Below are 72089 nucleotides of genomic sequence, written 5' to 3' on the forward strand. Positions count from 1 at the left end.
TTAGTCCTCTGGAATTTGCTCCAGCCTGTTCCACTGAGTCAGCAAGAAGCCCAGGCAGCAGTCCTGTCAGCTACGTGAGTTGGGGCATGATACCCCTTCCCTCCCACTTCCCATTTACCTACTCAACAGATTATGTGGGCTCTTTGTGTGCTCTTCCACAACCCTTAGTGGCTTCTGGGTCTATACCCCTTCTGCCTTATGTCCCCAGGTATGTCCTCCTTGTGCTTGTTTTTAACCAGTCACTGCTTTCTGTGCCCAGGGAATTTTTTTCCTTCTGTCTCACATGTGTCTGTGTCTTGTGCACTCTATATCATGATCTGTGGTCCTATGTGCCCTCTATGTGATCTCTTGAGATCCCAAGACATCTTTCAGGACGTCTTTGACTCCTCATCCCTCCACCTCATCTCCTTTCCCTCTATTTGTAGTGGTAAGCAGAATCTGATAATGGTTCTCATATTTGATTTGCTTATTTTGGCTGAGGCAGTTGGGGTTAAGTGACTTGCCCAGGGTCACACAGCTAGGAAGTGTTAAGTGTCTGAGGCCAGATTTGAACTCAGGTTCTCCTGACTTCAGGGCTGGTGCTCTATCCACTGCGTCACCTAGCGGCCTCTGATTCTCATATTTTAGCTCATTCTCTCTGGCCCAGAGCTGATGACCCACATCATTACCATCAGCCCCATCCCCAACTCTAGAATGATCACTTACCATTTTCAACACCACCATATTACCATCATAAATAACAACTTTTTCAATGACCATCACCATAACCATTATAAATGCCTTCAAGCCATCATTATAATAACTACTATCATAATTACTTTCTCCATTGTTCTCCTCTTCTTCTTCATCATCACTATCACTGCCTCCTACTTTACTGAGAATGACACCATTAGCCATGAATTCCTTCTCCCTTTGATCATACCTCAGAAGCTCCTGACATCTTCATTTATTCTCTCCTCCTTTGCTCCTGTCTTAGAGAGGAAGAACTGGTCTTTCCCTTTGCCAAGGCTAGCCTCTCTATCCCATCTCAATCTTATTCCATCTATTAATTCTAGGAGTTCTCTGTCTCTATCTTGCCTTGTCTCTGTGTCTGTCTGTCTGTCTCTGTCTGCTTGTCTGTCTCTTCCATCTCCTGTCTTCATTCTCACCCAGCTACTGACTCCTTGTCACTATGTACAAACAAGTTCAGGGCTCCCATACCCCTTAAAAAGTCTTCCCCTGATATCTCTCCTCTCCACCTCTTTTAAACTCCTAGAAGGAATGCTCACTGTTTCCATTTCTTCAACACATATTCATTTCTTAACTTCTTAAAATATGGCTTCTGACTCTTTTATTCAACTGAAAGTTTCCTCCCAAACTTTTTTTCTTAATTGATAAATCCAATTCTCCTTTCCTGGTCTCATCTTTTTCTATTTTTTCTACATTATTTGACATTGTCGAGCAGCCCTATCTCCACCCTTCCTGCCTCAACTCTATGAAACTGTCCTCTTTTGGTTCTCCTCTCTGATCTGAAACTTTTTATTGTTCTCCTTTGTTGATTTATAGTCCTGATCCAGCTTCCTGGTTCTGGGTATTCCCCCAGTGCTTTCATCTCCTTTCCCTTTATATTCTCATTCTCTCTGTCTCTATCTGTCTCTCTCTCTGTCTCTGTCTGTCTGTCTTTGTCTGTCTTTCTCTTCCTCTCTCTGTCTCTTCTCTTTTTCTCCATCTGTCTCTTTCCTCTCTTGTCATGGCAGATTGTTTTTGAAAAGGCACAGTGCTAGAAGACAGAACCATGTGGGAGAAATAGTTCTCTTGCTTAAGCCTACAATCTGACTAGCTCATTCTTCCACTCAAAAGCCTTCAGGGATTCCTAGTGTTTCTAGGATACAGGACAAATTGCATAGCCTGGCATTTAAGGCCCTTCCCAATTGGAGTTCTGCTAGTTCCAATCCACTTTTCAGTCTTACTCAGTACTTTCTCAACCAAACGGCATCTGCCATCACTAATACCACTATCAAGACTATCAATCTTTATTAATCTCATTGTCCCCAACATCTTTACTCTTGCTCTTTCACAGCATCAGTCCCAGTATCTCTACCATCATCACCCACTTCACCAATACCATCACCATCAGGGTGCAGTGGAAAGTACATTGGCTCCAGAATCAAAGTGCTAGGGTTCAAATCCCATCTCTGATGTTAACTTGGATATGTGACTTATATTAAATAACTTAACTTCTTGCTCAGAATCAAGAGGTCATTGTATACAACAACAGCAAGATTATACAATGATCAATTCTGATGGATGTGGCTCTTTTCAACAGCAAGGTGATTCAGGCCAGTTCCAAAGGTCTTGTGATAGAGAGAGCCATTTGCATTCAGAGAGAGAAGTGTGGGGACTGAGTATAGATAACAACATAGCATTTTCACTCTTTTTGTTGTTGTGTGCTTGCATTTTGCTTTCTTTATCGTTTTTTCCCCCTTTTGATCTGATTTTTCTTGGGCAGCATGATAATTGTGGAAATATATATAGAAGAATTGGACATATTTGACATGTATTGGATTACTTGCCATCTAGGGAAGAGGATGGGAGGAAGGGGGGGAATTTGGAACACAAGGTTTTTGCAGGGGTGTATGTTGAAAAAATATCCATGCATATGTTTTGAAAATAAAAAAAAAGCTTTAATTAAAAAAAATAATTTCCCCAGGCCTCAGTTTCTCCTTCAATAAAATGATAGCCTCTGGGAATACCTCCATCTCTGAATCTATTAATCATTCTATCATCATTGAAGTATAAGCTTAAAAAGTATCTAATACTAACTTGCTAAATTTTACCCTAGACTAAGAGAAGGACTCCAAATGCAGGATGCAGCAACAACTTATGAATTCAGCATTTTATGAGATTTTGTAAGACACGGTCCACAGGGTGTCCCTCTCCTTTCTCCAGCTCATTCTAGTTCTTGAATAGATACATGGCTTGTCTATCATAACTCTCTGTGCAAACAGCTGTCCTTCTGATGGAAAAATGAAACAAAGTAGAAATATACATACTGCAAGTCAGATGGTCAAGAGAACTAGGAACAAGAGACCTTGTGAATGACAGATATGGGGATTGTTTTGCACAGAAGTAGGCAGGAACAGAGAGAGAAACAATGACACAAGGTCAGGAACATGGACAAAAATACAGAAACAAGAACAAAGACTATTCCAATCATGAGAAATTGGCAGGGGTTTGGGCTGGGGGTGGGGTGGGACGCAGCTAGTGACATAAGAATGGGCAGGTTCCATTTTAGAAGAGGTAAGGTGTCTGTAGCCTTTAGCCTTTGTTTTTCCTCATGGAGGTAAGTAAATCCAAGAGTAGCCAGATAAAAAGTACCCCTGGACTGTTTCAGTATCTCTGATAGAATTTAATCTTTTTGTCAAGGGGGGATAAAAGTGTTGTCAGCAGAGATTCAAGATTCCTATTCAAGATGCCCTAAATTGAATGTTGTTGGGCAAATGGGGCAGAGAGTGAGTTATCTGAGATGGGGGATCCATATCTTCAGGTGACACTTAGAAGTTGATTTTTTGATCTCTAGTTTTATAGGAACCTACTTATTAGAACAGAGGAGTTCTCAAAGAAATTTCAGCCTACCCTATTTCACGGAGGAAGATTGATGTCCTCTACACCCAGGATAGCCTTTATTCTGGAAATGAGGATCATTATTTGGGGATCCTATGAAAAGTTTCTTCACTTCCTCTGCTCCTCTTATTGTCATCACCATGAAAGAGCCCTGAATGTCCAAGAACCAGGCTCATTTAATTTCTGCCTCTGTGATCTTGGATAGGTTGCTTTAAGTTTGAGTACCAAGGGATTAGAACACGGACATTGTAATCATTGTAAATTGTAAATGATCACAGGGAGAGTGGTGAGCTATAATGGGTAGTTATAATCTCCATTCTAGGATTATAGGTCCAGAAGTGGAAGAGACCTTGGAAATCATCTGGTTCAGTGTCTACTTTTTACAGATAAGGAAATAGAAGCTTAGTTCTCAAACTTCTCAGCACTTTTATACTATTAAAATTATTAAGGATCTGTTCAAAGAGTTTTTGTTTATGTGGATTATATTTATAGATGTTAACCAGGGGTTCTCAAACTACGGCCCTCGGGCTAGATGCGGCTGCTGAGGATGTTTTATGCGGCCCACCCAGTTATGGCAAATGGGCTTTTGTTTTTACTATAGTCCGGCCCTCCCACAGTCTGAGGGACAGTGAACTGGCCCCCTATTTAAAAAGTTTGAGGAACACTGAATTGTTTACCATCTTAGAAATAAAAACTAATTTTGAAATTATAGATACTCTGAAAGGATTTCAGAGACCCTCCAGGATTCTCTGGACTACACTTTGAGAGCCACTGTTCTAGGCAAAATCTTTTCAATAACCTGGAGGGAGGCAGAATTGGCAGGTTTATGAGGTTTGCAGATGACATTTGGCAGGACTTAGAGAATAGAAATGGGATCCCCAAAGATTATGATAAGCTAGGATAACAGGCCAAATCTAATAAGATGAACCTGAAAAGGGAAACAGATGAAGCCCTACACTTGGACTCAAAATTCAAAGCTTGCAAGGTACCAGATGGGGAAAGATGAAGACAGACAGTAGCTTGTGATAAAAAACCTGGGGTTTTTAGAGGATGTCAAGTTTAATGTGAGTCAACAGGATAATGGCCACTAGGAAATGTAATGCAATATTAAGTTAAGAGAGTCATGATAATAATGGCATAATAATACAATTTTACAGCACTTTAACATTTGCAAAATTTTTTTCTCATATTATCTTATTTTAATTTCATACCAGCCCCATGAAAGTAGAAAATAAGCATTTATTTATTAAGCCCCTACTATGTGCCAAATACTGTGCTAAGAGCTTCAAATTACTGTCTTATTTTATCCTCAAAAGAACACTGGGAGGTAGATGATATTAATATCACTATTTTACAGATGAAATAATGAAGGCAAATAGAGGTTAATTGACTAGCCCAGACTAGCACAAGTGAATGTCTGACTCTGGATTTGAACTCTGGTCTTCTTGTATGCTAGATGCTCTATCCACTGTGCAATCTAGCTGCTTTTCAAGTTTTACAAATATTATCTTCAGTTATAACTGGATAAGTGGTGTCAAAATCAGATAGGGACCATTCAGTTATATATTGAGTGGGAAAACATTAACATTACCATTTTCTATTTATTTTTAAAATTAATTTTATTACATATTTCCCAACTATAATTTAATCTGGTTTGGACCATACATAGTAGTGTTGTCATTGGACGTGATCTAGCCCCTGGTGATCTCCATCTATGTGATGGAGAAGTGACCTTGAAGTGAAGGTGACCAGAGATCAAATCCTATCTTTGATACATATTGGCTGTGTGATTCTGGACCAGTCACTTTAGCCCCACGTTTCAGAGAAGTCTCTAAGAATTAGAGACCTGGTAGACTCCAAATCCAGAGCCACCTTTCATGGAGTCTTCTGTTCTAATCAGGCTATAACTGGAATGCCATGAGCAATTCTTGGGGCCACATTAAAGACAGTGGAAATGTGTCCTCAGAAGAATGACCCAGGGGCAGGTAGGTGGTGCAGTGGTTAGAGTACTAGTCCTGAAGTCAGGAGGACCTGAGTTCAAATTTGACCTCAGACACTTAACACTTCCTAGCTGAGTGACCCTGGCAAGTCAGTTATCCCCAATTGCCTCAGGGAAAAAAAAATTCCCAGAAGAAAGGCCCAGACAAGCAGTGGGTCTGCAGACCATGGTATAAGAGGATTAAGTGAATGACCAGGGCATATTTATCTTGAAGAAGAGAAGATTCAGGGGCATGAAAGGGGTGCTGGCTGCCACCATATATTTGAAGGGCTCCCACAGGGAAAAAGGATTAGACTTGTTTTGTTTAGCTCTAGACTGTAATGAGGACCAATAGGTGGAAGCTGCTGAGAGGCAGATTTCAGCTGATTATATTAAAATACTCGATAACAATGAAAGCTGTCCCAAAGTGAAGTGTTGTCTGAGGAGCTGAGGAGTTCCCAATCAGTGGAAGTCTTCCAAGATGAGACTGGATGCTTTTGTCAAGGTGTTCATAGAGAAGATTCTTCTCAGGTTAGGTTGGATTGCTTCTGAATTCTCTTTCATCTCTCTCCTTTTTGGGAACCTGGATTGTTCACTATCCTCTTTCAGCTCTGGATCTCCAGAATTGGGTCAGGCTGCGGGCTATGACAGTCCAGAGAGCTCACGAGGGCTATGGAAGCTGATGGAAGGGTTGGGAAGCAAGAGATGGGGCTGAGGGAACTAGAGCTGAGGAGGGGACCACATAAGGGTTAGAAAAGGAAAGAAGTTGGGTGGAAGGTCAGGAAAGGATCCTGGTTTAAAAAAGCAAGAAAGAGGACTAAGAAAGGTCCAATGGTTAGGACTGGGTAGGGACAGAGTCCTGGATCCCAGGGGTTACCTGGGGCCACCCCAGGAACCCTCCCTTGTCCCGTCCCTCTAAAGCTCATTAGTTGAGTCTGTCTCTGTGAGTCAGTGTGCTGGTGCCCAGGCTTCTCAGCCTCTGCCAAGTCTGTCCAGAGAGGGAGGGTTGGGGCCTGAGGCCTGAGCTGGGAAGCAGCCAGGCGGGTGCATTAAAGGTGCTGAGACCCAGGGCTAGTGGTGTGGAACAATTTAATAAGAGACTAAATAGGGCCCCAAGATTTCAGGACCCTAAGCAGTACCTACAGCTTATCTCTGTTGCCTAGATAGTCCCCTAGGCAGGAGAGAAAGAAAGGGAAATAGGGACATTCAAGGGTGTCTAAGTCCCCAAAGATAACAAAGTGGAAGGCATGAGAACTGGGAGTGACCTGAGGAGCCAGGAATTGGGATTCTTTCATTGATAAGATGATAAGATCTTGGGATGAATAGAGAGAATGTAAAGATGAAAGGAAGACCCCATCATGGGAGAGATCAAAGGGGAAAAATTGAAGTCCTGAGTGGGTGGGCTATCCGACCAATGAGGTTTTGTCTGTAGATTCTCGAGTATCAGTTGTATCCCAGGAGAAGTTTGAACTCATAACAGCATTTATTGAATAAGAAGTCTTTACAATTCAATTCAGTTCAGTTAGATTCTACAAGCATTTATTAATCTGCTGATAGCAAAAAAAAAAAAAAAAAAGCCCTAAGGCTAAGCTTTATGAAGATCATAAAAAAAAACAGTCCCTGCCTTCAATGAGCTTACAGAAAATGGATAAATAAATACAAAATACCATGGGGTTGAGGGAGGAAGTGCAAAAAACTGAGGATGATCAGGCCTCATTTAAGAAGGGGCCCTTGAGATGAGGCCAGAAGAAATCTAAAAGTTTTAAGAAAAAGAAGTAAAGTAAAAAGGGAAAGGATTTTAGGTATGGGGTAAAGTATGTGCAAAGGTTCATAGATGAAAGATGGAATACTGTATATGGAAAATTGAAAATAGAATTTTTTTTCCCTTTTGGGATTGAGAGTCGTTGAGGGAAAATAATAGGCTTAGAAAGATAGGCTAGAAGCTGATAATGAAGGACTTTAAAGTTCAAACAGAGGAGTTTATAGTTTATTCTAGAGGAAACAGGGAGCCACAGATTGTCCTTGGGTAGAGAAGAGACAAAATCAGTCACGTGCATTAGAGATAAAAATTTGGTATCTGTGTTGAAGATGAATTGGAGAGGGGAGAGGTTGGAAAGAAGGGACTAATTAGGAGAATATTGAATAATCTAGTTGAGAAATTAGGGGCTGGAACTAGGGTAGAAACTTATCTGAGTAGAGAGAAGGGATATCTTATGAGAAGTGTTATGGAGATAGTATCAATAAGTCTTGGAAGTGGGTATGGGGATTGGGATGGGGAGTAAGAGAGAGTGAAGAGTTAAGGATGACTGCAAGGTTGTGAACCTGGGTTAGTGGAAGTTTAGTGATAGTTTTGATAGAAATATAGAAATTAGAGAGAGAAGTAAATTTAGAAGGAAGATCTCCATTTAGATGGAGATGTCCTATAGACAACTGGGGATTCATCACTGACGCTCAGGAGAGATCCAAAGGCTGGGTCTGTAGATTTGGGAATTATCTACATAGATATTATAAGTGAGCCCATAGGAGTGGATGAGATTATGAAAGGGGGGAGAGACAGACAGAGAGAGACAAAAAAAGGTAGAGAAGAAGCAGAGGCAGAGGAGGCAGGAGAAGCAGAAGCAGAAGAAGAAGCAGAAGCAGAAGAAGAAGCAGAAGCAGAAGAAGAAGCAGAAGCAGAAGAAGAAGCAGAAGCAGAAGAAGAAGAAGAAGAAGAAGAAGAAGAAGAAGCAGAAGAAGAAGAAGAAGCAGAAGAAGCAGAAGAAGCAGAAGAAGAAGAAGAAGCAGAAGAAGAAGAAGAAGCAGAAGAAGAAGCAGAAGCAGAAGAAGAAGCAGAAGCAGAAGCAGAAGCAGAAGCAGAAGCAGAAGCAGAAGCAGAAGAAGAAGAAGAAGCAGAAGAAGAAGAAGAAGCAGAAGAAGAAGAAGAAGCAGAAGAAGAAGAAGCAGCAGCAGCAGCAGCAGAAGAAGAAGAAGAAGAAGAAGCAGCAGCAGCAGCAGCAGAAGAAGAAGAAGAAGAAGAAGCAGCAGCAGCAGCAGCAGCAGCAGCAGAAGAAGAAGAAGAAGAAGAAGAAGAAGAAGAAGAAGAAGAAGAAGAAGAAGAAGCAGCAGCAGCAGCAGAAGAAGAAGAAGAAGAAGAAGAAGAAGCAGCAGCAGCAGCAGCAGAAGAAGAAGAAGAAGAAGAAGAAGCAGCAGCAGCAGCAGCAGCAGAAGAAGAAGAAGAAGAAGAAGAAGAAGAAGAAGAAGAAGAAGAAGCAGCAGCAGCAGCAGCAGAAGAAGAAGAAGAAGAAGAAGAAGAAGAAGAAGAAGAAGAAGAAGAAGAAGAAGAAGAAGAAGAAGAAGAAGCAGCAGAAGAAGAAGAAGAAGAAGAAGCAGCAGCAGCAGCAGCAGAAGAAGAAGAAGAAGCAGAAGAAGAAGAAGAAGAAGAAGAAGAAGAAGAAGAAGCAGCAGCAGCAGCAGAAGAAGCAGCAGCAGCAGCAGAAGAAGCAGCAGCAGCAGAAGAAGAAGCAGCAGCAGCAGAAGAAGAAGAAGCAGCAGAAGAAGAAGAAGAAGAAGAAGAAGAAGAAGCAGCAGCAGAAGAAGAAGAAGAAGAAGAAGAAGCAGCAGCAGAAGAAGAAGAAGAAGCAGCAGCAGAAGAAGAAGAAGCAGCAGCAGAAGAAGAAGAAGAAGAAGAAGAAGCAGCAGAAGCAGAAGAAGAAGAAGAAGAAGAAGAAGAAGAAGAAGAAGAAGAAGAAGAAGAAGAAGAAGAAGAAGAAGAAGAAGAAGAAGCAGCAGCAGCAGCAGAAGAAGAAGCAGCAGCAGCAGCAGAAGAAGCAGCAGCAGCAGAAGAAGAAGCAGCAGCAGCAGCAGAAGAAGCAGCAGCAGCAGCAGAAGAAGCAGCAGCAGCAGAAGAAGAAGCAGCAGCAGCAGAAGAAGAAGAAGCAGAAGAAGAAGAAGAAGCAGCAGCAGAAGAAGAAGAAGAAGAAGAAGAAGAAGAAGAAGAAGAAGAAGAAGAAGAAGAAGAAGCAGAAGCAGCAGCAGCAGCAGAAGAAGAAGAAGAAGAAGAAGCAGAAGCAGCAGCAGCAGCAGAAGAAGAAGAAGAAGAAGAAGCAGAAGCAGCAGCAGCAGCAGAAGAAGAAGAAGAAGAAGAAGCAGAAGCAGCAGCAGCAGCAGAAGAAGAAGAAGAAGAAGAAGCAGAAGCAGCAGCAGCAGCAGAAGAAGAAGAAGAAGAAGAAGCAGAAGCAGCAGCAGCAGCAGCAGAAGAAGAAGAAGAAGAAGAAGAAGGAGAAGGAAAGAAGAAGAAGGAGAAGGAAAGAAGAAGAAGGAGAAGGGAAGAAGAAGGAGAAGGAAAAGGAGAAAAGAGAAGGGAGGAAAAGAGGGAGATAAAAAGAGAAAGAGAGAGGGAGGGAGAAGGGGAAGAGAGAGAGAGAGAGAGAGAGAAAACACGAACACCTAGGACAGAGCACTGGGATATAGTTACATCTAGGAACCATGTTCCAGCAAAAAATATTCCAGCAAAGGACCCTGAGAAATGTTGATCAGACAGGGGAGAACCAAGAGAAAAAATAGTCACTAAAATCCATGGAAGAGAGAGCAATCAGAGGTGACAGTTAGCACTGTCAAACATTGCAGAAAAGTCCAGAGGGATGGAGATTGAAAAATGTCCTTTGAATCTGGAATGAGGAGATAATTGGGAATCTCTGAGAGAGCAGTTTCTGTTGAGGGAGATTATAATGGAATGAGATATGTGGGGAACAAAGATGCAGATGTGGAAATTTGCCTAAGAAAAGAGAAGAGATAGAGGAAGATATCTTGAAGGGATAGCAGGGCAAGTAAATTATTTTAGGGATGGGGAGATATGGGTACATTTGATGATTATAGGGAAAGGGCTAGTAGATAGAGATTAAAGATGAAGTGTGGGGATGATTAATAAGTCAAGCTCCTGGAGGCATAGGTTTTGGTGAGAAGGACAACCTCTTTCTACAGAACAGGAGTAATGGAACAGAGAATGAGGGTTGGTTGGGATTTATAAAAGACAGTCGAGATATAAAATTGAGGAGAAGAGGGAGCTGGTAGATAGCCCCTATATTCCCATAAAATATAAAGCTCTGTTCTCTGCTGAAAGGGAAAGAGAAAAGATTGGTATATGGAGCAGGAACATCCATCTCTCATCCAGAGCAACTCAACACTTAAAGAATTCTGCAGAAGTCTTATGGACTCTTTCATGCCCTTCTTTCCCAAGATTGAGTATGAGAATGACCTGTTGGTTTTTTCAGGTGCCATTTTTAATCTAGAAATACCTCTTGACTTCTAGAAGTAGGAACTGGAGGTCAAACATGGATGCTGAATTTTAGATCTGCCAGTTTGACACCTTTGGTTACATCTGAATCACTGCGATTGGCCAGTGGGAGAATGGGTTTGGATTTTCTATGGACGGTACTTTCATAAACTCTTATCTTGAGAGGGACCTCACTCGTTAAATCCTTACTCATTATTCCTAAAGGAGAATATGACTTGATAACATCCTTGACAAATGATCATCCAGACTTTCCTTGAACTTTAAGAACAACCTGAGATGGCTCATTCCATTTGGAGGCAGCGTTGGTTGTTAGAAAGGTTTTCCTTATATGGAACCAAAATCTATTTCTGCCATTCCTTCTGTCTTCCCTCCTCACCACTCCCTATGCCTTCTTGCTCTGATTTTGCCTTATGAAGCCAAGATGAACAGATTTAATAAGCATTTTCCATTTGACAGCCCTTCAAGTACTTGATTTTATTTGCCAAGAATCTTCTCTTTTTTAATTATGACTCAAAATTCACCCTGTTCCTTTCAGTTTTTTTCTCATTTCAGTCCTGCCCAAGGACTGAGTCAAAGAGCCATTTGTGCATCAGTGTTCTTCTGGGGGACTTTCTGAAGGAACTCAGGAACTGAAGTCCCTAGACCAACATTGTAGATCTGCTTCCTGGGGGTTCCTAGTTCCCAAGGTCTTAGCCTGCTTTCTGGGCTAGATTTTTATTAGAGAAATGAAAAGGGAGGATGGGGTTCAGCAGTGGTGTTCAGTAGTGATTTAGGGTCTGATGATGGGGGATGGGGAGGAAACTCTGGAAGAAGGCACATTTCTACTTACAAGTTCCCCCAAAGTCCTCAAGAACACGCCAGAACCAGTCCTAGCCTGGTTGGGTTGCCTTGGGCTCTGTGACTCTGCACTTTCTAAGGCCACCTGTGTTGGGAAGCCTTCTAGGCTGGGTTGGGCTGAGCTGGGCCAAGTTACAACATGCGAGAGCTCGGTTACCTGGTCCCACCCCACGGGATGTAGTCCCCTCCCATTCTCCCAGAGCATTCGGGTGCTTAGGGCCATTACAGCAGAGAAACAGGTTTGACTCTGCCAAGTTCTCCCAGCCCATCTATTTCAGAATCCATGTGTGTGTGTGTGTGTGTGTGTGTGTGTGTGTGTGTGTGTGCATGCACATGAGAGCGAGCTTATATTTATGTTCTTCCCAACAGACCCCTTCTCTTTCATTTGCACCTCTCTGAGGAGAGATCACTGAGTCCAATATCTTCATCTAATGGATGAAACTTTAGCCACTTGCTGAGAGTCACACATGCTCAGAGGTGAGATCTGAACCCAAGATCTCAAGATTCCAGTTTCAGCCTCTGGCAGAAGGACACTGCTTCTCCAATTGCCAATTCTAAGCATAAAATTCATTTTGGGATCTTAATTCCCTATTTATCTGGGAGATCCCCCAGGACTCAAAGTAGCTTGATTCTAAACTTCAAACCTCTCCCATATCTTATAACCAGGTCTGTGTGTGCATCAAGTATGTTCTGGATAAATGTTTGTGGAATCAAAGAGCCGATGAATGAGTCTGGGTAGAACTGGGTGGTCTGTGGATCCCTATATAAAAGGTGGTTGCACATAAGTGGGTCTATTTTGGGGAGTGGGTAGGAATCAGACCTGTGATTTCATGGGTGTGAGGAATGCCCTGTGAGAGACTCCTCCTCTAGATCTCTGCCCTTGGGAAATTGTCCAGGACTAAACAATCAGTTTGTATCTGAGTCAAGACCCGAATGCAGGCTCTCCATCTATTACCTTCCTTCTCCTTTTGTGGGTCTGTATGTGTAAGTGTATTTTTGGTGCTTCTGGATAGATTGAAGGTATAGAATGCATGTGTATGCAACACAGCACCCAGTCCAGAGTAACCAAGAAGAGGGAAGCTGGGGGTTTTTGGGTCCTCAAATGCCCCCATTCTATTCCTGGGAAAGGGGTAGAGCTAGCTCAGTTCAGTCAGAGGGACTCTCCTCCCCCTCCTCTTGGCCTGCAGGGATCATCAGCAGTGGGTCACATGCTGGGGGGCTGTGCATCAAAGATGTTCAGTGACCTGGAAAGGAGGATTGGGGAAAAGGAGGGGGCCCAAAGCTGCTTATCATTTCCCCCCAGAATATTAGGCCTCTTAATCACTTCTTAAAGGGCCAGTGAGCCCTATTAGCTCTGTCTGAGAACAGTCTTGGGGCCAGAGGATGAGCTGAATTGTAGACTGACTGAGTCTCTCTCCTGCTTTCCTTATACCACTCTCATCCCAATGGGGACCTGTTCAACTAAAGGTGTATGTGTATTTGGGGGCAATTGGAGAGCATTCTTCAGGGAGAAGCCAGTCTGCCCCCTTTGCCATAGATTGATAACTGGATAGCTCTTGCCCTATTTAGGGGTCTTTAGGAATCAATTAAAAAGTGCTCTGACTCTGAGACTTCCAAGATTTAGGATATGAAGCAGTGTTGGTGGAATGGAACTTTGTATTTGGGAGCCAGAAAATCTTGGGTTTGAGTCCTCCCTCTGGCCCATAATGACCCTGTGACGCTGGTGTAGATCATTTAACTTCTCCAAGTCCTAGGCAACTCTAAGGCTATTCCATTGCAAAGAAGATGCTGACCTGAATTGCTGGAGGAGTTTCTTCACCTGGGAGTTCTTACAAGTCCAATCCTTTTCTCTGTGTTGATAGGAATAGGGTAGCAGTAGTTGGGATCTGGTCTTGTCCAGATATATATTTGGATATAAAAACATCATTCTTCATCTGATTTAAATACCCATGCCTTGTTCTCTGTTCCTGCATCCTGCCCCAATTCCAGTTTCCAATTTCTTATTCATCTGCCCAGGCTCTGTTACTTCCCTTCAAATTCCTCATCAAGCTATCCCTTTTGCTATTGGGGTGTGTGAGGGAGGGAGGGTATCTGGGGTACCAGGTATTGTAGGGAATCTGGCTTCCTCCATCAACCCTGTCTTTGGAGTGTCTTGGAATATATAATGCCATCCAGTCTAACAGCTAATAGAGGAAAAAAAATGCTTTACAGAGCCACACAATGAAACATCTGGGCTAGGGCCCAGGTGTCCTGAATCCCAGATCAGCTTTCTTTCACTGCATCTTAGGGACATCCAGGTCCCTGCTCCCTGAGGTCTCCCTCCTAGAGACCTGTCACCTCTAGGCTCTTTGAAGGGGAGTGAAATCCAATGATCAGATGGCATGTGTAAAGCCTGGGGGCAGGGGGAAGAGAGTACCCCCAAGAAGAAGCTCATCACCTGAAGCCTGGACAGGGAACCCAGTGACTGACCACTTAGACTAGGCCAGGGGAGCAGCATCCCCAGAAACAGATATATGGCGACCAGGTCTCCACACCTCAACCAATGATATCCGGAGCTGATCTTAGGTAAGAAAAACAGCAAGGATGGCTAAAGGCAAAGGAACAGGTGGCTGAGGGCTAAAGGCAATGCAGAGCCCATCCCCCACCTGTTTGGGGGCCTCCCTAGAGGCAGCTCCTTCTTCCTCCTCCTCTAGCCCAGTGGAGCTGGGCTGGGCTGGGCTGGGCTGGGTTGGGTTGGGAAGTGGAAAGCAATTCCCTCAAAAGAATCTTCAATTCCGGCTCACCCTGGGTTTGGCTCAGTAGGGCCAGGAAATCCGCCTTCTTCTCCTTGAAGCCGAGCCTGGGTGGGCTGGGGATGGAGGGCACAGTGGGAGAGGGGGGCAGCTGGCACCAGCTCCTGGGTCAGGGTGGGGGCTTGCACTGGGCCTGCAACGTGACCACACTGGATGGGGGAATGGGGGCCGGGGCTTTGCTAGGCCAGGGACAATGCAGCCTCTGTCCCAGGCCTGCTGATTAGCAATCATGTCAGCTGAGAGGGGATGCTGGCCAAATGCTCCAACAGACTCTGCTGATGGGGCCAGACTAGTAGGCAGGGAGGGAGAAAGAGATGGACCTCTCCGGGTTCCCTAACAACACAGGAATCCTGGGCCATCTCCTCCTCCACTCCCATCACAAACTCTATCCCCAGTCACAAACTTGAGGGTTTATTGGTGTTGGAGGCAACACAGGAGAGCTGGCTCTGAGATCCAGCTCCACATTAATTAGCTGGGTGATCTTAGGCAAGCCGCTCCACCCTTGGTGGAACACAGCTTCCTCACCTGCAAAATCAAGGGCTAGACAAGATAACCTCGGGTCATTTCTAGCATTCTGAAGTGGTTAATGAACAGATTAGCCTCTAAATGCCTGTATCCTATGTGAAACATATTTTCCTTATTACCAGTAAGTGAGGCTGGGGTCTGTAGATAAAAGGGAAGATGGTCCTAAGGGAGAATCTGTATGGATGAAGGTGGGATGACAGGGGCTTTGCTTCTGGGTGCTAACAGCATTTGGGGAGGGGGCTTTAGTTAACAGAGAAACAGAGGAACTTAACATCTAGCTAGTGAGAATGTTTGCTTCCACTTGGCAGACTGGGGTGACTGCCTTCTCTCCCTAGCTCTTGCTTTCCCCAACCCCTGAATCATTGCTTCCTAAGCAGGGTCTTTGTCTCCCCCATTCCCCATCAATGCCTCCAAGTGAGGACATGTTTTATAACCTTCCCAAATTTGCAGCCTGGATACATTCTATGAACCTCACTTTTCCTCATCCCACTTAATCCATTGTTGTTTTCACCTCCTCTTAGAACTAGCTGCCAGAGGGATTTTCCTGAAGAGCAGGTCTGACCATATCATCTCCTTATTTAATAAACTCTAGTAGCTACCTAGTAACCCACTTCTTCCTTGATGGAAATGGACCATTCTGCTGACCTCCCCCTACTTTTCTGGGGCCTCTGTGGTTCTAGCCCCATCTTGGCTCTGCTTGCAGAGGTGCTGGTAATCTTTCAGTGTACCACTACACAGATTTGCATCATGGGAGTTTGTATAATTTGCATGACACTTCTAGGATAATTATCTTATCATAATCATAATATTATAATTATAATAATTATCATTCACTCTTCTGTTTGGCACCTAAGCCCTTTCTGACCTAGCTACAACCTCCCTTTCCAGATTGAGTGTGCATTACTCCCTTTTGCATATTCTATATTCCAGCCAAACTGACTTTTATGCTGTTCCTTATGCATGACACTTCATCTCCTATTGCCAAGCTTTTGCATCAGCCGAGGTGGATGCCAGGAATGCACACCCTCCTTCTTCATCTTCGCTTTAAGACATAGCTCAAGCTCCACTTTCTACATGAAGTCTTTTCTGATCTCTCCAGCTCCTAGGACTCTCCTTCCCTTCCAGAATTATTTTGTATTTAGTTTGTTAGAGGCAGTATTATGTAGTAGATCGGGAACTGGTCTTGGAGCTGAGCTGGGAAGACAACATGTAAGTCCTGCCTCAGTCACAGACTGATAGTGTGACTCTGACCACTTAGCTTCTTGGTACTTTAGGCAGTCCTTAGTCTATATATTATAGAGAAAGTGACCACCTGCATGGATAGAAGGAGTTTCCTTCTCTGGGAATCCCCTGTATAAACAAAGCTACTTCTTATTCCTATTCTCCACTTATTTTGTATGTCTTTTATATAGATTCATAGGTTTATAAATTTAGAACTGGGAGGAACTTTGTTATTGTTAATCCTTTAAGTCATGTCCAACTCTTTGTGGCCCCATTTGCAGTTTTCTGGGCAAAGACACTGGAGTTGTTTGCCATTTCCTTCTCCATCTCATTTTACAGATGGGAGAAACTGAGGTAAACAGGGTGAGGTGACTTGCTCAAGGTCATAAATCTAAAAAGTGGTTGAAGTCAGATTTGAACTTTAGTCTTCCTTACTTCAGGTCATGCATTCTCTCTGCTGGATCAGCTGATGGTCATTGTCTCCAACCCCCTCAATTTATAGATGAAGAAACTGAAGAGGACCAAGTCTTCATTAAGCATCTATTAAGTGCCTGAAAGCTTGACAAACATCTCTTTTGCTCTTCACAACAATCCTGGGAATTAAGTGCTGTTATTATCCCCATTTCGAGAGTTGAGAAACTGAGGCAGGAAGAGATGACTTTCCCTGGCAATAATATCACTTTCTTAGGGACCCACATGAACAAAAATATTTGTGGCAGCTTTTTGTAGTGACAAGAAACTGGAAACTGAATGGACGCCCATCAGCTGGGAAATGGCTGAATAAGTTATGATATATGAATGCTATGGAATATTATTGTTCTATAAGAAACAATCAGCAGGATGATTTCAGAGAGGCTTAGAGAGACTTCTATGAATTGATGCTGAGTGAAGTGAGTAGGAGCAGGAGATCATTGTACACGGCAACAAGAAGATTATATGGTGATCAATTCTGATGGACGAAGCTCTCTTCAGCAATGAGATGATTCAGAGCAATTCCAATGATCTTGCAGAAGAGAGCCATCTGTACCCAGAGAGAGAGTACTATAGGAACTGAGTGTGGTTCACAGCATAGCATTTTCATTCTTTTTGTTATTGTTTGCTTTCATTTTATTTTCTTTCTCATTTTTTTCTTGTTTGATTCAATTTTTCTTGTGCAACAAGATAATTGTATAAATGTGTATGCATATATTGGATTCAATAAATATTTCTACCAAGTTTAACATATACTAGACTACTTGCCATCTAGGGGAGGGGATGTAGGAAGGGAGAGAAATTGGAAAAAGAAGGTTTTGCAAGAGTTAATGTTGAAAAATTATCCATGTATATGTTTTGAAAATAAAAAGCTTTAATAAAAATAATTAAAAAAACCACTTTCCTGATTACCTTTTTATGGCTCTTCAGAGTCCTATATTTAAAATCAAATTTTCCATTCAGTACTGGTCTTTTCATCACAAATGTGTGAAAATACTCTATTTCATTGAATGACCACCTTTTCCTCTGAAGAATTAAACTCAGTTTTGCTGGGTAGCCCCTATCTCAATGAGGGGCTTAGTCACTGAAACATCTTCTTTTTTGCCATATCACACTCAAAGACATAGCACCCTTCTAGACAGCTTACAATCCACCTTTCCAGGAATCTAGCTCTTCAACATTTTTCAAATATATCCCCTCCTTTCTATCACCTTTGCTACCATTCTTGTGCAGACCCCTATCATCACTTAGCTGCACCAACTATTCTTTTTTTTTTTTTTTTTTTTTGAGGCTGGGGTTAAGTGACTTGCCCAGGGTCACACAGCTAGGAATGTTAAGTGTGAGAGCAGATTTAAACTTGGGTCCTCCTGAATTCAGGGCTGGTGCTCTATCCACTGTGCCACCTAGCTGCCCCCTGCACCAACTATTCTTACCAGCAGCTTCCTCCTAGAAGATCTTCCACCTTTCTTGCTCCAATTAATCTTTTATACCCAACTACCACACTCAATGTCCTCTTATACAAGTCTGGTTGTGTCCCTCTGCTTTAAACTTTGCATAGAAATTTGCCTATTGAATAAAATGAAAATTCTTCTGGCTAGAATTCAAAGTTTTCCTATCAATTCAGTAAGCATTTGTTAAGAGTCTGTGTCATGACAGATACAGAACCTGCCCCATGTGAGGAAGTCCCATCCCATCTTTCTAGATTTACTGTACACTCTTATCTTCCCTACACTCAGAGTTCTGGGTAGCTCTAACCTGTGCATCATACTCCCACTTGTGGGTTTTTGTTCACACTGGTCCCCTGTGCCTTGAAATGCCCCACCTACTTCTGTTTATTAAATTCCTACTCATCCTTTGAAGCCAAACTTCAGTGCTACTTCCTCCAGTTTGTTAGAGGCAGCATTATGTAGTAGATAGGGAACTGGTCTTGGAGCTGAGCTGGGAAGACAACATGTAAGTCCTGCCTCAGTCACAGACTGATAGTGTGACTCTGACCACTTAGCTTCTTGGTACTTTAGGCCATCCTTAGCTCTTTCCTACCTTAGCTCTTGCATAGCATTAAATTTGTACCTTTCACATAATTTAGGATCATAAATTTTAGACCCTTAGAGATTACTGACTCCAAGTCTCTCATTCTAAGGCTCACGGTTATACAACTACCAAGTATCTGATGAAGAAGGAATTGAAGCTGGTTCTCCTTATTCCTAATCAGGTGCCCAATCCATTATTCTCGGCTGCCTCTCATTAATCTCACACACTAATGTGTATGAGTATCATGCTCACGTACATATGTGATTTCTAGCATCATACTTATGTACATATATGATTTTACTATCACACTATGTATATATGTGATTTTAGTATCACACTCATGTACACATGTGATTTTTAGTAGCACACTCATGTACAGATATGATTTTAGTAGCACAGTCATGTACAGATATGATTTTAGTAGCACAGTCATGTACATATATGATTTTAGAATCTCACTATGTACATATGTGATTTTAGTAGCATACTCATGTACAGTGCGATTTTCATATCACACTCGTGCACATGTGATTTTTAAGTAGCACACTCATGTACACATGTGATTTTAAGTATCGCACTCATGTACACATGTGATTTTAAACATCACACCCATGTACATATGTGATTTTAAGTATCACACTCATGTACATATGTGATTTTAAGTATCACACTCATGTACACATGTGATTTTAAGTATCACACTCGTGTACATATGTGATTTTTAAAAGTATCACACTCATGTACACATGTGATTTTTAAGTATTACACTCATGTACATATGTGATTTTTAGTATCACACTCATACATATGTGATTTTTAGTATCACATTTATGTACATATATTATTTTTTTAGTATCATACTCATGCACATATGTGATGTTTCCCTATTTATTTATAAGGTCTAAAGTGCGCAGGCTCAGCATCCTTTCTAAGTTTTGTTTTTCCCCATGGTCTTGGAACAATGGTCTGATTGTAGGTACATAACCTGTGTTCCTTAGTTGGAATTGCTGAACCTGCCTTAGCATTTAGCATAGAGTCTAATAAATATTTATTGAATTGGATTAAAAAATATCTGTGTATGTCTATTTCTGCGTTCTCTTTCTGGGTACTCGGGTGCTTGTGGGAGCACTGGTGGGAGGCCCGTGCCTGTGTGGACACCTCCTGCCCCCACCCACCTCTTCCTGCAGGGATCTGCTGATGCCTGAGTCCATAGCATGTGGGGGTTGGGGAAGGCAGAGGGAATGTGTCTCCGACAGCCACTGCCAGGCAGTGGAAAAGTACTAAGCTCCCTCCCTGTAAGCCCAGGGGAGAGAGGCCGACACAGCAAGTAAGTCCTGGCAAGTCCTCAGTCCCCAGCCCTACCATCCTCAGATTGCTCTCTCCTCCCTCCTCCCTTCTGTCTGGCTCTTTTCCCCCGAACTCTAGGCAGTAAAGCACCCAGGGACCCTGGCCCAGTTCAGGCCCTCTGGAGAGAGTGACTGTGCTTGGATACCGCTAGGGCAAGGTCCAGCTGGCTTCTCCTAAATTCAAACAGAACCAGCTGAGGTCTGGGGAACTTTTCTCCCCTGCTGCTCTTCTAGGAATACTAATTCCCTGGTCACCGACTGGGGCTGGTCACCTTCAAATCCGTATCCACATAAATCCAGGGGCAGATTCCCTGCAGAGCCAGAGACTAAGCTGTGTGTACTTCAGAGGCTCTGGTCTGAGAGAGAGAGAGAGAGAGAGAGAGAGAGAGAGAGGGAGGGAGGGAGGGAGGGAGGGAGAGAGAGAGAGAGAGGGAGGGAGGGAGGGAGGGAGGGAGGGGGAGGGAGGGAGAGAGAGAGAGAGGGAGGGAGGGAGGGAGGAAGGGAGGGAGGGAAGGAGGGAGGGACGGGGAGAGAGAGAGAGAGAGAGAGAGAGAGAGAGAGAGAGAGAGAGAGAGAGAGAGAGAGAGAGAGAGACAGACAGACAGACAGACAGACAGACACGGAACCCATAAAGGCAGGGCTGTGTCATCAAGCTGGCTGGTACCCAGAGGTGTAGCATCCTAGATCTAGGACAAGAAGCCATTTAGTCCAAAAGCTTCAATTTACAGATGAGGAAACTGAGGATCAGAGAAGTGAAGGGATTTTATAAGAGCAGAGCTGGAAGGAACCATAAGGGCCATCTCATTTTACAGATGGTGAAATCAAGGTTCAGAGAGGGAAAGTGATTTTCCCCGCATCATTCAGCAAGAGCATGAGAGTTTGAAAAAGAAACCAGTTATCTTCTTAGCCCAGAACTCTTGATGAATGGATATTTGCTAAGTGCCCAACATGTGCCTCTACTAAAGTCATATAGCCTGAAGCTTCATCATAAATATTTCGTTGATACATTATTTCATTAGTGTGGGCCCCACCCTCTTTCCTTTCCTCCCTCCACCCATACAGGCTACAGCCTGTTCTTCCTTCATGTCTTAGTAGCCCATCTCCATGAATTGCTGGTTTTGGGAGAAAAATCCCCAACTCTCATCACCTGGTAGTCAGTTGTCCTTTGATCCCCTTTTCTGAACCTCACTGGGCTGGATCTCAGATAACCACAGTCTGTCTCTCTGGGCTTGCACTCAAAGCTTTTCCAACTCATTAACTTGCTTGAGCTTGTGCTCTATTGGCATAAACTTTGAGAATACAAGGACCTCTGTGCCAGGAGGAGCAGTCAGGGCAGAATTTGAGCTTATGCAGCACCCCAGGGTTCTCTAGAATCTCCCATTGTCAACTTCTTCCAGATCGGTGGTACCCAAGGGGGGATAGACTATCTCAATCCATTGTTCATGAGCCCCCATTTCCATTTGATTTACCTAGTCAAGTCAGAATAAGACAAATGATATTTTAGTAAAGCAGAAGACATTTGCTCAAGATAGAATGCAAGGTAAATAACAGGCAGTGGAATTGAGCAGTGACAAATTCTCATATTTCATGCTGTTATCTCTTCCAACACTTTCAAAGACTGATAGTTGGGAGTCTCCTCTGACCCTACACAAATCACTCAAGATCTCTCAGCCTTGGATTTAATGTCATCCGATGTTCCTTCCAGTTCTAAAGTATGATCCTATGAGATTGGGGAGGAACTGAGAACTAAGATCTTGAGAGTGGGTTACATAAAAGCATTCCCATTTTCATGTCCAAATGATGGGCACATCGAGTGATATGGTGCAATAAAGATCCTGCACAGTTTACTAGAAATATAGTTTCCAAAAGAACACTGTGTCTGAACATGCCTTCACACATACATGCACACATTCTACCTATATGTAGGTGTTGCATGTATGTATATAGTTGTCTGAATCTGTAAAGAGAATTTTTGAAAAGGAATCCTGGAAACATTTTGAACATCTGAAGTGTTTAATAAATTAGCCAACACAGAACTAAGCTCAACTTTTTCTATCTTTTTTTTTAACTAATACTAATAATGTCCTATTGTATTGAATGACTCATCTCAGTTTTGAGGTGACCTTGTTCTCAAAGAATATGCCAGCAGAGAACAAGTTCTTGCAGCTTTTACCAAGTGGTAAAGCTTTAATATACAGGCCAGACTCCCCCTCCCCCAGCCCATCCCAGTCTGACTGACCCCATCCCACTCTGGCTAATAGCCCAAAGGCTCTTCTCCAGAAGGTTGGCCACCTGGTGACATTTTCTAGTTACAGCAATTGATGAATTCATTTATTAAAGATTGGAGTAGGGGTTCCTACGCCACAGAGGGATCCATGGGGAGGAGTGAAGGCCTTAGAATCAGAGAACTTGAATTTTAATCCTGATTCTGCCATTGGCTATCTCTGTGATCTTGAGTAAGTGATGACCTCTTTAGGTCTCAGTTTCTCAAGCATAAAATGAGAGGCTTGGACTAGACCTTCCTTCTATCCCTAAATTTATGATCCTGGGATCTATTGGCAAGGTCATGGTTCTTTGAGAATGTTCGAATAGTTTGTGCTAAGTCTTGAGGAAGACATTAACAAGATTCTATTCTTGTTCTCTAGGACCTCACAGTCTAGTGGAGGGGGTGTAAGTGGGTGTAGGTGGAGTGATAAAGTAAAACCCTGCTCTAATTAAAGACAGAAAAGGATAAGATCTAATCCTTGAGGAAAGGCACAGATGGGGGCTTGGGGAAGAAGGTTGGCTTCTTAATCAGAGATTTAGGTGCTGAGGATCATAGGATCATAGATTTAGAGAAGAAAGATTTAGAAGCCATTTAGCCCAACCTCTTCATTTTACAGAAGAGGAAATGGAAGTCCATAGAGGTCAAATGACTTTGTTCAAGGTCACAGAGAGAGCAGGTGGCTGAGTTGAGACTCAGATCCAAGTCCTACATCTGGCTGAGCACAAAGGATGGATCTTAAGGGAGAGGGTCCTCTTTTCAGCCTTGAGATTCTAATTAAGAGAAGAATGAAGGGATAGAGGTGGGGAGAGGCATAAGGTGGGAAGAGGAGTTATGCTTTGAGTTGTTCTATATAAGCACTGAGATTCCCAAGCCTGCCTTGTCTCTGGATGAGAGATGGTCCCAGAGGCCTATGGAGAGCTAGTGCCCCCTCGTGGTATGGCTTCTGTCCCGAGGTCATGCCCAGGAGAGAGCAGCCAGGCTGGGGGAAAGAGCTTTCTGAGCCTCCCTAGGATGAGGCTGAGACAGGGAAGTGAAAGTCTAGCCCCCAACCCATCCACACCTCATAGCCACCCTCTCACATTTGTGGGAGTCACCTTCTCCCTTCCCATACCAAAGTTATCAGTCACAGGTCTTTCCTTCCCAGCTACAATCAAGCCTGTGGAATGGCATGTAAGGCAGGTGATTTGGGAAAGCTCCAAGGGAGGAGTGCATGGGGCAGGTGACCTGGGAAAGCTCCAGCCGACCAGAATGCCAATTAGAACCTGGAGGCAAAATCATTTTGCAAACTTCTCCTTGTTCTGGGGCTAGCAGGCCCTCCAATTTAGCTCCTGACCTCCTGCCCTTCTAATCTCTGTTATCTCAAACTGATAGCTGCCCAGGTTAATGTTTCTTTCCCGTGTTCATACTTAATCTTGTCTCCATCGAGCTATTCCTATGCAGCTCATCCCATCCCAATCCTTATCTTCTGTTGTCATATCCACCTTCTATCTCTTCTGGAATGCTTCCTTTTACTGGAAAGCTAACTTTTCTCATCTTTCTCTTTCTCTAAAAACTGAAGGTATTGGACTATGTAGCTTATAAATCTTCCATATTTAAACCCATGAATCTCAGTGCTTAGACTCCTGATTTATAAGAAAGGATCCCTCTTCCTTAAGTTCCTTCTGCACTGTGATATTAATGATAATCTGAGTTCCCTCTGAGGCATCACAACAACAAATTACAAGACTCAAAGAACCAGGAGTCAGCATGTGCCTTAGTTTGCCATTGCTATTTCCAGAGATATATAATAAAGTTGCCCAAGGTCACAAAATTAAATGTCTGAGGACTCAGGTCACAAAATTAAATGTCTGAGACTCAGGTCTTTGTGACTTCAATCTAGGACTTTATCCACTGGACCACCTAGCTGCAATATTAGTAAAGGGAAGCTACAGTTTCCCAAGAAAAGCCTGAGGGATGGCAGAGTGGATGAACCCTATGCATGGATGATAGGACAGTGTCAGAGGTATCAATTCAGGAAATTGGAGAAAGAGATGGGGAGTGGGCATATGGAAAGATTGTTTTGGTGTCCCCAAAGATCTGGAAGCAGGAAAAGACAATGTGACAAAAGTAAGAAAAATTGGAATGTGAAAACTTTGGAGGGAAGCAGGAACACGGACTTTGAGTTGTAATCAGAAAAGGGAGATAGGGGAGAGAATGTGTGGAGTGATATTGTTGTGGTGTTTCTGACCTCTGGGATCCTGTTGGAATCTTAATGATCATGAAGCCAAATAGAGGGTTTTAACAGATTCCACTGTGCCCTGAGAGGTTAGCAGAGCACAATGCTGGTCACTAAGGACGTTGTGAGAAAAGAACACAATTATGGTTCTCATCTTATCAGCCCATGCTTGGGGAGATTTTCCTCCTCTCCCATGTAAGATTTTCCTGTGGAGATTTCTCACTCACTTGCCACCTTGAAAGGTTTACAAAGGCAGAGAATGATTCAATTACTTCATTCTTACTTACTATATATGTTGTTTTATGTCTTAATTAAATCTTCTTTCCCATTCCAGTAAGGGAGAGTCTTTTGCTAAACAGAGATTTAGGCCATGATGAATATAATTTATTGCCTATAAATCACACTAAAACTGGGAAAGTTACAAAGGCTTTAAAAACAAGGTTCCCAGGGGCCCAACTGTTGCACAGTCTAGTGGCTACAAGACAGTATTTTAACCATCTCTTATTGACTTCCTCTTATACTCTCCATCTGGATATCACAAACTTTCCTTTTCAGTTTTGGTTTCACCATCCCCTAACTCCCCAGTATCTGCCTTCACCTCCTGATTTAATAAGATCATAAGAGTCATCAATTCTTTGATTCTACCTTAAAATCTCAGCTGTAAAATGAAAAGATCATAGATAGAAAACTTGAAAGGGATACCATGGACCGCTGAGTTCATTTTTACAAATGAGACAATCAAAGCTCAAGGAGATGAAGGGATTTGTACTCATATTTGTAATAAGTATCAAAGATAGAATTTGAACTCAGGTTTTCTGATTCCAGAATCACTTCTTTTCTTCCTACACTGCTCCCTTCTCCCTTTCTATAGCGTCAGAGATCCTCCTTCTTCTACTTATGCTCTCTCTCTCTCTCTCTCTCTCTCTCTCTCTCTCTCTCTCTCTCTCTCTCTCTCTCTCTCTTTCTCTCTCTCTCTCTTTCTCTCTTTCTCTGTCTCTCTCTGTCTCTGTCTCTCTCTCTCTCTTTCTCTCTCTCTCTTCTCCTTCTCTTCCTCCCTCCTTTTCTCTGTCTCCATCTCCTTTTTCCCTCCTTTCCTTCTCCCTTTTCTATATCTCTGTCTCTCTAGTTCTGTCATACCTTCCTTTTTCCTCCTTCCCTTCTCTCACTGATGACTGTCTATGTAGAAAGTAAAAAGAGAGAAGAATAATGAAGTAAATTGTTCAAAGATAGGAATCCAATCCAATCTAGCTCTACAGACTATTAGGTGCCTACTATATCCAAAATTAGTGTTCCAGGAACTGGGACTTCAAAGGCAGCAATGAGATAGTCCCACATATCAAGGAACAAAGCCTATCATAGGGGATAAGAGATCGACATCCATGATTGGATACAAAGAATAATGAGGTTTGAAAAAAGGGGAAGTTCTAGCAATGTTCCAGGAGAGATTTGAGGCAAGAGATCACACTTAGTTGGGGGGGGGGGGCGTTAGGAGAGATTTCGTGAAAAGCAGGAAGAAATTAACAGAAATGGGCACAATTAATTCTAGGCATGGGGGACAATATGAGCAGATCAGTGGAGATGATTGAGGGCAGTATGAGAAGGAGTGAAAAAGTAGAGTCCAGTTTGGCTGCCACGTATACTATATGAGCAGAGTAGTATTAGAAAAGATTGAAATGCTAAATTGGAGGTAGATTGTGGCAGCCCTTGAATGTTAAGTTTGGGAATTTATGCTTTGTCCAAAACATAATGAAAAACCAATTATGAAATTTGACTTGGGCTATGACAAATTTGGACTGCTAGGTGGTACCATAAGGTGTCAAGCCTCCTAGAGTCAGGACAATTCATCTTCCTGAGTTCAAATCTAGCCTCAGACTCTTACTAGTTGTATGATCTTGGACAAGTCCCTTAACCCTGTTTGCCTCAGTTTCCCCATCTTGGAGAAGGAAAGTGCAAACCATTCCAGTACCTCTGCCAAGAAATCCCCAAATCGGGTCATGGAGTGTCAGACATGACTGAAATGACTGAAAAGCAGCTGTGATATTTTTGGGAAAAGAATACTTAATACTTTTCATTCATTAGAAAGGATATTTGGACAGTGTAATGGAGGATGGATTGGAGGAGAAGAAACTAGAAGCCGGAAAGCAGCTTTTACATTAAGTATATGGACATATAGCACATAGGCTATGATACATACTTGAGAAGAGATAGGTCTTGAATGAGAGTGGCAGTAAAGTGGGGTTGTGTGATTGGAGATGCTGCTTCCTGCTTACCTGGTATATATCTTGCTGTTTTCATATTGTCTCTCATGAGAGAGAGAGAGAGAGAGAGAGAGAGAGAGAGAGAGAGAGAGAGAGAGAGAGAGAGAGAGAGAGAGAGAGAGCATGCTCCTTGATAGCAAGCCTCTTGTTTTTGCCTTCTTTATATCTCTAGTATTTTGCACAGTCTCAAACACAGAAAAGCTTAATAAACCCTTGTTGGCTCTGGGTTAAGTGTTTTTGTTGGGTGGAAGCAGGTTCTGGTATATGGGGCATATTGACAGAACTCAGAAGAAAATACACTAGAACAGGGAGATAATTTGAGGTCCAAACTTTCCTCCTCGGTGAGGAGGCATATTGGGCATGCTCTCTTGGGGGGAAACCTTGGGAGACAAAGAAAAATCAACTTCTTTCCTTCAAGGATTTTTTTAGTAAAATCTGGAAAGTGAGCTGGGAAGGGGAGGGAAAAGACAAGCATTTATTAAGCAACTACTATGTACCAGGCATTTTGTAAAGCACTTTGCGAATATCATATCATTTAAATGGCATGAAAATCACAGAAAGTTCTTCTATGAAATACAAGACCATGATAGGGGTACTCCTGAATCAGGATCACCTGACCTGTCCAGCTACACAGAAAGGCACATTTCTCAAATCCTTCCCATTTCCTCTCTGAGCCCTGCTAAGAATCTCCCTATTCCCGGCGGCAGTGGCACCTGGTGGCTAGTGTGAGCAACTGTCTTGCCCATCTTCTCTGGTCTACCTTTCAGGGTGTGGCTCACTCTATCTTTCAACATTTGGTTGGTTCTTTCTTTCTGTCTGTGTGTCTGTGTGTCTGTGTGTGTGTGTGTGTGTGTGTGTGTGTGTGTGTCTCTCTGTCTCTCTCTCTCTCTCTCTCTGTCTCTCTCTGTCTCTCTCTGTCTCTCTCTGTCTCTCCCTCTCTCCCTCTCTCTGTCTCTCTCTCTGCCTCTCTCTGTCTCTCTGTCTCTCTCTGTCTCTCTCTCTGTCTCTCTCGGTGTCTCTGGGTCTCCCTCGGCGTCTCTGAGTCTCTCTCTCTCTGTCGTGTCTCTGTCTCTCTGTCACTGTCTCTGTCTCCTTTTCCCACACACAGGAATAGAGCTGAAGTAAACGTCTTCTTTTATGTACACCTCTTATGCTATCTTTCTGATTCCTCTTTTCTGATTTGACCATGTGTCTCAATAAATAGTAACATCAATAACTAATATTTATATGGTGTTTGCTATGTGCCAGACTCTATGCTAAGTACTTTGCATTTATTATCTCCTTTGATCCTCACAATCCTGGGAGGGTAGGTGCTATTTTATAGTTGAGATCCCCATTTTATAGATGAGAAAACTGAGGCAAGGAGCAGTTAAGTGATTTGCCCAGGTTCTACTTCCACTTTGGGTTATGCTTGTGTGACCCTGAGCAAGTCATTTAACTTCTCTTTACCCCAGTTCCCTTACCTGTGAAATAGGGGCACCTGTCTCAAAGTTATAGAGAGTATCTGATGCAAACCTCTACATAATTGTGAGCAGTTATGATGTTTGTAAACCTTAATCCTGGTAGTTATTCATGAGTTTAGCCAGGCTGGAGGCTATGGAAAGTCAGGAGCTCTAAAGGGAAGTGAATCATAAATAAAAAGAGCTAATCCCTTTGTGTCTTAGTAAGTCAATCAATCAACAATTATTTATTAAGTGCCTATTATGTACCAATAATATGTATCACTCTGTACGTGCTGGGTTTTGGACATAAAGTACATAGGATGAAACATTCCCGACTTGCAATGATCTGAAATTCTGATGGGAGAGGCAAGGACTGCATAGAAAAATTCATATTAATAGAAATATAAATCTAATATACACACCTAGATGAAGTCATTAGCAATATAACTTGAGACAGAAAATACTAGCAGTTGGAGGGAATCAAGAAAGATGATATCTGAGCAGTATCTTTTTTAAAATGTGTCATCTTTTACCACGTCCTTTTAAAAAAAACCTATATATTTACCATCACCATATTAGTCATGTTGTGAAAGAAGACATAGACTCAAAGAGGGAAAAATAAAATGAAAAAAATGCTTCAATCTGCATTCAGACTCCATCAGTTTTTTTCTAGAATTGATAGCATTTTCATCACAAGTTCTTTGGAATTGCCTTGGATTATTGGATTGTTGGATAGCATTTTAAAGGAAGAAGAAGGGAGGTAAGGGGAGAAGGATTGAGGGGCATGCATCCTGGGAGTGGGTGAAAACCATTGCAAAAACAGAAATACAGGAGATGGAGTGCTGAGAGTTTCTTTTTTTGTGAAATGAAAGATTTGGATGGTCCTTTCAAGCTCTGATCCTTAGAAGGAAAAAAATCTGGGTTTTATGAGACAAGGTTTAGAGAAGGTTAGATAATAGCAAGAAGCCGCCAGGAGGAGCAAGAGAGCTAAGGCTTTCTGAGGGAGGCACATATATAGGGTAAATGAGCAGTATAAGCCCTGAGATAGTGTGAAATAGCTCTTTCACCTTTGACAAACTTTTATTAAGCGCCCACTGTGTGTAAAATGCTGTGCCAGTATTTGGTGGGATGGTGGTGGTGAAGGTACAAAGTTTATACAAACCACAATCCCCTCCCTTCCCTTCTTGTCCCCTCCTGGGAGAAGTTATAAGAGAGAAAACCATCCAGTCACTTCCGCACTTTTCCTTTAGAGTGCCTTTCCTTTGTCTTTATTGATCTGCTTATCTAGATATTGTAATTGATAGTTTTGGGCCTAAAGCCAGGAAGGATCAAATCCAGCCTTAGATACTTCCTAGCTGTGTGACTCTGAGCATCACATAGTGACTGTCTTCCTCAGTTTCCTCACCTGTGAAGTGGAGATGATAAGAGCACCTACCTCCCAAGGTGATCATGAGGATCAAATGAGTTAATATTTGTAAAGGGCTTAGGACAGTGTCTGACACATAGTAGGTGCTTTAAAGAAATACTTGCTCCTTCTCTACCTCCTCCTATCTAGGGACCACTACTATGAACTCTTTCCAGCTCTTGCCTAACCCTTGGATTTGGTGTCCTCTAAGAATTTTGGGGTGGCATTGAATTTAATCTCTCAGAGACATTTTCTCCCCACACTCTTACCTTCATCTGCTTTTCCTCCTTTGCCCAAACCCTGTATTCTGCAGATACCTTCCCACAGGAAAATATGTCTCTTGTTAACAAATGTACCTGTCTCTTAAAACTCTTTCTTTTCTATTCCTTAACTTTTCTGAGTTTAGCCAAAATCTTTCTTTTCTCAGAAGTTATCAGAATTATTCTAGGTAACTCCTATGGTGTTGGAGAGAAAGTGGTACTTGGAGTTAGGAAATCCTGGGTTCAAATCCAGACATTTACTAGTGATATGTTCCTTGGCAAATTGCTTAGCCTCTCTGTGCCTCAGTTTTCTCATCTGTGAAATGGCGGTAATAATAGCACCTATATACTTAGGGTTTTGTGAGGATTAAATACAATAATATTTGTTAAGTGCTTTGCAAACCTTAAAGTGCTCTATCAGTGCTAGTTATTAGTACTCTATAGTCAACTTCTCCAATGTCATACTATGGTTACTAACCTTCTACCTTCCAACACCTTCTGCCCCTGGAGTCCTCCAATTTAGCCATCACACAGATACCAAATTAATCTTCCCCTTGCTCTATCAACTATGCCATCTAGCTGCCCCTTTTCTTTTCTTTTTATCTGGTTCTTCTTCACCAGTGTTTTGCTACTGGCACAACCTTCCTCAATTTTCCCTCCCTTCTATCTACACCTCCCCTTTTTTTTTCTTTCCCCTTTCTCCTCCTTCTTCCCTAAAGGGTAAGATAAATTTTTATACCTAACTGTTTGTGTATGTTATTCTTTTTTTAAGCCAAATTTGATGAGATTAAAATTCAAACAATACATTCATATATGACAATTTATTCAGCCATTCTCCAATTGTTGGGCAACCATTCAGTTTCCAGTTTCTTATCACTACAAAAAGGGCTGCCACAAATATTTTTGCACATTTCATGATCATTTTTATCTATTATCTTGTCAATAAATCTCTCCCTATTCACATTTGTGAAGGCCTACCAACCTTTTAAAGAACAAGTAATTCCTATGTAGGTAATACAGTGATCTGTTTAAGACAAAGAGCACCAATTTCATCAGCTCTAGCTAGTACTTTTCAGCATTGCTCCGGAGATGATTTTCTTGGACTCAATCTAATGGCTAGGAGCAGATTTAGGACTGGAAAGAATTGCCTTTATATTGCCCTAGTCATTCCCTTTCAGTCTTGTAACCGAGCCCTAGATTATCAACTAGAGATGTGTGAGTAGTTAATACTAAATTTTCTGACCATAAATCAAAAAGAAGTTTAGACCTAATGTATTCAAGTAGCAACATCAATCAGTTGAGAAATATTTAAAACATTTCAAATATTTAAAAAATTTATTTAAAACTTACTATGTGCCAGATAGTATACTAAGACAAATTTAAATAGTGCCTGCCCTATTTATTTATTTACTAATGAAAGAGTGAACATTTATATCTATCTATCTTTTTATCTATACATATACATACACATAATACACACATCTGATCCAAATGAAGCAAACACAAGGAGTGGAGAGATGGTCCAGCTGAGATGCCAGTCCAGTAGTATGAGTTGTCTTAGCCACACATACATGTATATATGTATATATACACAATAAATATATACATATGTGTATGATTATATATGTGCATACACACATACATATGTGTGTGTATAAAATGTATTTCCTCTTTTATTGGTGGTAGTGACCTTTGTGTATATTTTTTTGTCACTTTTTGGTTGCTTTATTTGCTATGAATGAATATATCATCTGATTGATAATAATAATAGAAATACATTGATGGGGGCTCGCAAGTTTTGATTTTGAGTGAATGCTGATCTATAATGAACTTATAATTTGGTTAACTTTCAGAGGACTCACATATAAGTGACGGGAGTGGGTGCTATACTAGTAATATTTAGACTTTCTAAATATAGAGAAGGAATATTGACAACCTAATTCCTTTTATGAGGTAAATATGACTTTGATCTGGCAAAAGATAAGTTTGAGAAAGATTGTAAAGCCACTATTATAAATATATCATGCCTGTATAGGAAATCTACCCCTTAATTTTGGAACCCCTTGATATCTCAGGTGAACCATTAAGAGAAATCATAAATGTGCAAATGTTCCTTGAGACACCATGCATTGAATTCTCAGAGAACAGGTAAGGCAATAATTCTAAAACAAGAAACAATAATTACCTTATAATACAACTTAAAGGTCTGATACTGCTAAATCTCCTTCTTTCACCTTTTTTTATAAAAATTAAGTTCTTTTTTTGTGGCTATTCTTGACCTTTTGTTCTTTCAAGTGAATTGTTATTATTTTTCCTAGCTCAAAATATTTTTTGGAAATTTAATTAGGATAGCATTAAATATGTAAATTAGTTTAGATAAAATTGTCATTTTTACTATATTGACCCTACCAACTAATAAAAAATTAATATTTCTCCCATTATTTAAATATGATTTTTGTTAGAGTCCAACTCCAGTGAATACCAAGAGTATGAATCAATGTGAATATTCCATGAGCTAGGTGAAAAGATTTGCATTGCAAATTTCCTTTATTAATCTGAGAGCCAGAGTTTATATACTCTTTGAACTAGTGTTGCATTAACACCTGTTACCTCCAGGTGACACTATGTACATACCAGGATTAATATATAGACCATACTTTGATATTTCAGTTCCACCTTAACTAGAAATAACAAGGTATCTATCATAACAGGGTCATAAATAACAGTAACTATTAATAACAAGATATTTGTCAAAACAGCCGTAAATAGCAGTAACTATCAATAACAAGGTATTTGTCAAAACAAAGTTGTAAATAGTATAGTTGTTCTGCCTTGATCCTGTCACATGCATTCTCCATCAAGATTATCCTAAATTTATCTCAAGTATGTCTTTCATTTATTGTTAAGGGAGGTGGTGAGCCAATGCTTTGAATTGTTCACCCTTACATAGACCAGGTCTCAAGTAATACCTGAACTGGACTCTCCCTGTACATGGACTTATTCAATACTGGCCCTCTAAAGATTTTATTTGTTTAAATTTTTTTTTAATACTTCATTTCATATGGTTTCTGAGATTATTTTGGCAGGAATATTCTTAGCTATTTTATACCATATAAAGCTATTGAAAATGGGATGCCACTTACTATCTCTTCTAGCAGGTTTTGTTTGTGATATATAGGAATGTTGATGATTTATGTGTATTTACTTCATGTCTTTCTACTTTGTTTAAATTATTATTTCAACTAACTTTTTAGTTGAGTCTTTGGAATTTTCTAGATATTATTATTAAATAATTATCAAAGCTATCTGGTGTTGGCTACGAAATAGAAAGATAGATCATTGAAACAGAGTAGACATGAAATTTATAGTAGCAAATGACTACAGTAACCTTGTGTTTGACAAGTATAAAGACATAAGTTTTGGGAATAGGAATTCATTATTTAGTGAAAAAAATTTCTGGGGGAAAAACTGGAAAGTAGTCTGGAAAAAATTGGGTACAAATCAATGTTTTATACTATTTATCAAGACAAGGTCTAAATACTACATTATGTAGATATAAAGAGAGATATTACAAGAAAATTTGAAGAATATGGAACATATTACCTATCAGTCTTCGGATAAGCAATCAATTTATGAATAAACAAGAGATAGGGAGTAGTATGAGAAATAAAACAGGTAATTTTGATTATGTTAAATTAAAAAAAAGGTTTGTACAAATAAAACAAATTAGTCAAGATCAGAAGCAAAGCTGAAAATTGAGGAAAATGTTATAAACAGTTTCTCAGATAAAGATCTTATATCATAAATATATAAAGAATTTTGTCAAATCTATAAGAATACAAGTCGTTCCCAATTGATAAATGGTCAAAGGATATGAACAGTTTTTTGATAAGTCAAAACATTTTATAATCATTAAAAATGCTTTTAAATTGTTATTCAGTAGAGAAATGCAAATTAAAACAATCTTAGATATCATTTTTACACCTATCAGATTGGCTAAAATGATTGGGGCTAAAATGAAGGGGAAAATGACAAATTTTGGAGGGGATATGAAAAAAAATGGGACACTGGTTCACAGTTGGTGGAACTGTGAACTGATCTAACCATTTTGGAGAGCCTTCTGGAATTATGGCCAAAGAGTTATTAAATCGCCTATACCTTTTGACCTTTGATCTACTTCCAAAGCTAATTAGGGAAAAAGGAAAAAGAACTTAAATATCCTAAAATATTGTTATCATCATTCTCTGTGGTGGCAAAAGGCTGGAAATCATGGGAATACACATCAGTTGGGGAATGGTTGAACAAGTCATGGTATATGATCCTGATGGAATACTACTATGCTATAAGAAAGAATGAGCTCAATGATCTTAGAAAAACATGGATACATTTACACAAAATAATGAAGAGTGAAATAAACAGAATAAAGAGAATGCTGTATACAGTAAAGCAACATTCTTTTATAAACAACTTTCAAAAATTGTTATTTTGACTATTATAAATAAAACAGAAAGGACTGCTGAAGGAAGATGCTCTGCATCCAGAAAAAGAACTGATAAATAGTATTTATAAAATGATTTTATACACACACACACACACACACACACACACATGCACATGCACACACATTTGTCTAATGGTAGTCATTTGTAAGGCGGGGTGAGGTGGTGTTAAGAAAGAAGAAATAAAAAGTTAAAAATGTTACAAATGTTACATAACTTTATATATATGTACTATATTACATATTATGTATGTGTGCTATATATACATATGCATATATACATAAGCAAATATATTTGAAAGGAATAACAAACTATAAATAATAGATCATTTTTTCTATTCTACTGTTATTGAATTACTTATTTTATTTCTTAAGTTCACTATAAAATAAATTTTTAAAAGATTCTTTTTCAGTTAAAAAAAGCAATGCACTAAATTGAGATAGAATAACAAGATGAATAATAAAGTATGTGGGGGCGAAATAAACCATGGAAACATTTTCAGTCCTCATAAGCAAAACAGAGACAGACTCCTCTGCCTATAGTGGAGAAAACATTACTTTAGTAACTCACACTTTAGGGTAAGACAAAAATGACACTAATGCTATGGTTATATCTCCCAGAAAACAAATATTACTTCTTATTCTTGACCCTGCCTCTCATAGTTTTTTCACTTTTGGAGTTACATCTGTAGCTATCATCTTCTGAAGCTGCAGCCTTTTCTCTCTAAGTATAGTGCTATGGGGATAGTGATCATTGGTGAGGGAGAGAATATGGATACCTTAATTCTATCAGCCAGCCAATCAGTCAATACCCATTTATTAAGTGCAGTCTCTGAACTAGGTAGTGAACAAAACATTGAGGAAACAAAGAAACTCAAAGACAGTTCCTGGTCTCCAGGAAACCACAGATTAATTTGTTTTCTGCTTCTGTTTTCTCTGCTAATGAAATAATCTTGGAATGCATCAGTATGGATGGGACTAGAGTCTTAACTTGTGATTTCATCAACACAGGAACTTCATTGTTGACACAGTTTCTACAACTTGCAGAATGATTTGTCTAGGTCCAAAGATACAAAAACAGAATAAAAATGACTAATTGAAATTCTTTCTTTTTCTGATTTAAAATTTTCACTGTGAACTTAATATAAACAAATATGAACATTTCAGTACATAAAAAGAACAAAAATGAGAATTATTTATAAAACAGTAAATAGTACATGGTTTGTTTTTTTCAAAAGTATTTATTAAATTTAGCACAATAGTAACAAAATCACCTTGTTTATATCCCCTTTTGAACTTCCTTTTGTTTTCTTCTGTTTATTTTAAAAACAAATTTTGTTTTTATCTTTTGTTCTTTTATATTCCCTAAAATTCCCCCAGGATTCATCCCCTTTTCTTCCTAGAGTGTCATTCTACCTAACAAATAAATGTTTTTAAAGACAAAAAGGAAAAAAGAGGAAAAAAATTAGCAAAACTAATCTATACATTGGAAAAGTATGAAAGTATACACAATTGACTTCCCACCTCTGCAAAGGGATGGGCTAAGGGTGTCTTCTCATATTCCTTCTTTGCAGCTATATTTGTTCTTTGTAATTTTGAAACATTCACTTTTGATTTTTTTCTTTGAAGTTATACTTGCCACTTACATTGTTGTAGTTTTAATTCCACTTATTTCACTTTCCATCTGTTCATGGGGGTATTTCCATGTTTCTTTGCTTCCATCATATTCATTATATATTTTTTTAATAAACAGCCATATTTCATTACATTTATGTATCACAATTTGTTTAGCCCCAAAGTGATGGATTTTTGTTTTGTTTAAAGTTCTTTGCTATAAAAAATTTCTGTTATAGTATTTTGGTGTAAATGAGGACTCCCTCCTCCTCCTTCTCTTATCAATGGCCTCCTTGGGAAATAGGACTAATAGTAGAATCAAATAGGACAACCCCAAAGGGGTTGGGGGATTTAGTCACTTTATTTGCATAATTCCAAATAGTTTATCAAAATGGTTGTATTGATTCACAGCTCAATCAACAATGCACTAATATGTCTACCTCTTCCAACACAGATTATTCTTATATTTTGTCATCTTTGCCAATTTGTAGTAAATAAGGTAAAGTTTCAGAGTTGTTCTGGTTTGCATTTTTCTTATTATTAATGACTTGGAACATTCTTTCATGTGGTTAGTAATTTGCAGTTCTTTTGAAAACTGTGTTCATATTTTTGAACATTTATTTGTTGGGGAATGGGCATTAGGGGGAATGGTTGTGTATCTTAGCAGATCCTTTTTTTTTTTTTTAAGAAATTGTGTACAAAAATCACACCATTCTCTTTTGTTTCCTTTTTTCCTAGGGAAATTAATTTTAAAAATTGTATCTTCCCCAATTATACATAAAAACAATATGTACATTTATTTTTAAAATTATATTTCCTTTTGTGACCAAAGAACTAGAGATCATTATTGATCACAAAATAGAAAATTTTGATTATATCAAATTAAAAAGCTTTTGTACAAACAAAACTAATGCAAACAAGATTAGAAGGGAAACTGCTGTTAACTCTTGTCCAAAGAAGTGACTTCCCTTCCTGCAGAGAGCCCCGTCAAGCCTGATGCAATGCAGAGTCTTTCTCTTGAATCCTGGCTCTGAATCTCCTCCAGCTCTTATCCTTCTCCAGGCCGATCTGCCCTCTGCGCCCATTGCTGTCTCTTTTTATCCTCCCAGAGAATGGGCGTGGGATAATGCAAGGGCTTCTGGGAAGAACCACCCCAGCCAATGAGCTTGCCCCCTCTATCAAGTCAACCTGAGTTCTCACCTTGTAACTATCCAGACAACCTCAGTTCTCACTTAGTAATCCTAACAGGAAACAATAAACTGGGAAAACATTTTTACAGTCAAAGGTTCTCATAAAGGCCTCATTTCCAAAATATATAGAGAATTGACTCTAATCTATAAGAATTAAAGCCATTCTCCAATTGATAAATGGTGAAAAGATGATGAAATTGAAACTGTTTTTACTCATATGAAAGGGTGTTCCAAATCACTATTGATAAGAGAAATGTAAATAAAGACAACTCTGAGATACCACTACACACCTGTCAGATTAGCTAAGGTGACAGGAAAAGATAGTGATGAATATTGGAGGGGATGTGGGACATGATTGCATTGTTGGTAGAGTTGTGAACGGATCCAGCCATTCTGAAGAGCAATTTGGAACTATTCTCAAAAAGTTATCAAACTGTGCATACCCTTTGACCCAATAGTGTTACTACTGGGTTTATATCCCAAATAGAATTTAAAGAAGGGAAAGGGACCTGTATGTGCAAGAATATTTGTGGCAGCCCTCTCTGTGGTGGCCAGAAACTGGAAGCTGAGTGGATGCCTTTCAATTGGAGAATGGTTGAATAAATTGTGGTATATGAATGTTATGGAATATTATTGTTCTGTAAGAAATGACCAGCAGGATGATTTCAGAAAGGCCTGGAGAGACTCACATGAATGCTGAAATGAGCAGGACCAGGAGATCATTATACACTTCAAAAACATTATTATATGATGATCAATTCTGATGGACGTGGCCCTCTTCAACAATGAGATGAACCAAATCAATTCCAATAGAGCAGTAATGAATTGAACCAGCTATACCCAGCAGCTACACTCTGGGAGATGACGATGAATCATTACATAGAATTCCCAATCTCTCTATTTGTGTCCGCCTGCATTTTGGATTTTCTTCACAGGCTAATTCACTAGTACACTATTTCAAAGTCCAATTCTTTTTGTACAGCAAAATAACTGCATGGACATGTATACATATATTATATTTAATTTATACTTTAACATATTTAACATGTATTGGTCTACCTGCCATCTGGGGAAGGGGGTGGGGAAAAAGAGGGGAAAAATTGGAATAAAAGGTTTGGCAATTGTCATGCTGTAAAATTACCCCTGCATATATCTGGTAAATAAAAAGCTATAATAATAATAAAAAAAGAATCTGTGGTTGAAAGAAACATGAGTTTAAAGAACACAGCATCTGTCCTTACATTAATTGTGAATTATTGGCACACATAGTTCACTCCTGGAATTTTGACAAAGCTCTCTAAGGCATATACTTCTTCCAACCCTTCCACTGTTTCAGCTCGATATATCTTTAGGGGGCATCCATTTCTACAGCTTCAGCCACAGCTCCAGTCCTCAGTGATTAAATAAGTATTTGTTAAATGGTTCTCATGTATGAGGGCAATGCTAAGTGCAAAGTGTATATGCCAAAAGAATTCCTGCACTCAAAGAGTTCTTATCAAATAGAGGAGATAGTGAATAATTTATGTACATTGTTAAGACAAATAACTATTTAAGAAGAACATAAAGTTGTTGGGTTGCACTTAAAAAAAGCCAGAAAAGCCATGAGATAGAGATGAGAAAAGAGAGAATTCCAAGCCGGGGTGGGAGTGGGGGGATGGAACAGTCAAAGAAAATGCCTATAATCTTATTCAAGGAATAAAAAAGAGAACAAGTCATTGGACCACAGAATACATGAAGGAGAATAAGGTATCAGAAAATACTGGAGAGAAGTTACAAAACAGAATCAATAGGCTTTGGCCACAGATTGGATATTGAGAGCACAGGAGTGTGTGGAGTTGAAGAAAATATCAAGATTTTGAGCCTGGATGATTGGGAGGATGCTGTTGCCTGTCACAGTAATAGGGAAATTAGGAAGAAAAGAAAGATGAAGAGCTTGGTTTGGGGCATAGAGTGTCGAAGCTGAATATAGAACATCCAGTTTGAGATGACTAATAGGCAGTTGGAGATGTGAAATCAAAGATCAGAAGAGAGATTAGCTGGATAGATACATTGACAAATCATCAGCATGCAGATGATAATGAATCTAAGGGAACTGATGAGATCACCAAGTGAAGTAGTATATAGGGAAATGAGAAAAGAATCATTGTGGGACTCCCATTTTAATGGGCATAAATTGAATGAAGATCCAGAAAAGGAGACTGAAAATGAGTGCTTCAATAAATAGAAAAACTAAGACAAAGAAGTTCTTTGAAAATCTAGAAAGAAGAGAGTATTAAAGAGAAGAGGGCAATCAAGAGTGTCAAAGGCTGTATAGATGCTAAGAAAGATAAAAACTGAAGAAAAGCCATTAGATTTGGTGAATAATAATCTTGGAGATCACTAGTAATTTTGAAGAGAAGAGTTTTGGTTATATGATTTGGTCAGAAATTAGACTATAAAGATTTAAGAAGAAAGTGAAAAGAAAAGGAAATAGAGGTACTTATTGCAGATGTACTTCTCTTTTTTTTAATTGAAGTTTTTTATTTTCAAACATATGCCAGAATAATTTTTCAACATTGATCCTTGCAAAACCTTGTGTTCCAATTCCCCCCTTTTCCTGCTCCCTCCCCTAAATGGCAAGTAATTCAACATATATTATACATGGTAAAAATATGTGTTAAAGACAATATAAGCATACATACTTATAAAATTATCTTTCTGCACAGGAAAAATCAGATCAAAAAGGAAAAAAATGAGAAAGAAAAAATTCAAGCAAACCAGAACAAAATGAGTGAAAATGATATGTTGTGATCCACCTCAGTTCTCACAGTCCTCTCTCTGGGTGTAGATGGCTCTCTTCATCACAAGAGCATTGGAACTGGACTGAATTGGTAGATGAATCTCTCAAGGAGTTTTAGGCAAAAAAGATAGAAGAGATAAGCACAACAGTTAAAGAGAGGGTGAAAGGCTCAAATGAAGGTTTTTTGAGGCCAGGGGAGAGATGGACATGTTTGTAGACAAGAAAATAGTTTTGGAAAAACCACTGGACTGAGTGGGATAGTAAGTTAATTAGGAAGTATGAAGGTCCCTTTGAGGTGATAACATAAATTTGTAGTGAATGCAGTCAAAATGATTCTGATTTTTTTCCCAGCTTCATTCAATAGCATGATGCCCAGGGATGAAGGCAATGTTTACTGGCAGTGATCCAAGGCTGACATGGTAGGGTCAAATCCAAGATATAAGAGAGTTAAGGATTCAAAAGAAGGAGAAAATGTAGAATTAACTGTGTTCATCAAGGGATCAAGATGGAGAAGAGAGGTTCATCAGAGATAGTTTGGGAGAGACTAAGGGTCACTGTGTGATCAAAGAATAAAGTTTTAGGTTGGAGCATAGGAGATTAATGATCAAATAATGAAATTTCAGAGTGAATTGAGTTCATGAGTATGAAAGGGTTGCAATTATTTATATCAGTAGCAAAAGCATGACCATCTTTGTGGCTAAGGTGGGTTGGAATATAAATCATGTGAAATGAGTAAGTTAAGGAACTATGAAGTTAAGGTATTCAGGAAGATCAATATGAAGCCCAATATTTTAAAGGCAGGAATTGTGGAAGAGAAAAAGATGATGAGCTGGATTCATTGAGTGTAATGTTCTTGAATTGTGAGTTCTCACTTGGTAATCAAATTGGGAAAACGTTTCTACAGTTAAAGGTTCTGATAAAGGCCTCATCTCCAAAATATACAGAGAATTGACTTTAATTTATAAGAAATCAAGCCATTCTCCAATTGATAAATGGTCAAAGGATATGAACAGACAATTTTCAAATGATGAAATTAAAACTATTTCCACTCATATGAAAGAGTGTTCCAAATCACTATTGATCAGAGAAATGCAAATTAAGACAACTCTGAGATATCATTACACACCTGTCAGATTGGCTAAGATGACAGGAACTAATAATGATGAATGTTGGAGGGGCTGTGGGAAAACTGGGACACTGATGCATTGTTGGTGGAGTTGTGAAAGAATCTAACCATTCTGGAGAGCAATCTGGAATTATGCCCAAAAGTTATAAAAATGTGCATACCCTTTGACCCAGCATTGCTGTTATTGGGATTACATCCCAAGGAAATACTAAAGAAGGGAAAGGGACCTGTATGTGCCAAAATGTTTGTGGCAGCCCTTTTTGTAGTGGCTAGAAACTGGAAAATGAATGGATGTCCATCAACTGGAGAATGGTTGGGTAAATTATGGTATATGAATGCTATGGAATATTATTGTTCTGTAAGAAATGACCAACTGGAGGAATACAGAGAGGCTTGGAGAGACTTATATCAACTGATGCTGAGTGAAACGAGTAGAACTAGGGGATCATTATACACTTCAACAATGATACTGTATGAGGATGTATTCTGCTGGAAATGGATATCTTCAACATAGAGAAGAGCTGATCCAATTCCAATTGATCAATGATGGACAGAATCAGCTACATCCAAAAAAGGAACACTGGGAAATGAGTGTAAACTGTGAGCATTTTTTTGGTTTTTCTTCCCAGATTATTTTTACCTTCCAAATACAATTCTTCCTTTGCAACAACAACAACAACAATAAAATTCGTTTCTGCACATATATATTGTACCTAAGATATACTATAAGATATTTAATATGTATGGGAATGCCTGCCATCTAGGGGAGGGGGTGGAGGGAAGGAGGGGAAAAATTTGGAACAGAAGGGAGTACAAGGGATAATGTTGTAAAAAAAATTACCTATGCATATGTACTGTCAAAGAAAATGTTATGATTATAAAAATTAATAAAAAAAAGAAGTTTTGCCCCATAGGCCTGCTGGAACATCCAAATTTTAAACAATTGCTTTCAGAACCACTGGGAGAGATCTCACTGATTTACTACTCCTTTCACTTAATTTTATCCCTGAATTATGCCAGAAAGTCAAACTTTGCTCTATCATGTCCTCAAATCCATTGCATAGAGAACAGCAGCAAGAGGTCAAGCCCCTGAAGAAACAAGAAGGATTTTTTTTAGGGGGGAGTATGGGTCAGGCTAGATTGCCTCTAATGTCCTTTTTGGTTATTTTGATTTTTGTGATTAGACTCTAATGCTTAATTTCTTAATACCCAGAATTGCCTCTCATAATGATCAATTGCTTATAAACTTATGGATAAATTGCCTTAGGCTACACTATATCACTTATTTCCTACCTCTCATTTCTACCTCCTTCTATCCCCTGACTACTCAAGGGTCACTTTGTAATGAGCAGACCTTTTGGAATTTTCCTTTGATCTCCTGAAAGAAAGTTAATCCCTTATTCAAACCTACATCAACATCATAGTCATCATCACAGTCAGCCACATCATAGTCAGTAGCAGCATCAATGTTCTGCCTGTATGTTCTGGGCTGCCTTGATCCCAGATTTGATTGTTGTGTCTATCCAGTTATTGGGCTGGCATGTGTGCTCACCAGCAAAGTGAATGTTACCTTCAGGTTGAAAGAGTGTTTCTGAATAGTCAACAAATTGGTAAGGGTTGAACTCTGAGAATGCACCCAGGGTGAATGGATCTAAGGACCAACGTTTCACCACAAATGTTTTACATAGTCTCTGTAGCTCCTTCTTAGACCTCTGGTGGATATTTGCCAAATCACCCAGCACCAGGCCCACCAACTTCTTTTGTTTCATGCCCAGAAAAAAGGTAGAGTCATCACCCACAGTATAGGAGGCTAAAAGGACTCCTATTTTGCCAGAGAAATTATGGCTGGGATAGTAGACGAATCTAGTGGGCAGGTCTGTGATGTTGTCCCAGCTTTGATGCCATCTCATTCCCAGAAGCACTCTTTACAGGATCACCTTGGTGGCACTGGTGAAATGAACGGAGCGGAGGGCATCTTGCTTGGCCAAGGAGAGTGATGGCTCAAACTGGATGAGGTGTGTGGCCTTGGCTGATGAAGAGATTATGGCAAAGTCACCTGTGATGATGGACTAGTCTGAGGAAGGTTTTCCCCTCTGGTAGGTAATCTTGACCTGAGGCCCAACCATTTCTATCTTCTCCACTGTTGTCCTCAGTGAGACAGTGCCAGGTTTCAAGGCGTGGTAGAGGGCATTGGGGAGCTGATCAAAGCCCCCAGTGATTTCATCAAAGCTGTCCCCAGAAAAGAAAAGGAGTAGGTAAAGGGATACTGAGAATCTCAGCCCTCTAAGGGGTAGTCCTAGAGGTCCTTTGATGTTCCCAACTATTACCCCATTTGCCTGTCATGAGGACTGAAATCCTATCATCACCTATCCTAACACCAAGTAAGATTCTTGGTGTGAAAAATTCAGGCTTGAATTTTTAAAAGCAAATACCTCCAGAGAAAGGAAAATCTGTTTAACTAGTTAAAGTAGGTGTTCTAAACATAGGGTACATGTGTCTCATATAAAAATATTTTGATAGCTGTATTTCAGTATAGATTTCCTTTGCTTTTTGTGCATTTAAAACTAAAGGGGTCCATAGGACTCATTTGATTGTATGTCTAGTAGAAAAGGTTATAGATCCTTGAATCAGAGACTTATCTCTGACAAGAGAGGAGGTAGTCAGCTTGGGGCATTGGCAAGAGAAACAGATGTGGGGGACCTGAAAGGATACTTCTGTCCATTTCTTAGTCCTAATTCTGGGATATTGAAGCAATGGAAAGAGTATTGACTCTGGAGTTAAAGACTTGTGTTCAAATTCCAACTCTGCTGACTGCTATTAATGTGACCTTGGGAAGATTATTTAACCTTTGGACCCATTTTCTTCATGTATAAGATTAGGAGATTTGATTCTTGGCCTCTGAAGTCTCTTCCAGCTCTAACTCTTATGAACTTTTAAATTCTGATCTCAGAAGTCCCAAGGAGAAGCCAGTTTGGAAAAGCTCTGTGACAATTCTCATATATATATATATATATATATATATATATATATATATATATATATATATATATTCCTCTTCTTTTCTTTTCCCATATTTAAAATGGGCCTGTGTCACCATTGGCCCAACCTACCTCAAGAGCTTCTTAAATTTGTTCCATCCACTAGCTAAATGTCTTTCTAGCTAAATGTCACAGTGGAGAGAGTGCTGAACCTAGAATCAGAGAGACTTATCTTCATGAGTTCAAATTAGGCCTCAGACATTTCTAGGTTGTGTGACCCCAGGCAAGTCACTTAACCCTGTTTACCTCAGTTTCCTTATCTATAAAATAAGCTGGAGAAGGAAACAATAAGCCACTCCAGAATCTTTGTCAAGAAGATGGATCTCTGAAAAGTTAGACACAACTGAACAACAGCAATTACTACTACTTCTCTTTTCTCTCCTAGTCACTGTATCACTGACAAAAGTTTTGTGGGGTTTTTTGGTGACTAGACCTGGACATGTCATACTTCAGGCTTCAGCTGTTAGTCCTTCTCCTGATATTCAAGGCTGGCCACAACCTGGCACCATTTTAATTGCCATGCCCCCTAGCAACATGCCCGTCATCTTCTCATGATTATTGCTTATGAAGAAAGGAGAATGATTACCCATCATGCATGAGGCCATCAGGACACCTTTGTTGCTGAAAATGCTCCTGGTATTTCCCAGACTTAACCAGATTAAATCTACTTTACAGCTTATCTTTTCTCACTCTTCCTTTGCATACATACTTCCTGCTCTAAACAGGACAACTCTCTGCTTCTAAATATACCCCCTGCTTTTCTACTACTTCATTTTTCCTCCTACTATCTCCATCCCTGGAGTATTCTTTCTCCCATTCCTTCTCATACTTAACCTTTGAATTAAAATAACATCCCCTCCATGTAGCTTTCCTCATATTCTCCCTTCTATAATGATTTTTTTCTCCTGGACCTCCTATTATGCTTTGCTTAAATTTCTCTGGTGCCCCTATGCACAATTTTCTATCATTACTATTGCTCCCTCAAAATCCCTTGGCTACTTGGAAAGAACTGTACTGAATGTGGGGAGAGAGAATATGCCTCTTTTTCTACCTCCTCCCCAAGGTTGTTGTGAGAACCAAATGTGATAATGTTTGTAAAGCACTTAGGACAGTGTCGGGAACATAATAGGCATTTCAAGACTGGGGAGCTTCTGACATAGTAGCAATGGTGACCTACTCCTCACCTCCCAACACAAACTTCATGTTCATGTTCTACTCACCTATCTGAATGAGAGAAAATAATTTCACTCCTCAGGGATTGCAAGAAAGATTTGTAGTAGTCTGCATCTTGATTCCTGATATCCCCAATCATCTGGACAGCTCCCTTGCTCAGCTGCCCCTCCTTTAGCAGGTAGACCTGGATGATGAGCAGAGGAGATGCAGGGGATGGGAGAAAGGATGAACAACAAGGGAAGGGATGTAGATATAGGGTTGAACCAGGTGGAGAATTCCTTATCCCCTCCCCCATTTCCCACAATTCATACCTTGGTGGAAAAGGAGTCATATGTAGATCACAGATAACTACAGTTGGTAAGCCTCAGTTTTTCCACTACCTAAAAGAAAGGGGTGACATGAGTTAGTAAAGGAGTAGCCAAAACATCTGTGCTTTATTGTTGCCATTGGCCCAAATTCCTTCCCTTTATACTCTTCTTCCCAAAATGGAAAGGACATGGCAGAGTTGGATCAGAAAGAAGAGGTAGAAGATGGAGAAACTGAGGCCTGAATTAAGAATTGGAGCTTAGGGAGAGTAGAAGGGATGGAACAGGATTGGCCCGATTTTTAACTGTACACCAGGACAGAAATTCAAGGGCATAGTAATTCCAGGGCCTATCTATTTGCCATATGACCTGAAATTTTAGCAAGGATCTATTTCCTTGAAGGCCTTCTGGAAACACATGTCTCTTGACTTGAGTCACTTATTTTCTGAGAGTGGATGATCACAGAAAAAGTCCAGGAGGTCTGGAGTGGGATACTGATGAGACAAATGACATAAAAGCCTTCAAGAACCCAGATGTCCCTTGACCCTATCCTGGTATAAAGCCTGATGGGAAAAATAAGAATGAGCAGAGGCTTCAGAGACACAAGTTTGGTGTGATTGGTTAGACTGGCTGGCTTCCCCAGAGGATTAGAATCTGATTGACAAGATGTGGGGGTTAGGAGGTGACTGAATGAGTGGTCTCTTGATCACCTTAGCTATTGCTTCTTTGTAGAGTGTAATGGGCATCTTGCCTGACTCCTCAGGTTTCACAGAGTTGCCCAAGATGTCGGGGTTGGCCAACACATCTGAAGTCCTATGCCGGTGGCCACTGACATAATACCAGGTATTATTACTGAACTGGACAAAGGTGTTCAGACCAAGCTTCTCCACATAGAATTGGACCTGCCTGGAATACAGAAAGAAGAGAACCCCAACAAGAACACCAGGCTTGGCTCAACCATGGTAGTGATTTCCCCAGAAAGGAATTCTAAAATTACCACTCCTTTCCCTTTCCAAAGAGCTCTGATCAATATGTTTTTCTTGAAGTCTAGCCTCTGCATAGTTGTTGACCTTTCTTGAATGATTGAAGCATCTGGTGGTACAAGTGACAGAGTTCTGAGCTTGGCTTTGGGAAGACCTGGGTTCAAATCATCTCCTTAGATACTTACTAATGTGACTCTGGGCAGGTCACTTCCTCTGACTGTTATAGATTTCTCATTTGTATGAAATGGAGAGAATAACAGCATTACCTCCCAAAGTTGTTGTGAGGATCAAATGAGATAATACTGATAAAATGCTTAGCAAAAGTGCCTGGGACAAAGTCAAGTGCTATAAAAACATGTAATTGATTGTTGGAAATTCTGAGACCATTTAGAGAACTGAGATATCTTGGCTGGAGAGAAAATCCATTGTGGTTCACAATAGTTCCTTTTTTTTCTAGATGTCTACTTTAAGGAATTCCACCACACACTCATAGCTTCTTGGAGGCAGAAAGGACTTTAGATATAACCTAATCTACCCCTTTTTTGCAGAGAGTGGGAAACTGAGGGCCCAGCAAAGGGAAAGGGGTGGTGGTTCAAGGACACACAACAAGTGGCAGAATGGGGAATCTGAATCCATGTCTCCTGACTGTCCAGAAATCTTTTCCTGTTTCTGGGCTATATCATTGACTGGAATAGATTTACTGGGAAGGGAGAAGAGGGAAGATGATAGGAGATGAAGGGAAATAGAGTAGGAAGCTGTGATTTCTATTGAATAATAGTTTAAGCAAAAACAGAAAATAGAATACTTGGAGTAAATTATATTAGAGAATGGGGTCAGAAATCACAAGACAATAACAACAATAACTAGCCATATGGTGCTTTAAGGGTTGCATAGGATTGCAAATATTTCTTTGGATCATAATTGAGAACAGAAAGGGATAGAAATTAGAGAGAATTAAGTGCAACCCCTTCATGTTACAAATGAAGACAATTAAGAACCAGATTTCCAACTCAGCTCATCTAATTATAAACAGAACAGCCCTCTCTGTTAAACTCTGCAATTCAGAACTCTCCTTGGTCCTGAAAACTTATGGACTGGAGTTGTGCCCAGTATCTTAAACTAATTAATTCCTTCAGTAAACTTTAGCAAGTCACTTACCTTCTTGGAATTTCAATATCCTCACCCATAAAATCAGGGAAAAGAGAATTGTGCTGCATTATCTCTAAGGTCTTCCCTTCCATCTCTGATGTCCAAGAATTTCAAGCATAACTCATATTTATATATCATTTGATTGTTAACCAAGAATTTTTCTCACAACACTTCCGTGAGCTAGGTGGGATATTTAAATAATTGAAAAAAAGAAGGAAACAAACCTTTACTAAGTACCTACTATGTGACACACATTGTATTAAATGTTTTATAAATGTTATCTCATTTAATTTTTGCAACTACCTTGGGAGGTAGCTACTGCTATTATTCCCATTTTATAGTTTAGTAACCTGAGACAGAATGACTTGTCAAGGGCAACACCAGTAGTAAGTGTCTGAGGCAGAGTTGAATGGACTCTGTTCAAGATTGTGCTACTAGTGCGACACCTAGATGCCTAATGATCAGAACACCATAACTCAGAGAGGCCAAGTAACTAGTTCAAAGTCACACAGTTAGTAAAGTGGCAAAATGGGGACTAAGACCCAAATCTTCTGATTTTTAGCCCCAACTACACCAAGCTATTGGGGAAGGTAAATTTTCCCTCCCTATTCTGGGATTACAATCCCAACTATCCCTTTGCTGGTTTCTTCTCCAGCTTTCTATATCACCACCATCCCTATGGCTATACTCTCTTCATTTGTCTTTGACCCTTCTTCTTATCCCTAATTCTTGTCTCTTCTTTCTATTTTATTCATCTTCCTTCCTCTAGAACTTTCAGGGTTTTCTCTGTCATTTACATTCCTTGCTCTGCTAAACTTACTTTCAAAATCAAATTTGGACCACCTGGTATAGTTTGCTTTCTGAGCAGACCCTGGTGGCAACACTATGTAGGCAGGGAGAGCTTTGCAAAGTCTGGGATAAAGAACATCACAGTATCTTGTGATGTGTCTGCTGTTATATTAGCTCTGAAATGTTGTATCTTGAGATCTCTGAACTCCATCAATATAGATCATAATCTCTGTTTTACCATTTCCCAAGGGCTATTTAATAGGACTCTGGAAGGTTCATTACTGGGGACAACTGCTCAAGTTATCTTTGTTATATTCAATCCCTGACTGAATTTTTTATCCCAGGTCTTACCTGTGGTTGGCTGGTAACCTCATAGGACCTTCAATGTACCAGTCATTCTCTGGGCTTCGGAATGTTGCAATTCTTTCCCCAGTTTTGTTCTTGGTTTCCAAGACCTAAATTCAGGAAGGGCACCTCATTAAGACAAGATTTTACCCACAGCGTATCTTCTCATCCTTTCATTCTCCCTAGTTTGAGATGAAGGTATGTCATTTATGAATGAATACGAATGGTATAGAGGGAGGACCTACTCTGTGTCCTGTAGTCCTATTTGAAAGTACTCAAGAGTGGAGGGAGAAAGCCCAGAGAAGTACCTTAAACAATATCAGGGAGGATCCAATATATATGTAACAATAAATTTCCATTTTAAGAAGGTATATCATAATAGAAAACATTATATTCATAGCCTATCTTTGCTTCCTTGTAAGTAATTATTTTGTTCTTTGCTGTGCACTTTTTACTTTAATCTTTTTTCTCCTCTCCCCTCTTTCCCCAAGCAGGACATAATTAAGTACAGATTTTATGTATATATATGTATATATGTGTATACACATATATACTCCTTAACTAGACTTGTTCCACAAAGAGGCTCTGAGTTTGTTTCTTGTTCTGTTTTCCTCAGACTATTTTCTGTGAGAGCAGGGCCTAAGTCTCTATGATTTTGTCTCTTCTCAAATAGGTGAGGTCATTGAATTTCAGAAGAGTTAAATATTTTTCCTAAATTCACAACAGTTTTTTTAAACACCTGAAACCTATGAGCCTGTCTTATTAGTATTTTTTCTCTTCAGAATCTTACCTCCAACCTACACTGTGTGTGGGGGAATGGGGAGGGGCAGAGAACTAGATGTAGAGACAGAAAAACAGAAAGAAAAAAGAAAACACTCCAAAGCAAAAAGAAACAGAGCAAATCCAGACCCTGGTCTGGAGAGAAAATGGAAGAATATATCTAGGTTATGCCTTTACAAAGTGAGAGGAAGATCTCAGGCTTACATTTGGAGGGGGGGACGAGAGAAGGAAGCGTTTTTGTCTCAGCTCCACAGTTAGGATTCAATTCTTTCTTTGGCTGCCATGTTACATTGTTAGAGCCTTCGTTTTGAAGAAGCCAGGATCCTGCCCTGGGGAAACTCCAAGTCTGGCTGAGAGTAAGTGATTGATTAATATTTGTGGATGGATTGATTGCCTCCTCACCTTGTGTCCAGCATCCTGAAGGGTTCCTACCACCAGAATATGCTTCTTAAAGGCAGAGGTTCCAAGTCCCTGCTGGGCAATTTTCAGAATAGTTTCATATTCAGGGTCAAGAAAGTACTTGGCAAGAAGGTCAGAATAGTCATGGCAACTAGAAATGACCAGGACGAAGGCCAAGGTCATGATACCTGTGGACAAAATATTCATTTCTTGAAGATGGGAAGATGCAGAATGGTCAGGGCCAGGACATTCCCATCCTCCAACTTAGCTTGCCCTGGGCTTGGCTTCTCATTCTTTTCAATGAAGTCAAACAGAACTGGAAATATTTCTTGACTTTGAGCCAAGATTTAATTTGAATAATGTCTCTAAACCTCAATTTCTCCATTTAGAGATATGGATGATCCAATCAACTCTCATCTGTGGCTCCAGAAAGCTGTAATATTCACAGTGACCACACCCTGGTAAACCATTTCATCACTTGAGCTAAGCCTGGTTGAGGGTAATTGAGGGGTTTGAAACCCATCAATAAATTAGGGAGGTGTCTACCCCAAGAATGTAAAGTATTTCCCTGGTGAAATGGGCACATGAGAACAACTTGTTCCGATGGCTAGGAAGGCAGCTGAAGCAGGCACTGTGGAGTGTTTAGAACTTGGTTAGACATCAAAGTTGCAATGGTAATCCACTGCTTCTTGAGTCATCATCATCAGTCATCTTAACTCTGTCTAGTCACTGGACTGTGATAACTCTGGAAGAGAGAGTAAGGGCAATGACTTCCTACAGTTCTGCTTCATTTAAATGCAATTTATGTACAAATCAAAAGACATCACTGATTCTATTTTCTAATTTTTACCTATCTCAAAGTCCTTTGGAGGGAAACAGTGACAAAGGAGCAGGTGTGAAAACACTTAGAGTTGTAGTCACAACCTGTACACAGGGGGCCCTGGCCATAGCATCATATTCTCACCTGAAGCAGCAGTGAGATTTGGCAACCCCCTTGGTGTCTGAGCAGCCTTTTAAGATCTACACTTCATCATGTAAGGAAAGGGCTAGAAAAAGTGCAAACCCTGGCCTAATCGGATCCATCTTGCAGTCAAAACACCCATCAAAATGTACAGACCTCTTTCAAAGATGATTCTACTTATTATTGGCATATGAAATGTGCATATATTTATAGAGAAAACAAAATCCCATAGATCTGAAAGAAAACAGGTCTTGTTGCAAGAAAACTCAGAGGGTATCCTAGTTGGCTAGGGCCATCAATCTCCTTTCAGCCCAGAGGGAACCTGCTGACAATATCTGGTTTGGCTCCCCATCATCCCTAAAGGCTCTCAGTCTTCCTGAGAAATCGGAGTGGTGACAACCTGTGTTGTGCTTGAAGCAGAGTGACACAGGGTGACAAACTACATACAATAGCAAGTTGTTTATGTGGTCCCACGTACGCAGTATATACTTAGCACAAGCGCAGTGTTGCTTGGTTATATAAAGGTATGAGGGTGTATATAAGAGTGAAAGAAATTGGAATAAACGAACTGCATATTTCCACCATCCTCAGGAGTCTCATCTCATTACTTCTCCACTAAGACAATATGTTTTTTCACTCCAACTTGGGGGCTCTAGAAAGCAGGACACAACAACTGATAAAAATAATCTTTGGGAGATAGGCTGAAACTTCCATAGTATTCTCAACAGACCATCATCAATCAATGCTGAAGCTGTTGACCATTTACCTCAGGTTAAAGTCAGTCCCTCCTCAGCTACAGTTCCAAATGAAAAAGAGGTTTTGAATGCCATTAGTCTCTCCCCCATGTGGCAAAACACCTGTTGCATTCTATTCCAGCTGATATTTTCAAGATAGAGCACCCATTTCTCATACAAAAGCTGACTGAAATTTTCTGGTTATATGACAAGAGGGGGTTATCCCTGAGAAATTCATGGATGCCTTTATAGTCCATCTCTGTAAAGGTGAAATAAATAGATTATCCTGTGACAATCATAGTGAGGGTCTCTCTTTTAGCCCTTGATGGCTTGATTCTTGCCAGAGTCCTCCTTAATGGTCTCCTTAATCACCTGAAAGACAATTATCTATCTGAGAGTCAGTGTGACCTCATAAATGGCTGATGATAAGTTTTGCCCAAAAATTCCAGGTTCAGAGTGAGGGTCTGTATAAAATGTTTGTAGATCTGACCAAGGCCTTTGATGCTGTCAGTTATGAGGGCTTATGGGAAATCATGTCAAAATTTGATTGCCTAGAGAAGTTCATCATATGTCATTTTCATGATGGCCCGCTTGCCCAGGTTCTGGATTATGGACAATGTTCTCACACTTTCCCAGTCATTAGTGAAGTGAAACAAGGCTATGTGCTTGCTCCCATGATTTTTAGTATGATAATTTCAGCCATGTTGTTAAATACCTTCAATGAAACATCAAGGTCATCTCCTGCCCTTAAGTCTATTTATGGTAAATTCTTCAACTTGAAAAGGTGACATACCAAGACTAAAGTGGAGGAAGTGTTGGTGCATCATTTTTTTTTCCGCAGATGATTGTGCAGTCAGTGCAGTCTCTGAAGCTGAGATGCAATAAAATATGGTTCAATTCTCTGCTGCTTGCACTAATTTTGCTCTAATAATTAATATGAGAAAACACAGGTAACTTGATCAGCCACAAAATCCATATGTATCATGTGATCACAAATGGAGAAATCTTGAATATTGGAGATAAGTTCACTTACATTGGCTGATACTTTCTAAGGCTGTACACATTGATAATGAGGTATATGCCTGCATTGCTAGAGCAAGCTCAATGTTTGGGAGATTTTGAAGGAAAGTTGGATGAGAAGATTGTTGTTGCTATTATTCTTTGTCCTTTGTTCTCAACAAAGATCATGACCTCAGGGAGGTGATGCCATAACATGCAAGTGAATAGGAGTTAAGTGAAGGAGGTCTGTGCAAAGTCACCAACCTCACTTTATCCTTTAGAACCATCTGGATCCAGTGGCAAGATGAAAATCGGAATAATTGGAGATGTTCTGGATGTATTGGGAGACCTTGGCCTTTTTAAGTTGAGGTCTTTAACAGGTCTTAATCTGACAGAAGAAATGGCTAATCAGTAATTAAGGCTAGATAAGAAGGTGGAGAATGAACATTTTTACCTAGTTAAAAAAAATCATTCTGGGGAGGGAACACTCTCAAGATTTCTGGCCAAAAAGAAATAATAATTATTTATGTTCAATCTAAGCCAATCACGGCACAAACACCTAGTGGTGTTTGACTTGGAACCTACTGTTGGTTAATGAGATTTGGATTTGAGGCATATTCTTAGCCCATAAACCCCCAAATATCTTGTGAAGTTTCAGGGATCAAAATTTGCATTTCTTTGAGCAGAGCACCCTCAGATAAGGGTATGATACCCTATTAGGACAGAGGGAAGGGAGGGGAAAAAAGAAAGAAAAGGGAAAAAAAAGGAGCTGTATTGCCCAGCTGGACAGTTTCAGTTGAGTCTCCAGTGGAGCAAGTCCCACTCCTACTTATATAAGTTATTGCTTATTCTTTATTCTCAAAGAGAGCCATGATGTCAGGGCGCCATAACAAGTAAGTGAATTGGATTTAAGTGAGGGAGGACTGTGAAAAGTCATCATTTTTTTCCTCCAGAACTATCTGGATCCAGTAGTAAGATAAAGGTTAGGAAGCCTAAAGATTTCAGTGCTCTGGCCAGTGTTGTTAATGGGAAAGCCAAGCCAGAGAATATCATGTGGATGTTGTAGGCTACTTGGACACCCTTGTTGTTCCAGGCTTTGGCAGGTATCTCTCTTGCTCTAATCCCAGTCTTTTCCCAGAACTTTGACTCATGTGAATGTCCTGCTTGGCCATGGCCGAAATGTAAGATGGACTACCAAACTGATCTCATTGTTGTATGCCTATGAAACTGGACAGTATCCCAGTGCCATTCCAGGAAATTGAATGACTTCCATTTCAGTTGTCGTAAGAGTCTAAAGATCACCTGGCAGAATAAGAGATCAGACACTGGGGTCCTTTCTTGAGCTAAATTACCAAGCATTCAAAGTATAGTGCAGAGGGTGCTGTTCACATTTTTTGAATGTCAAACATATGCTTGCCAGAAAGACTTTGTGGAGATTCACACAGGACAGCCACTCATATGGTGATCAAAATAAGTAGGAAAAGGACATGCTAAAAGTTTCTCTTAAGAACTTTGGAATTGATTGTGTGACAGTGTGGAAACACTCAACAAGGTGTGTCCTTCTCAGAGAAAGTGTTGTACTCTATGAACAAAACAGAATTGAGTCAACAGAATTGACATAGCTGAAAAGAAACATGAGATTTTTAAGATTTTAAATTTAGAGAATCGACCTCAAATATTCACATGGACTATTTGTATCTGACCTACAGTAGAACACTCTGAGCTTGTATTGGGAAATTAGCTGGACACACTGTAACTTGACTATAACATAGTGATGTCATTTTGGTCCTCTTCCAGAATGACAACCAAGCCCCACAAGGCTTAATCCTTACTTCATAGGACTGTTATAAGAACTAGATCATTGATTATCAGTGTCAAACCAAGATAATAAATTCAAGTCTACAAAGCCCATAAGTCCAGTGCATCCTTCACCCAAAGGCTCTTCACCTCTGCCATGTCCTTTAAGCCCTGTTATGAGTCTGTCTATCTATGTATGACTGTAAGTATGCATCTCACAGAGACTTATACATATGGTGATACCTACAGACCAGTTTTTGCAGCCTCCACTCAGGCACACAAGGGAACAGACATACAGAGATACAATTCTGTAGAGATGCTTATACATGGAATTCTCCCATATAAACAGATATACAGACATACCTTCACACAGATACATTCAGATATGCTCATAGACATATTTGCATACCCCCATGTGCAGAAACAAATAGCAGCCCAAACTGATGTATTTAGAAGTAGAAATAGGAAAAAAAAGTGAACAGACATTTACATGATGGCAAACATTTCTCTTTAGTCCTACAGGGTATCCTACCCTTATACACAATCTGATTTAGCTTAATTACACACACCACCTGGATGAGATAGGAGTTCCTTCTGCTGAGATGGAGGAACACCTCATCCTACTCTCTGTCCTGTTTGTTTTTGTCTCCCAGACCCTGGCACTATCTCCTGATTAACTGATGCAATCTAAGGATCCTAGGGCCTTGCCAGCTACCCTGTTGCTACACTTTAAGGATTCTGGGGCTTTTCGCTGAACCTTACAGTTGAACTTAAGTCTTTTTTGTCCCAAACAGAGTCTCCATGAGAGCAAGTGTTTTTTTCTATTTTTCTATTCTTATCTAACATGGTGCTTGTGCATAATCAGTGCTTTCTAAATGGATATGAATAAATGATATTATATATACACAATACAAATGAATAAATTGATTCATATGTTCATATGGAATTTGCATGTATAATGAATATATATATTCATTTATTCATTGAGATACCCTCTAACACAGATACCTAGACAGTACACATACAGACAAATAGACATAGGCACAGATACATTCACAAGACACTCACAAAACAGATTCCAGGAGCATAGGGGAGCCTAGCTTTCAACAATGAACACAGTCCCTGGGCCCACCTCCTATAAAGCTTGGATCAGGGCTCCTGAGGTTGTGGAAGGGGCATCTCTTGTTCCTAACAAATCTCTGATGAAATCAGGGAACTATTTTTGGTCAAGCTGGTAGATTACAGCCCAGGCAATTTTGCTAATATTGCTTTTGCTACTCTCCATGCAAGACTAGATTTCAGTTCTGGCTCACACTTAGGCTCAGCTCTATACTCTTTGCCTCAGTTCCCTCAATTTGAAATGGATAAAAGAATGCAGGTATCTATTACTACTCTCCTTTTGCTGTCCAATTAATAAATATCTTATAAGTCATGTATGACTTTTACATGGTGACAATTAACTATGGATTCTTAAGTCTAATGTATAGGGAAACTAGAACATGGAGGCTATATAATTTCTCCAAAGTCATTTGGCTTACTAGGGAGAGAACAAGGAAGGAGATCTGTTATTGTTAGACACATTTTCGTACTGCACCAATATTTCACCTGTTTTATAATAGGTGAAACTAAGTCCTATAGCATTAAAGAAAATGAATTCTTCTGTGCTCCCAAGAGGAAAATAAAGTGTCAGGCTTCCTGTCCAGGTAGAGATATTGCAGAAGCAGGAAAATGAGAAAATGGAATCTTGCATCTTTGGGTATATCAAGCCCCAAATTCTCCACAAACAGTCTCCTGAGGTCAGAGTATCAAAGGTGAAAGAGATCTTTAGAACTTAAATTCTTCTCCTTTTATAGACAGGAAAATTGAGGCCCAGAGAGTGAGAGTCTTGTCCAATGCCAGAGTGTGCTAACAACAGATCCAGAACTACAATCCAGGGCCTGGTCCAGGACTCATTCCACACCACTTTCTCTATCCTCTATAGATCCTTCCTCATCACTCTGTCATTATCCCTAACTTCTATCTCCATAACTTCCATGTTCTACCCAGAACTGCCCCATTTCATCATTTCCTATGGCCTTGTCTAGGACTCTAGTTGCCTTTCTCATATCATATGGCCCCTTTTCTTTGATTCCATTTCCTTCAGCTCTATCACCATCTCCTATGACCCTTACATCTAAATCCATCCCCTCTCCCAAACTTCTGTGTCCTCTTGGATCCTTTCATTCCCTTGTCCCCCAATTTCCTCATCCATCTCCTTATCCCCCTTAGCTCTGTTTCCCTCAGCCCTTGGTAGTCCCATCTTTTGCCAACACCCACTCCCCAGTCACCCATTCTCTGCCATGCCATCTGAACCATCACTCACCCCAGAGCTCCATGACACCATAGGCATGCTAGGATGTGAACTTTGCTAGTCTGTATTCTTATGAGAATTTAGTTCCACTTCAGCTCCCGCCCCCTGCCTGCCCATTAGTGTCCTTGCCAACCAGTCCTCAGGTTTTGCTTACCAAGGAACCCGACTGTATAAGTAGAAGGGTTCACAGAAGGCATATGCCAGGTAGGACGGAGCATGGAGAAGTAGTCAGTAGTTAAGTCAAGTGTCACTGGTTTGAATCACCTCATTATTGAGAAGAGCCACGTCCATCAGAATTGATCATAATATAATCTTGCTATTGACATGCATAATGTTCTCCTGGTTCTGCTCATTTCACTTAACATTAGTTCATGCAAGTGTCTCCAGGCATCTCTGAAATCATCCTGCTGATCATTTCTTATAGAACAATATTATTCCATAGCATTCATATACTATAACTTATTCATTATTCTCCAAATGATGGGCATCCACTCAGTTTCCAGTTTCTTGCCACTACAAAAAGGGCTGCCTTTTTGCACATGTGGATCCTTTTCCGTTTTTTATGATCAATTTAGGATATAAACCCAGTAGAAACACTTCTGGATCAAGTTTGATAGCTCTTTGGACATAGTACCAAATTACTCTCCATAATGGTCGAATCACTTCATGACTCCACCAATAATGTATCAGTTTTCCCACATTCCCTCTAACATACATCATTATCTTTTTCTTTTTCTTCTCTTTATTAAAGTTTTTTATTTTTCAAAACATATACATGGATAATTCTTCAACATTAACTCTTGCAAAATCTTGTGTTACAATTCCCCCCTTCTCCATTCCCTTCCCTAGATGGCAAGTAGTCCAATATATGTTAAACATGATAGAAATATATATTAAATCCAATATATGCATACATATTTATACAATTATCTTACTGCACAAGAAAAATAAAATCAAACCAGAAAAAATGAGAAAGAAAATATATCATTGCATTTTATTTTCTTTAGGTGTGGGTCAATGCCTAGTTTCTGCCATACTAACTTACAATTTTCCTAGCAGTTTTTGTCAAATAGTGAGTTCTTATCTCAAAAGCTGGGATCTTTGAGTTTGTCAAACACTAAATTACTATAGTCATTGACTATTTTGTCCTGTAAACCTAATCTGTTCCACTGATTGACTATTCTATTTCTTAGCCAGTATCAAATGGTTTTGATGACTGCTTTCTTATAATATAGTTTTAGGTTTGGTATAGCTAAGCCACCTTTATTTGCATTTTTCATTAATTCTCTTGAAATTCTTAACTTTTTGTTCTTCCAGATGAATTTTGTCATTATTTTTTCTAGTTCTGTGAAGCAATTTCTTGGGAGTTTGATTGGTATGGCACTAAGTAGATTAATTTAGGTAGTATTGTCATTTTTATTATATTAGCTTGACCTACCCCTGAGTACTTAATATTTTCCCAAGAGATTAGATCTGACTTTATTTGTGTGGAAAGTGTTTTGTAATTGTGTACATATAATTCTGACTTCCCCTTGGCAGGTAGACTCCCAAAATATTTTATATTATCGATAGTTATTTTAAATGGAATTTCTTTTTGTATCTCTTGATGTTGGACTTTGTTGGTGATATATAAAACTTCAGATGGTTTCTGTGGATTTATTTTATATCCTGAAACTTTACTAAAGCTGTGGATTATTTCTAGTAGTTTTTTAGTTGATTCTCTAAGGTTCTTTAAGTATACTAATATATACTTTGCAAATAGTAATAATTTAGTTTCCTCATTACCTACTCTAATTCTTTTAATCTCTTTTTCTTCTCTTATTGCCAAAGCTAACATTTCTAATACAATATTGAATAGTAATGGTGATAGTGGGCAACCTTGTTTCACTCCCGATCTTACGTCTGATGCTTGCTGATGGCTTTAAATAGATGCTATTGATCATTTTAAGGAAAACTCCATTTGTTCTTATACTCTCTAGTGTTTTTAATAGAAATGGGTGTTGGATTTTGTCAATCCTTTATATTTTCTATCTTTGCTAAAGTAAATAGCTTTCTAGTTAATTCTCTAGGATTCCCTAAGTAGACCATTATATCATCTGCAAAGAGAGATAGTTTTGTTTTCCCATTGCTAATTCTAATTCCTTCAATTTTTTCCCCTCTTATTGCTAAAACTAACATTGCTAGTACAATATTGAATGATAGTGATAATAATGGGAAATTTCACCCCACTCTTGAACTTATTGGAAATTCTAATATATGTGTGCTGATAGTTTTAGCGAGACACTGCTTATCATTTTAAGGAAAACTATTTATTCTCTCTGTTTTCAATAGGAATGGAAGCTTTTTTTCTGCATTAATTGAGATGATAATATGATTTGTCATTTTTGTTATATAATATGATTTGTAGTTTTTGTTATTGATATGGTCAATATGATAGTTTTTCAAAAATATTGAACCAGCCTTGCATTCTGTGTATAAATCTCACCTGGTTATAGTATATAGTGGGTACACTGTGCCCACTGAGCATAATGTAGTATATATATAACATACCAACACTGATCCTAGTAATAGATTGCTATAATCCTTTTGCTAATATTTTATTTAAATTTTTTTGCATTGATATTAATTATTACTTTCCCTAATGGGAGATTGCTCTGTAATTTTATTTCTCTGTTTTGGCCCTTACTGGTTTAGGTTTCAGCATCCTATTTGTGTCATAAAAGGCATCTGGTAGAACACCTTCTTTGCCTATTTTTTCCAAATAATTTATGTAGTATTGGAATTAATTGTTCTTTAAATGTTTGCTTAAAGTCATTTGTGAATCCAGCTGGTTCTGGAGACTTTTTCTTAGGGAGTTAATTGATAGCTTATTCAAATAATTTTTCTAAAATGAAGTTATGTAAGCATTTAATTTTCTTATCTGTTAATCTGGGAAATTTATGTTTTTGTAAATATTTATACATTTCATTTAGATTGTCAAATTTATTGGCATAAAGTTGGGTAAAATAGCTCCTAATTGATATTTTCATTTCCTTCACTGGTGGTGAATCACCCTTTTCATTTTTAATACTGGTAATTTGGTTTTCTTTCTTTTAAATCAAATTAACCCAAGTTTTATCTATTTTATTGCTTTTTCATAAAACCAGCTGTTTAATAGTTTTCTTACTTTAAGTTTGATTAATTTCTTCTTTTATTTTCAGAATTTTTAATTTGATATTTGATTAGGGATTTTTAATTTGTTATGTTTTTAGTTTTTTTAGTTGTATGCCCAATTCATTGATCTTCTCTTTCTCTATTTTATTCCTATAAGCAGTTAGATATATAAAATTTCCCCTAAGTACTACTCTGGTTGCATCCTGTAAGTCTTGATATATTGTCTATTTATTGTCATTCTCTTAGGTGAGATTATTAATTGTTAGTGTGATTTGTTGTTTGACTCACACATTTTTTTAGGATTAGGGTTCCAAGTACTTTTTAGTCTATCTTTCCATAGCTTTTATTGTCTGCAATTTTTATTACATCATGATCTGGAAAAGATTCATTTAATATATCTGTCCTTCATTTGATTGTGAGGTTTTTATGCTTTAATATACTGTCAGTTTTTGTGCAGGTGCCAAGTACTTCCTAGAAAAAGGTATATTTCTTTCTATCTCTATTCAATTTTCTTCTAAAGTCTACTATATCTAACTTTTTAAAAAAATCTATTCACCTCTTTAACTTGTTTATTTTATGGTTAGAGTTATCTAATTCTGAGATGAAGTTGAGATCCCCCACAAGCATGGATTTGCTATTTCTTCATATACTCATTTAATTTCTCTAAGAATTTGGATGCTATAGCACTCAGTGCATATATATTTACTTTATATTCTATATTACTTCATTGTCTATAGTACCTTTTTAACAAGATCTATTTTATGGGAAATTTCACCCCATTCCTATTTATAGTTATGATTATCAGCTGTGTATTTCCCTCCATCCTATTTTCTTGCCTATTTATACTTTTTTCTCTCTTTTCACCTTGTCCCTCCTCAACAGGATTCACTTCTGACCACTGCTTCCCTCAATTTGCCCTTCTTTCTATCACTCCTCCCCACCAGTTTCCCCTTTTCCCTCCTACTTCTTTATAGGGTAAGATAAATTCCTATACTCAATTAAATGTTATTTTTTCTTTGAGACAAATTCGATAAGATTAAGCTTCAAACAGTGTTCATCTCCGTCCCTTTTTTCCACTTACAATAGATTTTTTGTGCCTCTTCATATGATTTGATTTATCCTATTTTACCTTACCTTTCTTCTTCTAAAACAATCCTTTTTTTCTACCTCCTAATTTCTTTTAAAAATCATTACATCTAAATCTGCCTTTCTATGTATAACCCTTCTAACTGTCCTAATAAAGGTACAGTTCTCAAGAAATACAAGTATCATCTGCTTGTATAGGAAGGTAAACAGTTTAACCTTTGATCAACATTTTCCCCTTCCTGTTTGCTTTTGATGACTTGAGCCATGCATTTGAAAATTGAAATTTCTGTTTAGCTCTGATATTTTCATCAGAAATTATTGAAAGTACTCTATTTCTTTGAATATTCACCTTTTCCTCTGAAAGATTATGATCAATTTTGCTGGGTAGTTGATTTTGGGTGTAATCCAAGCTCCTTTGCCTTGCAGAATATCATATTCCAGGCCCTCAGATCCATTCACCTAGAGGCTGCTAAGTTCTGGGTAATCAAGATTGTGGCTCCTCCATATTTGAATTGTTTCTTTCTGGCTATCTGCAGATTAAATATTGGGATCTCTTTCAGGAGATGGAAGCAGGGCTTCCATTCCCAGCTGTACCATATCTAATCAAACTAATTAATCAAACTCAGATTGAAAATAAGATCTTATGTACTTGCATCATATCTAACTCAAATCTTTCAATAGTAAGCTATTAATTAGTAGATCAGTATTGCAACAATAAAACTTCCACTTTTGATCTATTACAGAAATTTTCTATGAAAGGAAAAGGAGAGAGTTGATGTTATCAAGACTATCCAGACAAGGGCACAGATTGACCTGAAGGGAAAACTTCCCTTGTATTATTTGAGTTTAGGCATGAATCATATTTAAGACAGTCATGTATTAAAGTTTTACTTCATTCACAGTGTATCAAAAGCTAGATTCATAATCAATAGGAAAACATCCAATTGAGAAAGGAAATAGCATAAAGGGAAGCTGAGTCAAGAAAATTCTACCTACATCAGGTCATTTGCTCAATTTTTCTCTGATACAGACTTAGTTGTAGAATTTCTCAGAGTGTGCTCTATTTGAAAAGAATATGGCATTCTATTTGAATAGCGGACAATTGTTTTCATGACAATTCAGACATCTTGAAATAAAAACTTAGAACAATATTAAAGTATAGTCCCATGAGATTTTATTCTCAAATGGCAAAACTTCACAAATCACAGTTCAAGATTAGGCTATTGCTATTTTTCTCACATCTTAATAAATGAGAGTATTTTATTAGTTCTTCATATAAGAATAATTAATTCTGATGTTTTAGTTGTATACAGTGAACACTAGTTCATATACACAGTGAATAGTTTGTTCAAAGATATAACTTCACTATTAATAGATACAATTTTACGGTTTTAGAAGAAACTCACTCTAGTTAACTTGTAAACTTTTCCAGTTTGTCTGGAAGAAGTCCTAGTTCCTCAAATTTCAATATTTTAGAGTTTATAGTATGTTGTAAACAGGACCGCTAAGATCTCATGACCTAGGGGTACCTCACAGACAAAGATTTCAAGGATATTTTGCTACTCTTTTTTCCCAACAGTGAGTCATCAGCTTCAGCATCATTATTATTTTCTAATTTAAAACAAAATGTACTCCATTAAATATTTAAAAGTTTTTGAAAATGTCACATTCTAATAGTTCATAACAGCATCCAAATAAAAGAAGTTACCTTCCTAATGGCTTTTATTATTTAATGGTTTCTCAAATTTCACAATAGAAGAAAGATCTTAGAAATACAGTAAGAACATGCAAAATGCTACATATTTAAAACTTTTTACCAATCAGGTGTTAACTCAGTCAAATGTATTTCCAAATGATTTCACATAGAAAATCATTTATCTTGCTACTTTTGACACTTATGTCATGTATTGCAATTATACTAAACAATAATTAATGCAGTGCTTATTACCACATGCAAGGCCTCTTTTAATTTTTAAAGCCTAATTTAGAGGATTTTCTAACTCTGCTTTCTGAAGTACTGTAAATTGTTTAGTTTTTTTCTCATTAGTTATTTGAATTTCCTAAATGATTTGGCATAATAATTTGCTAGTTTATATCATAGAGCAATTAATTAGTAAAATTGAGGAAACTGTAGGAATTGAGTTGAAACACACTGATTTCACCTTGTGACTCAATTCTGGATCTAGCTCAGTTTCCTTTCTATTCAGTTAAACATCTAGTTTAATTTCTGTCTTGTGAGAAAATTTTATTCAATTATGGAAATTGTAAGAATATTTTATTATTATTTTTTGAATCTGGCCCTGTGTGGCTGGATCACTTTTGCTTAGAGATTTTTTACTAAAAAGCTAAGCGATGCTGACCAGAAACCCTATCAGATCTGAAGACTGATGCAAGTTTTTTCACAATTATCATCTAAAGCAATTAATTTACCTTATCTGAAAACTGCCCCCATACAGATGGTTCAGTTATTGTTTCCATGTTCCTTTAATTGAATACACTTACTTGAAGGGGGGGGAGTGGGACACCTTTTTTATTTTTCTATTTAATTGAATTGCACTTGTTTGCTCTCCATATCCCAAATTGGAAAATCTCTAATCTTTCTTCCAATTAGAAATTGGATTATCTAATTTGGTATCCTGAATTAATTGTTAATTGTTAATTAATTTGTATTAATTGTTCTCTTTTAATGAATTGGTCTTATTTGATTACTTGTTTCTAATATGTAAATTTTTTCTCACGTTATCTACAGGGTCTTCAGACTGAGTGGAAAGTCAATTGACCTATATGTTATACCTATTTTGCTGGTAAATCATAAAGTTCACAATGTTTCCTCAGTTATTATTAATTATCCACCATGAAATTGAAGTTTTTCCCTTTATGAGCACAATAGTCTTAAAAATTACTTGGAGATGCAGTCAGTGCCAATTTAGAAGAACATTGTAAATGCCAGAGCATTACCAAAGAATATTTTGTCAAATCTAATTTCAGTAAGGTCTGAATAATTCATTGCTCACCTTTTGCACAAGTTAGGCATTGCTGTAAACACTCTACAATTGTATGATCCTTTCAACAACCCTGGAAGGTGGGTGCTATTATGATTATGTGATGGAGACTTAAGTAAACAGATTTACTACAATTTCTCCAATTGGAGAACACATCTCACTGTAAAAGAGACCACGTGGTTTTATTTCAGAACATAATTTCAATTAAAACATTTGGGTTTGCAGTCTCAAATGTTAATGTCTAGAACCTCAATTTCCCCCCAAACCCCCAATTTCCTAGAACCCAATTTTTCTCCAAATTCCCAGTTATTTATTGTTAGCATTAAAAATTTCAGGATCCTCTTTATTTAAAAGTTCATGGCAACATTTTTCTTTTTTTAAAAAAATCACCCAAAGAACCAAATAAAATCCTTTGGTTCTTACTATCACCTCACTTTCTCAGAGGCTTTTCACTTGTAATCCAAGGAGATCAAAAAAGACAGAGCATGAAGGCAGGAAAATTACTTATTTAAAAAAAAACATGGATGCTATCCTCCAATAATGTTAGACACATATTTCTTCATTTCCCACAAATAAAAAACAGCTAAATACAGTTTTTCATATCTCTCTTAACTCATTGAGATCAAAAACCTTCCTCAGACCTCTTTTTAAAATTCCCAAACGCTTTGCTTTCAAGCCATCCTTTAATACTTGAAGCATAAACAGAATTCAACTTTAATTTCTACTCAGTCTCCTCTCATTCCTACTTGTTTGAACTTTCTCCCTTTCTTTAATGCCCTTCTAGTGAACATTAATTAATTAATGCCTTTCTTTTTTCTTTCCATCTTCTCATTCAATACTTCTTTTGCTTTCTTCTACTTGTTTAATTCCTCTAGATTTTATTCCCTAATTATATCCCAGACCATCTGTAGAATTACTTTTCATTCTTCTGAATTTTTAACAATTTAGCACAAAATTTCATTATATAATGTCAATTAATAGCAACACTTTCCTTTTGGGATTGTTAAAAACAAAATTGCATGATTCATTCCAGTTTATTTACTTGATTTTGTTTTTAGTTTACCAGTAAAATTATGTCATTCACGGTATTTAATTGCTTTGGAAGATTAGAAGCAAATACCATGATAAAACAAACATTATTACAAATTAAATGTCACTTACTTTTGAATTGTTTCTTGATTTAGACAAATTTCTCTCTTTCCATGGTCAAGTAGGCAAGGGCAAGCAGATAGTACAGTGAATAGAGTACTGGCCCTAAAGTCATTAGGATCTGAGTTCAAATTTAGCCTCAGAAACACACTTTCTAACTGTACGAGTCTGGGCAAATCATTTAATCCCAAATGCCTTGACAAAAAAGAGTAGGCAGTGCTTAAGTATTAGATAAATTAAAATATAAACTGCTTTCTCTAATCAGTGAAATTCTTTCCTTACTTGTACCATAAAAATAAATTTGTCAATCTCTAAATGCAAAAATGCAAAAAAAAAAAAAAAAAAGGACTAAATGTTATTTTCAACTTCTTACAGAGTTTCAGTTTATTCTAATGGAGTCTTCCTCAAAACTCACTAAAACATTTCAGCATTTAAAACTCTTTAAACCACAACTTAGAGTCCAGTTACAAATTTAGTCCTTAATTACTTCACAATGCCATGAATTTCCATAGACTAGGAACAAAGATTCTTTTCCTTACCTGAATCTGTTGTCTGTCATTCTTGCTTCTACAAAGTTAGGAAGACAGAAAGAGAGGTTTTGAAGGATTTAAAAATTTCTCAGAAAAATACCTTCTTTTTCCTTTGGATAAGTAGATCACAGGAAAAAAATTAACAGATAATACAAGATAGACACACAGATGTAGTTGCCAACAACATTTTTTATTTCCTAGTATAATTATGTTGACTGTAATCTCAAAGCCTTTAATAATTAAAAGACTTTTATTTTGGCCAGATCAGGGATCTATGTGGATTTAAAAATATGTTTTAGACCAACATTTCCACAATTTTAAAGATCTAATTTTAATTATACTCTTCTGAATTTTTCTGTTGAAGCAATAATTCAGTTGATTAGAGTGAGGTTATCCAATGGCTAATCTTGATTTTCCTAATAAACAATAATCAAAATGATAAATATGATAATGTAATAATAATCTCAAAGTGATAGATTGAGTCTCCAGTTCCATAAGGAAGCCCCTATTGGAACTTTTTAGGAATACAAGAACCCCTCTTTTCCAAAGAGTATAAAATTCTTCCCAAGCTATGTTAGGATCTTCTTGCCAAGACTTCTCCCTTTCCGCCCCTCCCTTTCCTTCTTATTAGGAAATACCTTGTTTTCCAAGCTTAAGGCCCAGTAAGCAAGCTGTGTCTTGACCTTGGCATTCTGACTGTCCTTCATGATCACACTCTGGCAGCTCAATCACAGAAATAGCTCAGAGCAGATCCTGGTGTGTATTAAGTTTGGTCATGTACCTGTAGGAAACACATTTCAGTCATGAATTGCTGCTATGAATAGATTTTTTGTCACTAGGCAAATCTGCCCCATTGTTTCTGTTTTACCTAATTGCTGCCATGATACCTCACTGCTTGATTCTTTGTCTTGCCACAACCACAGGTATCAAGGCTTATCCTTGCTACCTTGGGTGTCCTCAGTCCAAGACCAAACACATATTTCTTGTTTCCCTTCTCCAATGGAAGAAATAAGGTTTTTTTTGCCTATAAATTCTATGAGCTCTTTGGTATTTTATTTTACTTTTCAGAGTTAAGAGTTGGTAGAAAGCTTTTTGCTGTAAACATTGTAGCTCTTTGGCAACTTATTTTTCTTAGCTGGATAACTATATTATTTTAGAATTTAACCAAAATTTCCTCTTAAACTATAATGTCTTTAGAATTTAACCAAATAGAAAAATTTTCTGATATTATAATTTTGATTCAAACCTTACTTCCTCCTTTGAGGAATTATCTTATTTAAAAATTTAGCTAAAAGTCAGTGCACACAATTTTAAAGAATCAGTTTTGAGAATTTGCTATCAATTTCTTTCTCTATATAAGATACCATAGAGATTTTCCCAGTTGTAGGAGAAATTGGAGAAGTAATTCTCCTTCCTCTATTCCAATCCTTCCTTGGGGGTTTTTGACAAAGAGTTATGTAGTTCTGTTAAGTCCCTTGATCCTTGCTTTCCACTGTGACTTAAACTAGCCAAGAAATTTGACTGCACATCTGCACAGACCAGGTCTTTGGCTTATGAATAAATAAAATTCAGGGAGCCCTAAAAAAGAATTCCTCCTGGAAGTCTACAGGATTTCAATTGGTAGGCTTTGCTATCAATATTGCACACTATCCCAGAATCATGCTCAAGAGAGCTTTAGGGATGACTGCTATCAATCATAGTGCCAAATGGGTGGCTAGTTTAGTCTTAAAAAAAAACAAATAACAATAGTTTTTTTATTTTAAAACTATGTGCAAATATAGTTTTATTTTTTCTTTTTTAATAAAGCTTTTTTTCAAAACATAGGCATAGATAATTTTCAACATTCATCCTTGCAAAACCTTGTGTTCCAATTTTTTTCTGTCTATGTGCAATTCTTCTATATGTATTTCCATGATTATAGTACACAAGAAAAATCAAGTCAAAAAGTAAAAAAAATGAGAAAGAAAACAAAATACAATCGAACAACAACAAAAAGAATGAAAATACTATGTTGTGATCCACATTCAGTCCCTACAGTCCTCTCTCCAGGTGCAGATGGCTCTTTTCATCACAAGACTACTGGAACTGGCCTGAATCATCTTGCTGTTGAAAAGAGTTATTTCCATTAAAACTAATCATTATATAATCTTGCTGTTTCTGTGTACAATGTTCTTCTGGTTTTACTTCACTTAGAATCAATTTAAGTCTCTCTAGGATTCTTTGAAGTCTTTCTGCTGATCATTTCTATAAAGCCATAATATTCCATAACATTCATATACTTTCCCTTGTTCAGCCATTTTCCATCTGATGGACATCCACTCAGTTTCCAGTTCCATCACTACAAAAGGGGTTGCTACAAACATTTTTGTCCATGTGGGTCCTTTCCCCTTTTTATGATCTCTTTCAGATACAGGGACAGTAGAGACACTGCTGGATCAAAAGATTGTGCACAATTTGATAGCTCTTTGGGCATGGTTCCATTTTGCTCCTCAGAATTGTTGGATCAGTTCACAACTCCATCAACAACGTATTAGAAACCCAGTTTTTCCACACATCCCTCCAACATTCATCATTATCTTTTCCTGTCATCTTAACCAATTTGAGAGGTATGTACTTAAGAATTTTCTTAATTTGCATTTCTCTGACTAATAGTGATTTAGAATATTTTATCATATGACTAGAAATGTTTTTAATTTTTTCATCTGAAAATTGCTTGTTAATATCCTTTGACCATTTATCAATTGGAAATGGCTTGTATTCTTATAAATTTGAATCAATTCTGTCTATATTTTAAGAATGAGGCCTTTATCAGAACCCTTGGATGTAAAATTTTGTTCCCCAGTTTGTTGCTTCCCTTCTACTCTTGTTTGCATTAGTGTTGTTTGTACAAAAATTTTTAAACTTAACGTAATCAAAATTATCCATTTTGCCTTCCATGCATGAACTAGTTCATTTTTGACCACAAATTCCTTCCTTCTTCACAGATCTGAGAGGTAGACTATCTTTTATTCTTCTATTTTGTTTATAGTATCACTCTTTATGTCTAAATCATGAACCAATTTCAACCTTATTTTGTTATAGGGTGTTAGATATGGGACAATACCTAGTGTCTGTTATACTAATTTCCAATTTCCCCAGCAATTTTTGTCAAATCGTGATTTCTTATCCCAGAAGCTGAGGTTGTAAAGATAGTTTTCAACATTCACTCTTGCAAAACCCTGTGTTCCAATTTTTATCCTTCCCTTACCCCCACTCTCCTTCCCTAGACAGCAAGCAATTCAGTATATGTTCCTTAAGGAAGAAATTCACAGTGTTGGGATAGGGAACTTTATTTCACCTGTGACTAAAAACCTCAAATCCTGATGGTGGTATTTTCCCCTATGGGTCTTATTTTAACTTGGATAATTTAGAATTGAGGCTGACAGGAAATCTGACCTCCAAATACACAGACTAACCTGAAGTCACAATACCGGAAATTTTCCTTTGCATTGTTTGATTTTAGGCTTTGAGTCATATGTAACAGTTAATTATTTATTAAAGTTCTACATTATTTACAGGGTATCCAAAGTCAGATTCAGAATTAATCAGGTAGGAATTTGCTGTGTTCATTGCACGATGCTCAATACAGCCGTGGAGTGGCAAAGATAACTGGCTGGTTTATTTTTAAGAACTGATTCACAATTTTGGGTTAGGGAGTGTTATTTTACACATGACAAAAACATCCTGTCTTTCTTGTGGGGGGTCCTTCCAATTTGAGACTTACTTTCACTCAGATGATTGAAGACTGAAGCTAAAGGGGAGTCAAACTTCCAGGAAGCCCTCAGTGAAGATGTACCTTTATGAAACATCTATATTGAGAAGCTTTATGAAGTTCCTTGGCGAGATCATCCTTAAGTTAAAGGTCCCATCATTTGGTGTAGTAGCTGGCTAAGGAAACAAAGTTCTAAGCAGGATAAATTTATGAGTAAAGCTAGCAATTGCCAATAAATGGGATCCAAAAATTCTCAGTACCTGGGAACTTTCTACCCAAAAATCGAGACAATTTTTTTCTGAGGCAATTGGGAGTGACTTGTCTAGGGTCACACAGCCAGGAAGTGTTAAATATCTGAGGCCAGATTTGAACTTAGATTCTCCTGACTTCCGGACTGATGCTCTATCCACTATACCAACTAGGTGCCCCAAGACACTTTTTTTATAGCAAAGTGACACAATATATTATTTGTCATGTGGGAATTGACAGGTTACTATTGATGATAATCAGAGAAAGAACATTTTCACAGACTGGCATAAGGGTTTTGCATAGCAGCAATTTAAATTTCCTGTAATATCTGACATCAATGCTTCAAAGAATGTATCTTTGTCTTAGGTATGTTTCTCCCAAAGTGGGGGGTGGGTGATTTATAAGAGTGAAATCGTGAACTAAAGTGCAGACTTAAGGAATTTTAAACTTATATAATCAGAGAGAAGTATTCTTGATTAAAGCTTAATGAAATAAAGTAGTATGTTACATTTTAATATCATAATTCATTATTTCTGTTGCAATTGTCCTTGGATGATTTATTGATAGAAAAAGTTCTATAATGAATAGCTTCTAGAAGTTATATAATCAAGCTTCTAACTTGATTACAGAATCAAGCTAAGAATCAGGAGAATGACCTTTAGGGAATCAAGATTTGTTCCTTAGAAGGTCCCCCTCTTATTTAAATAATGGGAAAATTTAGAGCTATTCAATGAGTTATTTTCCTGGATTTTAGTTGATTCCACATATGGTAGTTAAAAGCAGTTGATGATATGTAAAGAATTTTCTTGTATGTCTATTTTAGTTCAATACAGGGTGTGCTAAAAGTTTTAGTGCTATTCCAAGCTTTTGTAACTTAACAATTAACTTTGGATACATCAGTCAAGAGAGAACACTTACATTTGCTACAGAGAAAATTCTATTTCCCCAAGATGGTGGCATATATGTCTGTAAAAAGTGTGAAACATATTCAATACTGAAAGGACACTGATACCAAGTCATACTGTTTAATTGAAGAGTATAAGTGCTAGAAATTATCTGGAACTTGTTCATGCAATTTTTTTTCTTTCCTGTAGGGAGATTAAAAGAGCACAGTTAATATCCTGGCTTGACAGACTACTTCATCAAGTGCGCGTTATGTGTAGCAAATTAAGAATCAGAAAACTCCTACATTGCCAAGATATTTTGGGGTAGATGGCTTACTTCAAAGAATCCTTTCTATCTTTAATAGAGACTTTGAAAGAAAATTCCTTATGGAGTTTCTGTCTTAATGGGAATCATGGGAATCACTAAGTCTAGAACAATACTTTTGAGCAAAAAATCCAAAGACTGAATGTTTTAACCACAGAACTGAGCATATTGGGGACCCTGTGGCTTAAGTAGAAGGCTCAAATGAATCACCATGTGATATTACTAATATAAGTATATAATGTTACTAAGAATGATGCTATACGTTCTATTCCATATCTGCTGATTCTAAAATGAAGATGCAAATTACATATTGAATTATGCTTTAGAGACTTGGAAGATGGAGTAGGTAAAAGTGCTCATTATATCTCTTGACTGAGATCAGCTGGAGAAGGCCTATATTATGAGTTTAGGTTAGACAGTTGAAGAAACTGAGGCCTAAAAAATTAATATAGAAATAGAGAAGGCAAGGCTTAATCTTCAGAGGAGAATACTGAAACCAAAAAAGCCTCCTCTATACACAAGAGAAATGTTAAATGGCTATTTGCTTTAAAAGAATTTATAGAAGAACTTTCAAAAGAGAAATTGAGGAAAAACTAAGAAAAAAGAACAATTCAAGAAAAACAAGATTATGAAAAAAAATTCAACCAACTAGAGAAGGAGATACAGAGTCTTAAAGAAGAAAATGACCCTTTGAAAATTAGAATTGGGCAAGAGGAATCCAGTGAAATTATACGAGACCAAGAAATAATAAAACAAAGTAGAAAGAATGAAAAAATAGAAGAGAATTGTTCTGTAAGAAATTATAAGCAGGCTGATTTCAGAAAAGCCTAGAAAGACTTACAATAATTGACACTAAGTTAAGTGAATAGAACTAGGAGAACATTGTACATAGCAACAAGATTATGTGATGATCGTCTGTGAGGACTTAGCTCTTTTCAACAAAGAGGCAATTCCAATAGCTTTGTGATGGAAAGAGTCATCTGCAATCAGAGAGAGGACTATGGAGACTCAATGTGAATCACAATATTT

The 72089-nt window shown here is 38.5% G+C and overlaps 1 long non-coding RNA gene and 1 pseudogene across 1 annotated transcript in view; one reads left to right on the forward strand and one right to left on the reverse strand.

Annotated features, from left to right (window-relative positions):
• The window catches only part of LOC141564904 (uncharacterized), an 18327-nt gene extending 729 nt beyond the window's left edge, over window positions 1–17598 (forward strand). Inside the window, exons 1-2 of the long non-coding RNA XR_012488791.1 lie at window positions 1–74; window positions 16669–17598. The exon at window positions 1–74 is cut by the window's left edge and continues 729 nt beyond it. This is a non-coding gene — a long non-coding RNA (uncharacterized LOC141564904). The remainder of the gene's footprint in view (window positions 75–16668) is intronic.
• A 22024-nt stretch (window positions 17599–39622) lies between these two features.
• On the reverse strand, window positions 39623–50273 carry LOC141562530 (L-amino-acid oxidase-like; annotated as a pseudogene).
• Between the last annotated feature and the right edge of the window lie 21816 nt (window positions 50274–72089).

Source organism: Sminthopsis crassicaudata, chromosome 3 (assembly GCF_048593235.1).
Source record: "Sminthopsis crassicaudata isolate SCR6 chromosome 3, ASM4859323v1, whole genome shotgun sequence".
Lineage (NCBI taxonomy): Eukaryota > Metazoa > Chordata > Mammalia > Dasyuromorphia > Dasyuridae > Sminthopsis > Sminthopsis crassicaudata.